This window comes from Pogoniulus pusillus, chromosome 5 (genome assembly GCF_015220805.1).
Source record: "Pogoniulus pusillus isolate bPogPus1 chromosome 5, bPogPus1.pri, whole genome shotgun sequence".
NCBI classification, from domain to species: domain Eukaryota; kingdom Metazoa; phylum Chordata; class Aves; order Piciformes; family Lybiidae; genus Pogoniulus; species Pogoniulus pusillus.
Window position 1 is genome coordinate 1,191,860 of NC_087268.1, and position 72,089 is coordinate 1,263,948.

Below are 72,089 nucleotides of genomic sequence, written 5' to 3' on the forward strand. Positions count from 1 at the left end.
TTCAGAAAGTTAAAATAATAGACATGTTTGAGTTGTCAAAGAGGCAGATGCCACAGATTTGGGGTTGCCGGAGGTAAATGTACTAACTGCAAGTGATTGAGCTCAAGTTATCAAATCCCAGGCAACATCCCACAAAGTCAGAGGCAGAAATCTTTGCAACAGCCTTAATACATGATAGTAATGGTAGTAAAAATTAAGCTGTATACTGAATGTACAGTTATTAACAAGAAGGCCTGCCTGGCTTGGGTGGAGCAAAAGGAGCACAGCCTGTCAAGCATCCTTGTCTCTGCTAAATCCAGTCTTTCCCCCACAGAGGTGTTCCACTCATGGTTCTCCAGCTGTCTCTGCCTCCTAGGTGATGTTTAGCATGCTTTGAGCAGAGAGTTGAGCAATGTAGTCATACATTTAGCAGGTACTCTGTTTAGTTTATCGTCATACTGAGCGGTGTCAACCTTAATATTAAAACTGCAGTTAAGGAGGCAAAGGTATAGCCTTCAAAATCTCTTTTGAAGCTGCACATTTTTATTCTTTAACCTTGTTTCTTTAACTTGAACTGAAACAGGGCATCTGCACAGACTCCTTCCTTCAGCCCCTTGGCAGGCTAATTCCACAGGTTTTCATTTCCAGGGATAACATAAACATCTCTTGGCTGTAAGCATCTCAACCTGAAGGGCATTAAATTAAACTACATTTCTGTCCCACAGTGAACGATGCAGTTATCCCACAACAATGAGGGAAAATGACAAAACCCAGCAGCCCTAAAAGGAAACCCCAGAATGTTCTAGTGGAGTTACAGTGACTATACTGAAGTTGACTCTTTGGATTAGTGAAACTATTCATGGTTGAAAAGGATTTCAGATCTTGCACGCTGTGGTTGCAGCAGTCAGAAAGAAGTGAGTGTGTTGAGTAGGCAAAACCAGATGAAAATCTTTATCATCCAGGTTTGTTTCTGAAGTTATGTCTTGCTTGTGTCTTTCATGAAGAGAACAACATAAGGCACATTCACTATCAAATTGGTATCTTTTACCTGAAGAAATGTCAACATGATCACCTTTGAGGCTTTCTTATGATTCCTGGCACAGCAGCAGCATTTAACCTTAAGTAAATCACTATTACAGTAAATCACAGAGTCATAGAACCAGTTAGGTTGGAAAAGATCTCTAAGATCATCATATCCAACCATTATTCTAGGAGTGCCAAGTCTACCACTAGACAATGAGCACTACATGTACACATGTTGTAAATCACCCCAAGTGTGGTGACAGCACCATTTCTCTGAGCAGCACCTTCCAATGCTTTTCAACCTCTTCCATGATTTTTTTCCCCCAAATATCATATCTAAACCTCCCTTGGTGTAGTTGGAGGCCATTTTATCTCATCTTATTGCTTGTTAGTAGGAGAAGAGAAGAACACCCATCTTTCTGTGACTTCCTTCAGGTAGTTGTAGAGAGATAAGGTCTCCCCTAAACCTCCTTTTCTCCAGACAAAGCGACTGCAATTCCCACAGCTTCTCCTCATAGCTCTTCTTCTCTAGACCCTTCACTGTCTTCTTTAGACAGAGTCCAACATCTCAGTTGTAATAAATGCAGCATTTGATGTGCAGCCTCACCAGTGCTGAGTACAGAGGGGCACAATCACTTCCCTACTCCTGCTGGGTACACTATTCCTCATGGTCTCCTTGTCCAGCTGAGCACTCTACTGGCTCATATCCATCCAGCTATTGACCAACATTCCCAGGCCCTTTTCTGCCAGGCAGCTTTCCAGCCAATTTTCCCCCAAGCCTGTGATATTGCATGGGGTTGTTGTGACCCAAGTGCAGGACTCAGCACTTTGCCTTGTTTAATCTCCTACGACTGACCTCAGCCCATCAGTCCAGCCTGTCCTGATGCCTCTGTAGAACCTCTCTCCCCTCAAGCAGGTCAATACTGCCTATCTTGATGTCATCTGCAAATTTACTGGAGGTGCATTCAATACCCAGACTCAGATCACCGATAAAGATACTAGACCACGCTGAGCCCTTGGGTACATGACTTGTGAGTGACTCTCAGCTGCATTTAATTCTATTCACCACCACTTTTTAGGCCTAGCCATCCAACCAGATTTTAATCCACTAAAGAGTATATTCTGCACTACTTTTATTTACTTAAAAGTTTTCCTGTCAGTGGCCAAGACCCATTTGAGCAGCTAATGGAAAACATAAATCACATCCTTCTTTGATGTATCTGTAATGTGTATCTAGACAATGATTTAATAACCAAAAAAGCACTCTGATTCATTTCTAACCTGTTTTTCAAAGTCCTAGGGTATTTTAATAGATACTCTTGAGTAAATGAGTGTTGATCAGCTGTGATTTACATAGGCTGTTAACCTGTTAATGTAGTTTGAATTCCATCTCAATTTCCCAGTAGTTTCTCAGCTACGAGTATGAAACTTCCTACAACTACTTCAGCTTAATCAAGTCTTATACGAGTAACATACCATAGGCACTTCACTAAAATGCTTCAGGAGCATGAAAGTGCCTGAGATGTTTACAAGGTGTTCTGCTTCTGACACTTCAATGGCAGCTTCTAAATTGGAGAGAATAATCTGGGAGAAAAGAAATTCTGAACGTCTTGAAGTCAGTTAGGAAAAGATTCGGCTTTGCAACCCAAAAGTTAATATAGTCCCCATTCTTCAGTCTGACACACCAATGTTTTGTCAGTGTAACTTCACAGACTAGCTTGGACTTAAACCAACACATAGCTAAACCAAGGGAAACAAGAGCTGGGCTCCTGTGAGTACATTGGCGCTGCGGTGCCTGAACTGCAGCGTTGAATTCAACCTGTAACAGAAAAAGCACTCAGTTTGAGCTGCTTAATCCCACACTCTCATCGTCCTTTGGCACTAAGAGCAATACTCTCATCACAAATTTGAGGAAGGAACGTTTCAGCAGAGGACAAATTACAGGAAAAGTCCTGTTTCTGTTGGGAGCAAATGTAGTTAGTTTTGAGATGCTAAGGATTAAAATAGGCTGAGAAGATGGTGCATTCTTTTTTATTATTATTATTATTATGCAAAACAATGAAACTTGAATAGGAGAACTGCCTGGCTGGGGGAGAACCAGGGCAGCTGGGGAAATAACAGGCAGTGAAATACACATGTGCTAGTTTGAGCCTAGCTAGAATGTTGTGGTGAGAAGAACTAGATTACAAGCTGTGAAAGGAAAACAGGGTTGATGTCTACCTCGCTCATAGGCTTGCTGAGATGGATAAGAACAAGAATCAAAACATAGATAACCACTTCTGCTGGGTGACTGGCTGAGCTGCACCTCTCTTCTAACCTCACCCTCTATTTCTTTGACTAATCCACTTTGCTTCCTAACCCCCTGGCTGAACCTCCATTCTTCCTTTGGACTGGGGTAAGGCTGAGAGGGGTAGGGGGAAGGTGAAGGGGTGGTTGGGAGCCCCTCCTGGGGACTCAGGTTTCTGGGAGGGCTGCTGTGTTTCTGTATTACCTTTTACCTTGTCTATTTCTGTCTATAACTGTTTATACTGTAACTATCTGTTTGCATATTGTGCCAGCTGTAAATATAAGCTTCATTCAATTTCCAGAGCTCGCTGAGTCTAGTCTGGGTGATTTCCAAAGTATGTGGGGGGTGGGTAACACCCAAATCATCACAACACATGAGCAAAAAGCGATCAGACTTGTGGGTGGGGGAAGGCACAAGCCCCCTGCAACCCTTGCACACTGGTGGGTTTTTTCCCTTCTATGAATAACAATGGAAAACTAGGAACTGGACAAGAGAAAGCTACAGATCTTTGCAACGATGCTAACCTTGCAGACTACAAAGGGGGTCTGCCTAGTTACTACAGTTTACTTTGGCAAAGCTAATTGCAAGCCTGCATGTGCCTATTCACAGAATCTGAACCAGCAGAGTGGTGAGATGCATTATAAAGTTGTTGCAGCATGACTGGGTGAGCTGTGGGCCTCGTGCTTGATGCCAGGCCAGGGTAGGGGCAGAAGGAGCACTCTCTCCCTTTTCATTATGTCATTCATATCTAAGGGTGCCTCGTTTCCCAAGACATTTGGAAAGAAGGGGTTTGTGGGCAGAAATAGTTCAGCATTAGAAGGGAGATCCCAGTGGGAAACTATTTTTGTATGGGCAGATGGATTTGAAACTGCAGTTGGCTCGGTGCTGTTCCTAATCTATAATAAGAAGCTGTTGTTCTGTGTGATATCCTGGCCATATGCTAAAGCCAGAGGATAGTCTATTATAAAAGAGTGAAGGAAAGTTCACGCTTCTGAATTTGCTCATACACTTGGCTTCTTCATCAGCCAAGGAAAGCTCAAAGGATGGAAGCAGTCATTCTCCTTGATTCCTATCTTTGTCATAAGAGTGGACCATTCTCCATCTTTCCTGAAACATGCTGTTTTCAAAACTTACCTTTCAGATTCAGAGGTTTTAAATAACTCTGTTTCTCAGACCTATACTTTGTTTTATGCCATGAGAGTGTGAGGGGGCACAAAGCACTTTTGTTAGATGTAAAATGTGCAGGTGACCATGGATAAAAGAAAAAAAACATAGAGTGTTTTCTGTTGTGCTGGTTTGAGGCTAATTGGAATATTTTAATGTGAGAAATTAGATCACTGGCTGTGAAAAGAAAATAATAATGATGTCTGTATCACCCACTGGTCTTGCTGAGAGACATAAACAGTCACAACAGTAACAAAGGTTTCTCTCTTCTTTAGTCTGTGTGCCTGTCTGTGTCTTGCCTTAACTCCTTTGCTTGGAAACCAATGGAACTTGATCTAATCATTTCCTTCTAATCCCTTAGCTACTCTGGCATCTCATGTCTGCTTATCTTCAAAATTAATCGTGTAAGCTTTCATCAAGGGCTTATTTTGCTTATTTCTGAGATAAGAAGAGGTGGGAAGAAGGAGGGACTTGGTTGGGAACCCTCCTGGGCAGTCTGGCTGTTTGGTAGGGATTTTTAATTTCTAACTTGTATGTAGTTATAAATAGTTGTAAATGTTGTGTCTATGTGCTTGTAAGATTTGCTGTGCTGTAAAAATAGATTCATTTTAACTTCCAGCCATCTGAGTTAGCCTGGTGATTGTGTGTGTGTGAACTCCCTAACCACCATATTCTGATTCTGGTGTCCAGTGTGGGGCTTGATGGGATGGGATGCCAGTCCATCAGACCTTTTTGCATGTGCCACCCTAGATATCTGTCTCTCTCTTGTCCACTCCTTCCCAAGAAACATAGTTTTGATTTCCAGACTTCTTTTTACTTAGGAGTATAGTATCAGTGAATAAGGTCAGTGAATGAGAGAGTAATGGTGCCTTAAGGAAAACAGCAGGACAAAAGCAAAAGCTGGATTTGTAAGAGTCAAGGGAAAAGACTTGGATCATGCACAATTACATCATCCTGAAGGATAAGGAGCTGCTACAACTTATCAAATGGGAAAACAAACAAACAAACCAGGAAAACACCCTAGAGTCAGGCCTTTGGAAGAAACTACACAGAATGGGTATGTAGATTACTGAAAGAAAGAGGCAACACAAAGCAGCACTCAACAGAAACTCCTTATAGTCCTTCTGGTTTGTGAAGGTGACCACTTGTAGAAGAGAAATTGTGCATCCTCAGTCCCTCATTGTAACAGTCTGTAAATAAGGAGGTCACAAACTTGACACCTATTGGCAGCCTATGTACAAGAGTGGACACTGTCGCCCTGGGCAAGGACAGCTGCAGGTCAGTGTGGTCAATGCAACGTTGCAAGGCATTTAGCAGAGTACCTCCAGTTCTGTGTATTGTCACTGCTTTCATATCTTTGTAGCAGCAGAATTTCAGATTGCTTATTGAGACTGAGTTATTTCTAGAAGCTGCAGATGCCATAGTTGATAGGCAGGATGGTTAATATGTCTTTATATAGATTTATTTTTCTTGTTCAGTTCTGTTCATGGCTGTTTTGATGGAAGGGAGGCTGGATCCTTAAGAAGAGTAAGGAAATGTTAGGTAGGATGGAGCTGCTACTCCCTTCATCAGGTATCTTCTCAGATTTCCACATGCTAATGCTAACCATCCTTCTTGGCCAAACTGTAAACTTTAAGAGAAGGTATGAATGTTGCCAAGGCATGTTGGGGGGAACATAGAATTGGTTGAAGTAATTCCTTTGAGCTATAAAATCTGTACTTTTTGCTTGTGTCTTTCTGGTTTAACATCCATTTTGGTAGCAATGTACTTGACAAGAGATATGTTAAGCACCAGGAGCACGTATATAATTTCAGATGATCTGGGACTTATTAGAGTTGTGTTACCATAGCAGAGTTCTTAGATTCAAGTAAGATGGATGAATTTATGTCTTTCAACAGGTGGGCAGCTCTAGAGGTAAACTGCCACAGGCTGAGATACCATGGTATCAGAGAAAGAGATGGGGAGAAGGCTTAACATATGCAAGTTCCAAATCCAGATCCATTTATTGCACCCCGAGCGTGGGCTTCTATACTTTCTATCAGAAGGCTACCTAACAGGGTTACAAATCATGTTAGACTCTAATTGGCTACATACACTTGTGTTAGGACTATGCTAGGGTTACACACTAACTAGCATAGACATTCTTCATAGTCTCAACAACACATATGTTGTGCCTAGGCAGTTCTGTCAGCAGAGATGGGTGAAAACCACAGACTGCAGCCTTACATTTGTTTATATTTGTTACACCACTCTCTAAGGTCATTCCAATCCTCTATCAGTACTTCCGAGCTCGTGCACTCTCGCCTGGCCATGGCTTATATTTCACTGTATAATATTCCAGTAGCAGTACCACAGTCAGACAATTGTATAAAACCACTATTTTTAATATTACTATATCCAATAGTAAATTGCAGATATCTATTCTGTCCAGAAAGGTATTTCATTAGGATTTCTAAGCCAGCTGCAAGCTAAGTAGTACATCTGCACTCTGCAGGACAACACTCTGCAGGTGTCAGCACCAGTCCAAAGGCAAAGGAGCTAGTACAGTGCTGACCATGAGCTAATTCACCCTATTTCTCAGGACAGCCTATTTGTTTAGGCAGCACATCTCACGGGCAGCATTCTCCTCCTTCCAGGCCAGTAGCCGACTTGAGAAGCTCAGTGTCCTTCTCTAATTTTCAGGACATGCAAGTGCTCTGCAATTGCCAGTTTGGTTTGACCTTACCATGTCTTGCTGCATGTCTTACAAATATCTAACAGCATTTGGGCAAACAAGTTTATTTAAAGGACAAATGTATATTGCTGTCACAGACCTAGTAATGGCCTGATTTTCTTGACAAAATCTGTTCTTGGCTTTCTAGGCATAACCATATTCAGTGAAGTGAATACTGAAATAAAGATAATAGTACCTGGTCTACCTTTCAGGCCGTTTGACTGTAAGGTGTTTTTTTATCTTGCATAACAAATACAATTTCCATTTAGAAAGGCTGAGAAATACACCACCTTCTAAATTAAATCATTTGTACACAAATAAGAAGTAGCTGCAACAGTGGATTACAAAGAATGCCTCTTTATTGCCTAAGGTTCAGAGAAAGCTCTTAGATCTAGTAACAAAAATAGAGGAAAGTGGTTGTGAATATCCATTTTGTTCATTCCACAGATCTGCAAAGTGGTTGCTTAAACAACTAAGGCTTTAAGCTGTGATGTTATAGAAGCTGATTTGTTTCCAGGCCCATTCCTGCCCTCCTCCTCGCCTGCCTGTTTCTCTAATACTTGGCTGGAAAAATAGGCTGAGAGAGTCAAATGGCAAATTCAGTTCTTGTGTTTTCATTTGCCTGAGAAAGTGTGCCATACAAATTTTTACATTAATGTAACTATAATGCAATGTAAATACAGTTCAACTACCTTCAGAAACAATAAAGAGCTAGCTGGTAAAAGCTATCCTGACTTAGCTTTGCAGTGAGGTAGCATGCCATTGCATGAAATTACTTGTTTGAATGGGCTGTAAGAAAGAAAGGCTGAATATCTCTGCCCCTATGGGACTGCTGTGTCAGAGATCATGAATGCCATTTTGTTTTGAAAGGAGGCTCAAGATATGCTGGATATTGTAATATTAAATGCAGTGATTTTATAGATTTGTCTGAGTATTGTAGAGTGAAACACAAGCCATGGACAGGAGAGAGGTCAGTAAGTGCTGAATAAAGTGGAAGGTTGGAATGAGCTTAGAGAAAGGTGTAGCAAATGTAAACAAGTGTAAGCCTGGAGTCTGTGATTTTGGCCTTTCTCTGCTGACTTAGAACTGCTCAGACACAATGTATGTGTTGTTGAGAGAATATGAAGAACATCTACACCAGTTAGTGTGTAATCCTAATGTAGTCCTAACACAGATGCTGTAACCAGTCAGAGTCTAACATGATATTGTAATCCTATTATGTAGCCTTCTGATAGGAAAGTATAGAAACCCATGCTTGGGGTGCAATAAATGGATTTGGATTGGCTTGTGTCAGGCCTTTACCCTGTCTCTTATTATCCCCCTGATACTATGGTATCACAGCCTATGACCAAGCTATTGTGAGATCTCACCTTGAAAGGTGAGACACATGAAGCTTATTATGTTCAAACAGAGAGCAGAGCAATAACATGAAACGCTTTAAAGAGGGGGTGAGGGTGTGGGGCTGTGGTGAATACTGATGAAAACATAGAACCAAGTTAAATTCAAGTAGATATGAACTGCCAAGAGCTCTGAAACAAAAAGAAGGATTCTTTGATATGATACTGTATATAATTGATTAGGTACAATTAAGAGAGATGTAATATAATCTAGAAGTTATCCTCAATCTAGGAAAGATAAAATTGGCTGATGGCCTATTTATAGTGGAGAGAGTATGGAACACATCATAAGACTGTGCAGAAATGGAAGAAGCACTTAAGAAACAAAAGCCTGAAAGGGATGAATTAGAACAAAGTCCATACATAAAAAACTAGTAGTCTGACTTCTGTGTTACTGTGTTGGGTATGAAACCATAATCCCCTTGTATGAGATATTCCTGACCACACTATCAGGTTTTTGATGGCAGCCCGTCAGTCTTTTGCAAGAGCACAGTAGTGTTTTGAGACAGTGACTTGAATGCTTATGGAAATGGATAAAAGATAAGTTGACATCAAAGCCAGACATTATCATTCTGTCAGAGGAAAAGTCCTAAAATTAGAGGAGGTGAGAGCTATGTGTAGAAAGGCTTCGGCTCTGGAGGACAAAAGAAATATCATTTATATTCCATAGGAGAAGTGTTTCCTGTGGTAATCCTACCAGAACAGGAACTCAGCTATATAAAAGACACCTCTAATGACAACAATAAGTGGAGAAATATTTTCCATTTAGGAGAATTTATTTCAAGGCATTGTTCTCAAACTGACATCCAGATACTTGCAAATATGGAAGATTTCTGCCAAGACCTGTTCTTCTCTTTCACAGATGAAAAAGAAGTCATATAACAATAACTATACCTTGACAATAACTTTAATCATGTGGTCATGTCATCATGAGAAGAGAAACCTATGTGTTGATTGCCAGAAAAGCCATCTTTTTTATGACACTAAGTCAAGGATGCTCATGAAACCAGGATGATCTTATGAGATGACAGTAGTGAGGATATAATAAAAGCAACCATAAACTCACTAGTCTGACTACAGGGTAGAAGCAGTTATGCATTTATTAGTCTTAGCCAGAGGGGAATAAAGTGCTCTAGAAAATGATGATATTAGATTTGCTGATCAAAAATACAGGAGAGTATGTCCAAAGATAACAGTTAAGTCAATACAGTGTTCTCCTCACGTTTTAAAGTGACTTTCCTGCACTCAAAGAGGTATTTGCTTATTTACATAGCTGAAAATGCCAGTGTAGATGAGACAAGACACCACTTTAAACCCACTCTCTTTGCTGTACATCCTTAGGGCTAGAAGCATATATGCTTAATTAAATAGGGTAATGATCTCTCTTTCCCAGCTTTACCATTTAAAACTGTATGATGGGAGCTGCTTCCAGAACTGAGTATACCTTTGCAGTGCATGAAAATATCTATCAAACATAGAGGGGAGAGAAGCATGAGAAATGGTAAATTGCATAGAGGGTTTGGGTTGGGTTTGGTTTTGGGGTTTGGTTTTTTTTCTGTTTTGTTTTTCATAGAATGTATAGAATCATAGAATCAACCAGGTTGGAAGAGAACTCCAAGATCATCCAGTCCAACCTAGCACCCAGCCCTGCCCAATCAACCAGACCATGGCACTAAGTGCCTCATCCAGGCTTTGCTTCAACACCTCCAGGCACAGCGACTCCACCACCTCCCTGGGCAGCCCATTCCAATGCCAATCACTCTCTCTGCCAGCAACTTCTTCCTAACATCCAGCCTAGACTTCCCCTGGCACAACTTGAGACTGTGTCCCCTTGTTCTGTTGCTGGTTGTCCTGGAGGGGGTGTATGGGTGGGCTTCTCTGTTTTGTTTTGTTTTCTATGGAAGCTTCCATTCCCTATTAAAACATTCCTTCCTCACCTCTCTCCTCTTTATAAAGTACAATTTTTAAAAATAGTATTACCTTCTGGTTTTGCATTGATATCCTCAAAGGTACCTAAGAGAGCCTGAACTAATTTCTGAAGGGAGGCTGGTAAAACCTCAGGCATAATCCCCAGAATGGGAGTGAACGAGAAATTGAAATAGCTCATTAAAAATTAGGCTGGTAATGAACTGTGTGAGAGATGGAATTTTTTCCTTAATGGTGTGAAAGGAAGAGAAAGATCTCTTCAGAAGGAATGTAGTTGAAAGAATATATTTGTGTGTGTGTTTGTATATATGTATATTTTATTATTAGCTTAAAGTAAGAGTACTAAGGATGGAAGCATTGGTTGAACTACTTAATCAGCCGTGCTATATACGGCAACAGGGAGAAATAAGTGCAGGCAGATGTGCCCCTACTCTTCCTTCTTGTCATTAGAGCTTAATCTCAAGTCTTCCATTGTCTCATGTGCCTACTTGCTGGGAAGGCAGTGTCTCAGCAGGGGTACTTCTAGAGCAATTCATTACATATCTCATTTGGCTTGTCCATAGCTTCGCAGCGAACACCTCTGAAAACCTCCACACTGGAATGCTCTTTAGCATGTCTGGGGGGCAAGCACAGATTTACAGGCTCAATAAGCTGTAGCTGCAGACCACATGGGCACATAGGCACAGGCACTCTGCCTCTTCTGCCCACACAATCACGTTCCTAGTGCAGCTGGGCTCTACCTGCTGCTTTAAAATGATATTGTCTCAGCCTTCTGGAGGACACCTACTCAGCCAATGGGGGCCAGTGTCTTGCTGAGGTTTTCCCTGAGGGTCATTATGTCCTTCCCCTGCCAAGTAAAAGTAAGTAGAGAGGAATCAGCTCTAAAAGCAGATGGTGGAAGTATGGACAGTGCAGATATTGGTTTGGTGAAGGTGATGAGTGTCTTGTATGTCCTTGATCTTTCTCAGACATTCAGGAATTGAGCTTCTGTCAGGATCAGTGGTTCAGACTTTATTTATCTTAAACATTGCCCTTCCCTATTAGTAATCATACAGGGACACTTCATCTGTCACGGCTTAACAAGCTGGAATGTTGGAAGCTGCCACACATTTCTCAAGAACAGTGGCAAAATGATTTGTAAGACTGTTTTCAGATTCATCACAGCAGTGTTTTCACTGATGGACGTAGGGACTGACTGCTGCGTATTTTGTAGGCTCACACATGTATCACCATCACCTCCTTGTCTGTCTCCATGGAGTGTTTATTATCTCAGACACATCAATAGTTTACAAAATCATTAAATATGCTTTCAGACAAACAAATTATACAGAAATTATTACAATTGGTTTAGCACCTTGGTTGCTGTTTATCAACTCTCTTCTAGTTACTATGAATGCATTTAGCCTTCAGGCAAGACACCTCCTGTGACATATCAAAGCCAATGCCTGCAACTACCTCAATAAAATCAGCTGTTTATCTCAGTCATTTTTTTTCTGTCTTTCCCTATGGAAAATCCATACAGTAAACTCCATTCCCTATGGAAAAATCCATACAGTAACCTCTTGGAAGAAAAGGGCAGTGCAGTTGTATTAGAATCTTTCCAACACTTGTCAGTTGTCAGATCCCGTGCTCAGGACACATTGCTTTGATGAATCCTTTTCCAGATGAGTACAGCTGAGAAGGAAAATCTTGGAGGAGCCAGGCAACACTCCCTTAGTCATAAGCCCAACCTAGGCAGGGAGCAGGATTGCACATACCAGCAGGGCCATATAGAATCAAATACTGCTGCTTCTGATGGCCAGAGGAACACATGACACTATGCCAGAGCACCACCTGCTTTCCTCTCTTCCTCTTTGAGGAACCTGTGATAATAAAAAGCAAGAAAAAGTTCTTTCTCTCTATAGGTGATCTTGCTTATTTCTGAGGAGCCCTCACCAGAGACTTCAAACAAGTCTGCTCTTTGCACTGACCTAAAGAAGATGAAGTCAGCAGTAGCTCTGTGTTATAACAGCTAGGAATTATCTTTTTTTCCTCTTACTTCCTCTCTGTTTTCTTTGTTATATGACAATGAATCAACACAACCAAGCTGCAAATTCCTTCCCTTTGTTTTGCTTTCTGTTTCTCTCCCCAGTGGAAACGCCAGCTCATTGGTGCAAGGCTAACAATTACGGTAATGTGTCCCTCAAGCATTTTCAGATCATATTCTTTAGAGATGAAGCTTCTTTCTTTATGGCTTTAAAGCTGAGTTTTCTTGGTGGTTGATTTTCTTTTTAATTAAAGGTTTCAACCCTTCAATTTTCATCTTAAATTTGAGCCATTGTAGCATGTGTTAGAAGCTTGCAAACTAAACTTCAAACAGGGAGCCTGTTTCTACTCCCTTTGAAGTCATGACAAGCCTCCTGTTGATTGCAGAAGGAAACTGTACCAAAAGTACATTTCTTTCTTTCTGATTCCTTTCCTTACCCTGCTATTGTGTCAGAGGATCTGAAGACTTTCTGGGCAAAACAGCTATATCATTAAAACAACTTCCCTAGCAGCAGATTATTAAATGGCTACACAAATACAGTTGAGGGTCATTCAGCAACAACTTTTCTGCTCTCTGATGAACAGTCTAAGCAGTCCAGCTGTCAGATCTTCTTATGGCCTAATGCAGAGCATAAGGAGAGAGCCCAGAGGTGCTCCTGACATCAGGATTTTGTGAGTCTCAAATCACACTCTCTCAGAATCACTCTTTTGCTACAAAAAATTAATAAAACAACTTGGCTTTCCTGCCAGCTCTAATCAGAAAGACAGCTGAGGCTGGGTGAATGGGAAACAATACTTGTCCTAAGCTTAGAAAAATTAGATGCTGTACCCTGCAAGCTGTCTTTGATATGAGTGATGACACTGTCTTGGAAATGAAAGCTATGACAACTTCTTTAGCAAGGTCATCAGCAGAGATGAGTCTCCTTTCAATATGACAGAGGAGGAAGGCACACCTAGGGACTGACATTGCCTGAATGTTGTGTGCTACACACTGACATAACTGCTGGTTAAATGCATCCTGCTAAAGCTGTGCCAGTCTTACTGAAGTGCTGGAAAGACAATTTTCATCTGTCTGTCACTGCTTTTTCCCCTCTCTGCTCATGTCTTCATATTTCTGACTCATTCCATATCTCTTTCTGTCAGATGGAAGTGCAAAGAAATTTTCCTTATGGGAGAGGATAAAGAAAATGTGCAGTCAGGAATGTGTTCTTGGGAGAGCGACTGCCATTAGTGGTTAGCATATGAGGGAGCTATGGAGTTCCAAGAGACATTCTCTCCACATGAGAGAGAGAAAGGCAGAGCATCTTATCAAGACTTTATGATATTTATCAGGAATATAAAACTCTATTTGAAATTGAATTCTGGTAAAGAAGGACAGCTATAACCCATCAGAGTGCCACAGATGGGGTCCTCCTCACCTGACAAAACCGAGCCATGCACACTAAGCTTCCTTAATTGCAAAAGGAGAGGAGCAGAAACATTCTGTTGTTTGATTCCTCTGACCTAGGCAATTTTAATTGATCTAGGATGATTTTCTTCACTTGTCTTTAGGTAAGATTGGTTGCAACCTAGTTTCTGCTCTCCTCTACTGGTAATGTGTTTGCAGAAAGTGCTCTACATAGCAGAATGTGGCATAACCACCTGTCAGGGCAGCCAGGTTGATCCACCCCAATAGCCATGCTCAGGAAGTGAAAAATACAAGCCTGGAAATTGCTTAAGATGTCAGAGCTAACAAAGAGATCTGTCTTCAGCAGACTAGACTGGAGCATGATTCAAAGCAAATCTCTAATATGAATATTTGATCAAAGCCAATTGAATATGATGAGACATTTGAAGCCAGTCAGCCCATAGCCAGTTTTGCAGAGTAGTCATTACTAGCCATGGGGTGTAAAAGGTTCAAAAAGGGAAGCAGCAGCGGACAAACGGCAACATCACGCTCGATGGTTTTTGTCTGCAGCGACCTCCACTCCTTCTATCTGACTTCTATTTATTGAAAAGAAAATTCTTTCCTTAAAACTTGAACATTCTGTGGGTAGCAATATGTGTATTATAAATTCTGCTCTGACTTTGGAAGTGTTTCAAGGTATATATATGCTACAGAAGTTGTGCCGGGGGAAGTATAGGCTGGATGTTAGGAGGAAGTTCTTCACAGAGAGAGTGATTGGCATTGGAATGGGCTGCCCAGGGAGGTGGTGGAGTCACCGTCCCTGGAGGTGTCCAAGCAAAGCCTGGATGAGGCACTTAGTGCCATGGTCTGGTTGATTGGTACCAAGTCATAAAAAGTGAGAAATGTCTAGAAGTAGTTCATATCCAAACTAGGAAGAGTTTGACAATCAGCATCTTGCCAAGAAGGTAGGAAGAACCTTCAAGCAGTAAAGGAGGGCCATTAGAAAAACGGATGAGAATTTCTTTTGAAGGAACTGCAAGAAGGAAAAGCACAAAAATTAAGGCTTTCTTCCAGAAGATTACTGGGATTTTTAAAACTAGTGTCTGTCTTTCTAACAGCTCAAATACCAAGTAAGCTCACCAGCACAGCCTGCCTTCCTGCTCTTAGTGAATCCTTCTGTTGCAGAATCATAGAATCAAGCAGGTTGGAAGAGACCTCCAAGCTCATCCAGTCCAACCTAGCACCCAGCCCTGGCCAGTCAACCAGACCATGGCACTAAGTGTCTTTTCCAGGCTTCTCTTGAACACCTCCAGGGATGATGACTCCACCACCTCCCTGGGCAGCCCATTTCAATGCCAATCACTCTCTCTGGGAAGAACTCCCTCATAATACCCAGCCTATACTTCCCCCAGCACAACTTGAGACTGTGTCCCCTTGTTCTATTGGTGGTTGCCTGGGAGAAGAGGCCGACCCCCACCTGGCTACAGCCTTCCTTCAGGTAGTTGTAGACAGCAATGAGGCAGTATCTACTGCTTCCCAAAGCTTGGCAGCATCTTATCCCACCTATAGGTGGCATCTCCCAGCACCCAGGGAACCAAATCTTCATGGAGCAGTGAAATAGACTTCCTAACACAGGTTAGAAGTGAGAAGGAAAAGATTCTGAAGTTTGATTTGAAAAAGATTTTTTTAACTTCCTGAGCAATTTCTGAAATCCCACCAAAATGTAATGAAGACTCCCTATTGGCCAAGAAACAAAAAAATAAACAAATGAAACATTCTATAAAGCTTACACAACAACTTCCAGCCTACAGTCATAGAATCAACCAGGTTGGAAGAGACCTCCAAGATCAGCTAGTCCAACCTAGCACCCAGCCCTGCCCAATCAACCAGACCATGGCACTAAGCTCAGCAAGTGCTTAATTGACATAAAATGGAAGGTTGGATTGACCTTAGAGTATGGTGCAAGAAATGTAAGGAAATGTAAGGCTGGAGCCTGTGGCTTTCACCTATCTCTGCTGACTTGGGTTGCTTAGACACACTGTAGGTGTTGCTGAGCGAATATGATGTATGACTATGCTAATTAGTATGCAATTTCTAACACAAGTGCATGTAACCAATTGCAGTTTAGTACAATTTGTAGGGTATATAAACACATGTTTGGAATGCAATAAATGGATTGGAACTTGCTTATGTTAAGCATTGCCCTGTCTCTTCTGGTGCCCATGGTACCCTGCCCATGGCAAGCTACCATGTTCCAGCTGAAATGTGGCAATTTTCTTCTGTGTTGGACAGATTGGCTTCATGATTAGCTACAAGAACTCACTTGTCAAGCAGCATCTGTGCTCTCCCATAAAGGTGGAGATTCAAAATTGGAAATAGGAAATTCCAGGTTTTTGAGAGGGTGGTGCATAATCAAGAGCTGAGAGCAGAACAATTGGTATCCTCATCTGGGAAGACACAGGAAAAAAGAACAGAAGATGACTACCTAGCTGTCTGCTAGATGAGTATTTGAGTGCATGGCACAGGTTCAAAAGGTCTGGCTGGCCTGGGAATGAGTTGTAAAATCAGGCTGTCACTTGCCCAGTGAATACTGAATCAGCCTCAATTAAAACAAATAAAGAGAACTCTGACATATCCAATGTAAGAGCATCAGTGCTACAAGAACACCTATAGGATGGGAGATCAAGGTCCTGTGTCATCTAGATTTACATGCCCTAATAAAAGAGTTATACTGCTATGAGGAGAAAGGAAAACTGTTTCCATTATTAGGTATGATTTATACATGGCAGCAGTTACAAGAACACTTGACATGCAATTTGTGGCATAGCTTTATTGTGGGATCTGTAAGTAGTGCTAGACATCACTGGGGGGATCCAGGTGATAAAGAATAAAGCAGTTATTGTTGATATCAAAAAGAAAATGCAGCAACCACAAGTGTCAGTAAACAGAGCAAAGAACAAGAAAGTTCCCAAACAATTTGTCTTTGATGATGTTCTTGGTGGGTTAATGTTCTGTTTCTGAAGTTTAACCCTGTAGTCAGGAAGGATCTTAGGCACAGGAGATGATTGCCATAGAAACAGATGATTAAAGCCACCAGAATGAGCCAGTGTTGGAAAGCCTGTGCTCTACTGACTGTGCACCTGTTCTTCTGCACTTGCCACCATCCCTCCCTCTGCAGGCTTGCATTTTGCAGCTTGCATGCCTTTTGTTCTCTTGTCCTGAAGCTGGACTCTTCTCCTCTCCAGCTGAGTGGACACAGTGTCAAAGTCCCCTGCTCCTCTGAGGGGATAGAGGACAGATGATAGTTCCCACCTGCCACAGTAAGTTGCCCATACCAGAACCCATAACAAGAGCTCTTAAGATGAGAAATAAAGAATAATTAACATATTGTACTGACACAAGAGGGTTCAGGGGCTAAAGTATATGTTAAAAAGCTGCAGCATTCAAAGCCAGAAGGTGATTCAAGTGACCTGAATCTAATGTATTATCTATGATTCCTAATAACACTGGTTTTAACCAAAAGACTGAGAAAATGCCAATGTGTCTTGACAGCAAGGATGGTTGATGGTAAAGAAATGTACCTCCTAGCAAGGAAATGCTGTAATTTGCCTGGTCTCCATTAGAAGTGAGAGGTGATTTGATTTGGAACTGTGCTTGCTTCTTCTGCAATTGTATTGTGCAAGTGTTGAGTTTAATTTCTGATGCTGCCCTATGATGATGAACTAATTTGAATATGCATTTTCCATTTCAAAGGAAAACCAAACATCTCCTCATTCTTTTCACTGCGTTTTGCTGTGAACTCTTCCTCTTAATAACAGTTTATTTTAGCAATATTTGGGCAATGTAAAAATAAACCAATTTATGGATGTAGTTGCATATTTCATACTATTTTGGGTCTTATTTTTCATATCTTCATAACAAAAAGATGTGGAATGCTGCATATATTCCCAAGAATGCATTTTTTTCTCTTTTAAGCATCATGCTTCTTTGTGCATTTGCCAAATAAGATATTTTTACTTTTCTGTCATAGAATATCCAATGTCCTTCTACACTCCAGTTAGCAGCAGGTCTCTATGGAGTTATGAAGAGTATATCCTTAGGAAAAACAGAATGTTGTGAGTAATGTCTAGATATGTCTCTTCTTTCATGGACTGATTTAACACAGGTGGTTTGGTCAGGGTTACTTTTTAAGCAAATATATATTTTACATATAAGCTTTTTTAATATGTCCACTCCAATATATCTTTTGGGATATGTTAAAATTATTGGCCCAAATAGACCAGAGACATTTTTGTGATGCAATTCAACATTTTCCAGAAAATTTAAACCCAAACTACTATGTGAAAGTGTCCATAAACACTCAATAAGCTCTCCGGAGCATTTAGCATTCTGCACAGTACTGTTTTTTGTTGCAGACTTGCAAATAATATGGTATCTACATTGTCACCTCAGCCAACTTCTTCAACAGCCTTCATAGTTGTATAGAATCATAGAATGGTTTAGTTTGGAAGGGACCTCAAAGCTCACCCAGTTCCAAGCCTCCCTGCATGCAGTTGAGTCTAGAATAGGTGGGAAAAGCAGAGCTAAGTGGCCAAGGCATTTTCTCTTGACGAGTGCTTTCGGTCTTCCTCCTGTGCATGGAAATACTTCTCTGCAGTTCTGTGCCAATGCTTTTTTCCAGTCTTCTTGCACTACACATCAAGGCTCACCAGTACATCTGCTCCATTCTGCTATGCCCTAGCAACTTGGGTAATAAGCCGTAGATGACTCAGGATGACACCAGCAGCTGTGGCTTGCTCCCCCAGACTGTTTTTAAAGGATTTATTTGGTTTACAGGATTTATTGTCTTTTGTCTCACTTACTGCACTGTTTACCTGGGAAATAGTTGTGAAGTTTATCCATCATTATGCTGCTCATTGCAGCATTTCCTTTTATTTTTATTTAATTCAGAAATCTAAGAAACATAAAATTCTGCATGAGTAGTTCTGACTTCCTGGAGAGGTTTTTAACAAGCACACAAATTTGTGTTTATTTATTTCTGTGTTCTGTGTCCAGTTCTGGGCTCCTCAATTCGAGATGTTGAGGTGCTGAAACGTGTCCAGAGAAGGGCAACAAGGCTGGTGAAGGGCCTGGAACACAAACCCTATGAGAAGAGGCTGAGGGAGCTGGGGGTGTGCAGCCTGCAGCAGAGGAGGCTCAGGGCAGACCTCATTGTTGGCTACTACCTGAAGGGAGGCTGTAGCCACGTGGGGGGTGGCCTCTTCTCCCAGGCACCCAGCAACAGAAGAAGGGGACACAGTCTCAAGCTGTGCCAGGGCAGGTCTAGGCTGGATGTTAGGAGGAAGTTGTTGTCAGAGAGAGTGATTGGCATTGGAATGGGCTGCCCAGGGAGGTGGTGGAGTCACCGTCCCTGGAGGTGTCCAAGCAAAGCCTGGATGAGGCACTTAGTGCCATGGTCTGGTTGATTGGCCAGGGCTGGGTGCTAGGTTGGGCTGGCTGAGCTTGGAGATCTCTTCCAACCTGCTTGATTCTGTGATATTCTATTCTATTATATTCTACTATGAACCTTAGTCACAACTAGCTCTAAGTGTAGATCTCCTAATTTTTTGTCATCACTCTCTTCTTGTTCCCATTCTTCTTCAGTAACATTAATCCTTTGACACAGGCATCATTAGTCTGCAGGATCTGTAAGAACATTTCCTTTGTGTCTTTCTACTAAGCAAGACTAATTCATCCATTGGTCTGATTGTCAGCATTAATATGTTAGTATGAAAAATGCTTGCTGAGAAACATCTGCATTATTAAAGATTATGAATAAACTGAAATGAGGGCAATTTATCTGATGAAGAATAGCAGCACAGTCTGTGAAACAGCTTTCCTTTTAAATTAAGACCCAAAAAGGGGGCACTGCTGGTCAGTTATAGTAAGGGCTCCCATGGAAACTTGACGACAGCTGTTGGAAAACTGGGGCTTTATGGGTCCCTGGAAGTGCTCAAGCAAAGCCTGGCTGGGGCACTTAGTGCCATGGTCTGGTTGACTGGCTAGGGCTGGGTGCTAGGTTGGGCTGGATGAGCTTGGAGGTCTCTTCCAGCCTGGCTGATTCTGTGCTTCTGTGATTCTAAGGCATCACTGAAATCCATCTCTGCTTTTTACTATTAAAAATAATGAAACACTTAGGACCTCTGTGGCTTAATGATGTTAATGATGGCATGACACGTGCATGGCACTAGCCAGCAGAGTAACAAGGTGCAGGCATGTTAAAGATGCAGATGAGGTGTTTTTACAGAGAATGGTTAGAAAAGAATGCTGACATCATTTCTCTAATTCTTCCCCAAACAAGAGGTGCAGCCTGTATAAAAGTTACCAGAGCTCCACTTCATTACAATTCTTGCATAGTTTTAGCACTAACTTTAATTACTTATTTTGCTGTACTTCACATGCATGCTCTTTATTTCCTAAGCTTTTGAAAACTTTCCTACCAATGTGTTAGCCTCAGGTGAGCCTCCTTAAAGAACAGCCATAAGTGATCTGTCTCTTTCTAATCCTCAAGAGCCCTACAACCTGGTAAGATTTGGTCTTTAAAGCTGCGATATTTGATAGGCATAAATCTTGTATTATTAGGGATGAATCTTAAGGAGCAGGGCACACATTTCACATTCAGAGGAGAAAGGAGTAATTTCTCTGAAAGGCTGATGCTTTTAAAAAGCAATAAATTCTTTTAATAACTACCTAATGGTAGGCATTACAGAGTGTTCTCTAATTACTAATCCACTGTAGACACATTCACTGCTCTGAGAAAGTCTTTCTGCTACATAACTTCCTGCAGTTTTAGAAGGTCACAACTTATCACTGCTTCTGATTGAAATCTGGCGTTGGAGAGGTTCCCTCTTGTCTTTGCTGTCTTCATCTGCTGATTGGGGGAAAAAAAAGGTGTCAGAAAGGTGTATCCCTTGCTGGGAAATCTGAGATGATTCTTATCACACTGCACCTTCTCCTATGAAAATTCGCCTTTGCTTCCTCACCTCTGTTGTCTCCCCAGAGCCTGTTAAGCCTGACCTTGAATATCTCCAGGGGCCTCAGCTGTACCCCTGGGCAACCTGTTCCAGTGTTCTACTACTGTCATGATAAAGAACTCCCTCTAAACATCCCACCTAAATCTCATTTAAAACCATTGGTCCTATCACTACAGCCCTTTGTAATCAGCACCTTTCCAGCTTTCTTGTAGGCCCCTCTTCAGATACTGGAATCATAGAACCAGACCATGGCACTAAGTGCCCCATCCAGGCTTGGCTTCAGCACCTCCAGGGATGGCAACTCCACCACCTCCCTGGGCAGCCCATTCCAATGCCAATCACTCTCTCTGCCAACAACTTCCTCCTGACATCCAGCCCAGACCTCCCCTGCCACAACTTCAGACTGTGTCCCCTTCTTCTGTTGCTTTTGTCTTATTGTTTGTTACTATGGTGAAGAGCCCAACTCCACCTGGCTACAATCTCCCTTTAGGTAGTTGTAGACAGCAATGAGGTCCCCCCTGAGCTTTCTCTTCTGCAGGCTGCACGCCCCCAGCTCTGTCAGCCTCTCCTCGTAGGGTTTGTGTTCCAGGCCCTTCACAGCCTTGTTGCCCTTCTCTGGACACCTTCCAGCACCTCAACATCTTTCTTGAATTGAGGAGCCCAGAACTGGACACAATACTCAAGGTGTAATGTGTCTATTAGGTCTCCCTGGAGTCTTCTCTTCTCTGGGCTGAACAACCCCAGCTCCCTTAGTTTGTCTTCATAGCAGAGGTGTTCCAGCCCCGATAATTTCTGTGGCTCTCCTGTGGTGCTTTCTTTCTCCCTGCCTGTCAAATCTTCTTGGCTTTTGGACATTTTTGGTCTTAAGAGCTTGGTTAGAGAGGCAAGTGTGTAGTGGCTTGGCAACTCCCCACCACCATCACCAGTTGAAATTTACCTGTCCTGCTCAGATGGCTTGGAAGTAAGAAGAAGCTATATTTCATAACAAAGCTGAATGTACAAGCATATATACAGATACATTTGCATGTATTTGCAATCATATATAATTTAGAAAGAATACAGACATCCAAACTTCCCTCCCAGACAAAGAAAGCCCAGAGGGGACCCACACTACCCTTTCTCTCTCTGCCCAGACAAAAGACAACCAGCAAGGCTTACATGTTATCTGGTTAGCCAAGGTCAGTGGAAGAGATTAGAGAGAGGAGCAAAGAGATTCAGAGCTCAGAAAGAAAGAAGCCAGTCCTGTTTATCCCTTGCCTTTTTATGCCTTTTAGTAAACCAATGAATGATAGAGACTTCATCATTATTTTCTGTTTACAACCAATGATCTAATTTGTCTCATTGGAATATTCCAATGAGCCTTAACCCAACACACAGTGATAGAGTTCAGTGCAGTGCTGTGAAGAAGCTGAAAGTCCCTGCAGTGCTGTGCATGAACTGTGTAATTCTGTTAGCTTGCAAGATAAAGTTGAGTGCAGCAGTTCCAGCAGAAAACTATGCTGATATGTCTATGTTTTTTCCAAGTCCTGAACTAGCTTGGAAATGTTCACATTGTGTGTATCTTCACCTTACTTCACAGTGCAGTAAGTTAGATGCTGATACCAGACATTAATTTTTCAGGTCTGTCACTCCTCAAAGCTCTGATACATCAATAATTCCCTTTTGCTTTCTTATCTGTAATTCCCTTTCTTTCTGGGCTACTCCAGGATTTGATCTTTTGTCTTCAGCACATGTATTTCTGTAGCAGATATTCAAACTTTGGAAAGAGAAAGCATTCCTTACAAAAAAATCACCCACCTTTTTTCTTCTTTTCAAGACTTTTGTTAAGAGGCAAGCAACCTATAATATCTGTGCTAATTCCTGATGTAAAACATAATCAGAGTCATAGAATCAACCAGCTTGGAAGAGACCTCCAAGATCAGCCAGTCCGACCTAGCACCCAGCCCTAGCCAGTCAATCAGACCATGGCACTAAGTGCCCCAGCCAGGCTTTGCTTCAACACCTCCAGGGATGGTGACTGCACCACCTCCCTGGGCAGCCCATTCCAATGCCAATCACTCTCTCTGCCAACAGCTTTCTCCTAACATCCAGCCTATCCTTCCCTTGGCACAACTTGAGACTGTGTCCCCTTCTTCTGTTGCTGGTTGCCTGGCAGAAGAGCCCAACCCCACCTGGCTACAGCCTCCCTTCAGGTAGTTGTAGCCAGCAATGAACTCTGCCCTGAGCCTCCTCTTCTGCAGGCTGCACACCCCCAGCTCCCTCAGCCTCTCCCCATAGGGTTTGTGTTCCAGGCCTCTCACAGCTTTGTTGCCCTTCTCTGGACACGTTTCAGCACCTCAACATCTCTCTTGAATTGAGGAACTGGACACAGTACTCAAGGTGTGGCCTGACCAGTGTTGAGTACAGGGGCAGAATAACCTCCCTCGGATTTGGATGGACTACAAAAGGCTTCAGTGAAGATGTCTAAATGCTGTGTGATTCTCAGCTGGAGACCTGCATTTTATATCACCTTAAATCTTTTAGATTTGTTTTGCTTGTTTCCATCTCTCCCCATCTTTGTTGTTATGACAATATTGTCTTTTATGCTCCCAGAGGAAGCCAGGACACATAAAAAGAAAAGAAGGAAATAGAATGTAGCAAATGTTTCATTTAGCATTTTAAAAGCATGCCAATTTTTTTTGTTGTTTATCACTTTCTTATTCATTCTGTAAAGAATGTTTTTTTTCTGCTTCTCATTGCTCATTTTCTTAGTAAGTTGTTCCAGACCATATGTTTCCCTGTACCAGCAATCAGAATGGATTTTACTGCTCGTGCATTATTGTGCATTTATCTATTATTATGTAACAAATGATCTTGACTTAAGGCATTCCCGAGGAAAGCCATGAAGCTTTCTCTTCTGCTTAGAGACACAGAAAACTTTACTCTTTGGAATAAACAAATTCTCAGTGTTGCAGTTTTGGTTGAAGGATTCTGCTTTCTATTTAGAATCATAGAATCATAGAATCAACCAGGTTGGAAGAGACCTCCAAGATCATCCAGTCCAACCTAGCACCCAGCCCTAGCCAGTCAACCAGACCATGGCACTAAGTGCCTCAGCCAGGCTTTTCTTGAACACCTCCAGGGATGGCCACTGAGCTTCTTTGTCTTATTTAGCAAACATCATCTGGCCTAGAAAGAAAAATTTGTTGATTGTTCTGCTGAGTTTTGGAAAAGCTGCAAAATTCTCTCCTGTAGGTTGCTCATAAACCAAGGAATATGCAAGATCTAATGCAGAGAGTTCAGGTTTGCAAAACAAACTTGAAGCTTAGAAAATTTGCTGCTGAGAATCTCAGGAAAATTAGAGGAGAAATGAGCTGGGAAAGTTGTCAAAGTCAGTGCAAATATTTCCTTGCTGCCGTAACCGGATTGCCTGATTACCAGGGGACAAAACAAAGCAGTCATCTACTCAACTAGTGAGTCATCTGTAAGATTTGTCTGGGGCAAAGTTCTGTGAGTAAATCTCAGATTTTTGACTTAACACCACTGCCACAGGCCGGCTACCACTGGTAATAGGGTAGTAAGAGATGGGGAGAAAGGCTTGATACAAGCAAGTTCCAAATCCTAATCCAAATCCATTTATTGCACTCCAAACATGGGTTTATACACTTTCTACCAGAAGGCTACATTACAGGGTTACAAATCATGTTAGACTCTAATTGGCTACATACACTTGCGTTAGGACTACGTAAGGATTGCACACTAACTGGTGTAGACATTCTTCATAGTCTCTCAGCAGCACATATGTTGTGCCTAGGCAGTTCTGTCAGCAGAGATGGGTGAAAACCACAGACTGCAGCCTTACATTTGTTTATATTTGTTACACCACTCTCTAAGGTCATTCCAATCCTCTGTCAGTACTTCTGAGCTCGTGCACTCTCGCCTGGCCATGGCTTATATTCCACTGTACAATATTCCAGTAGCAGTACCACAGTCAGACAATTCTATAGAATCACTGCATTTAATATCACTCTATCCAACACACCACAGATGCTAATCAGGCTTCAGCTTCCTTCTCTGAGTAGCATAAGATGAACTATGAACTTCCATTTTTAGTCCTTACTGCTTAAATCTGATACATAAATCTGGAACACATAGTTATGCTTGAAAGAAGGAGGCTCAAAACACATTTTTCCTGCAGTCCTTGAGAAGTTAATGTAGTAGAAACAGAGCTTCCTCCTCTCCCCTCATTATTTCTATACAGTGAACATAATTGAAGCTTAACTTGAGTATAAATTTCCTTGGTTTATGAGGTATGATGGGTGAAGTGTTTGAGTAAATACAAGAATTAGTAGAGTTATTCCTTATGTGCACTAACTGCCAGGATATGTAAAAGGCTCTTGGTCTTCTTTTCAGTGAAGGTATTGACCTTAGCAGGTAGAGGAAGGAGAACAAACCAAAGTAGAGGCATAAATGGAAATTCCAGTGGAAAAGGGATATTACAGGGAGAATGGAGGCAAGAATTGTCTTTTCTGTATCCCATATAACTGTTTAACAATCTGTTACAAAAGGTAGATGAAAAAAGGCAAAAATCCATCAATTTTAGCTAAATTAGTTCACCCATCCCATTAATGCTGCTATATGCATTATTGCAGCTATTAATCTATTAATGACACCATTCTTATTGTAAGGACACACTTGTTACATAGCCCTCAGGGGAAATGTCAAGTGCTCTTATTTAAGAGATTAATTAGGGAAATTGCTGAGTTCAATATGTGAGGGGAGAATTAAAATTGGGCTTTATGAATTTGAAGACTCTATTGATATTCCTTCATTCTTCCTAAATTCCTTTCTACCACTTTCAAGAATAGTAACAGACAGAAACTGTAAGATATGTATCAAGATACAGTATTGGTGCTATATTGAATTTCAGAAGTTATCATAGAATCATAGAATCAATCAGGTTGGAAGAGACCTCCAAGCTCAGCCAGTCCAACCTAGCACCCAGTCCTATCCAGTCATCTAGACCATGGCACTAAGTGCCTCATCCAGGCTTTGCTTGAACACCTCCAGGCACAGCGACTCCACCACCTCCCTGGGCCGCCCATTCCAATGCCAATCACTCTCTCTGCCAACAACTTCCTCCTTTATCTATAGAGAAAATTTTCCTGGGCACTGCCATAAACCCAGACTTATCTGCTCATTTGGTAGCAGAATTGCACCTTACTTCTAGTTAACAAGGACTCTTCAACTCATCTGTCTTTTAGCCCTCAACTGTGTGCTTCACCTATTGAATCCTCTGCTGTGAAAGTAAATAGAAGTCCCACTTTTATAGTACCTCCTGGTGCGCTGAAGAATACTTCTCACCAAGAAAATGCACCCTGGCACCATCATCTCAGCATCTGTGCAGCAGGCCAGCAGTAGTGCTTCTGTGCTGCTGGTAGATTGCCAGTGGAACATTAGCTAGAAGTGATGGCATTGAGAAGGCAGCATTTGTACAGAGTGCTGTTAACTTGGACAAGAGCATTGAGACCCCAGTGTTTTTGTAACTTGTTTTTTGTTTACTTGAGAGTAAGAGCTCATTCTCCTACAGAATTATCTAAAACGTCTTTGCTCCTGTGAAGTGAATCAAGGAAATTGTCTTCCTGAAATACAGAACATTCATGCCTTTCCCCAGACAATTTTCAGCTGTATCAGTCCTTACTTTAGGTTCATAAGCAGTGCCTAAGACACCTGTGTGCAAAACTGAAGGCAGACCCCTCGCTTCAGGGCTGAAGAAGGGAGAGGGACATGGTCAGAATGGTGAACATTGCCAAGAGTTTGGGCCTTTACCATATATATTGTACTGGTATGAACAAGAGTTTTGATCTAGCATTTTCCTGTATCCTCAGAGGTTGAGGTATTGGCCTGTCCAGCTACACAAGCTCAGTTCCCGGTCTAACAGAGCTTGGCAGTCAGTGCACTGAGACTGCAAGACGCAGAGCTGGATCAGCCCTGAGCTGCAGCAGCAAGCAGCTTGCAACTTCTACCCTGCAGCGCAGCTGGAGCAGAGTGTTGCAGTGCGGCACAAGCAGGCACAGCTCCATGGCTGCTGCTTGAAAGTGAAGCAGAGGGAGCACATGCCAGTCTGCAGAGTGGCATGTAGACAGCTTCGGTGGGGTGTCAAACACAGCCTGCAATAGTAACTGCTGCATATCAACAGCCAGGATTTCAGGCTGGGTGATAAAGAGAAGATTAGAGATTTTATTTCTTTGCCAATATTTCTCTGCATGTTTCTTAAACATGTGTACATCTTCCTGACATTACCTATCAAAGGCAAACACTGGAGATTAGCATGTAATTTATACTGTAGCCATCCTTTAGTATGAATGTATCTGATGAGTCAGCAGAAAATCCCTATCACGTCAAGAATACTTTTTACCAAGAGATCCCATTGTTTTATAACTAATCTCCACTCCATCTGTTGACACACTTGAACTGAGGAATGTCTCAGAAGTTATGACATATTCTTTCTCCTGCTGCTCTGTATAAAAACTGTTTCTGCCAACTTGACCTATCAGGAAATTGGGAACTTTCAATTCTGCAAGAAGCCCTCTGAGTCTATGGGGAGGGGTTTACAGCAGTCAGCATGTGCAACTGTGGCAGAATTAGGTAGTAAACCACTTGTACAAGTACCTTTTTTTGAGTCATACAGTCATTCAGTAGCATATTAACAGTGGTCCTTTGGAGCTGGCAGTAAGCCATGCTTTTTCAGGACTGAATTTAGGAAAGCTAAGCAGCTACATAGATGCTCCTACAAAGAAGAAGTTTACTTCTTGCTAAGTGTCTTTCATCAGTTTTTGCTCTTCAGAAATTAAAAAAGGAGGAATTTCTAGGGATGGTAGGCATAGGCACAAAACACTCTGAAAACTTGGGTCTGCTCCAGGGCTGCCTTACCTCTGTGCTGTCTCTGGCTGTAACTGCACAGTACTGAACATCTTCTCCTGTTTCTGGCCTTCTGTCTTTGCTGGAGTGCTATGGATACCAAAAGAGCACTTTATGAACATGATATGTCCCTAGATAGTCTTTCACAGAAGAGCTCAGAACAACACTGAGGAATAGATGACATTAAACCACACTCTTGGAAGAATTCTCCAGCTGCATGGGTCTCTGTTTGCCAGTTTCCATATAAGCTGTGCCCACTAAGTACAACCCAGATAGCAATCATGCAATGCCATCTCCACCAGAAGCACCCCCAGAGAAGGAGTTTATCCCAGCATGTTTTATTCACAGTGAGCAGGAGCCAGAGCCAGCACAAGGGCATGCTATGGCTTTGTTTTATGCTTAAAGCAGTAGTTTTCATACTATAGTTAAATAAAATCTCAATGGCCTGGATCTGCACTCAAGGCACTGCACAACAGTCAATGAAGGGTAGAGTTCAGCACAAGATTTAGATCCTCATAAGGCAGTATTTTGGCAAAATCTCCAACCCAGCTACTCATTTCTAGCCCCAGATTACCTTTTGCAATGTTCTGGCACAAATGTTTATGTGGTTACTTGCTAAGCCAGAATGGGAAGCTGCCCTGAGCAATTTGCTTTTGGCAGGTTGCTTTTCGGCCAGCTTGGTGCTCTGGTCCAATTCACTAAGCACTCAGAAAAATGGACATGCTGACTTAAATTATTTATCAAAGAGCAGACAAGATAAAGCCAGCTTAGCACCAGTAGGTTTAAATTCACCAAAAGTAAATCCAGATACTTCAGCTTGCTGTGTCTAGGGTCTGCAAATGGAAAAGTATGGAGGATCATATACATCTAAATCCTCATGAGCACTCATCTGAATTTGCAGCCAGTGTTGTGATAGAGGATGTGCTCCCTGTAAGGAATGTGGGAGCCTGTGGCAGTCACAGAGGAGCAGATTACTGCCTGGCACACGAGTTACATCTCACAGGCTGTTTGCTAAGGGAAGAAAAATTAATCACTGAGCCAAGGCTTTCTGTAGTTAGACATCCCCAACCAATGTCTCTTTAAGACTCCCAAGTGACTCTCTATAAGAGGCAGGATGTCATCTGGTGCCCTGGCTAGGGACTTGTCATATGCACCACTCAACTATATAGGCCGTCAGGGTATTCAGAAGGTTAGCCTTGTAATGGAGCCTTTCACTTGCACAAGTACATTTAAGCAGTCATCAGAAAAACCCTGGGTTGTGGCAAAAGTGAGATGTGCAGGGAGAGCCTTCTGAGCACCTGGGCTATGGGCTCAGCTGTCACCTCCTTAGCACATAGACATCAAGATTTGGAACCATCCACTCTGGAGCCAGTCACAGTTGTGTCTCTACTAATGACTTTCGTAGTAGTTTTTTTCTTTTGCTTTCTTGGAGTAGTCTTTTAATGGAGAGAAGACAGTTGAGGTGTGATTTCCTGCTGCCTGGATTGTGAGTGGAAATACTAACATTACCTTTCCATAGTTACTTCATTTTTCTCACTCTTCCCTGCTGAATAAATGTCAGTTTCTTTCTTTGTTCTCTTCCAAAGGAAGCTAATTCTCTCCTCTAGTTGCAGCAGATCCCTTCATAGAATCATAGAATCAAGCAGGTTGAAAGAGACCTCCAAGATCAGCCAGTCCAACCTAGCACCCAGCCCTAGCCAGTCATCTAGACCATGGCACTAAATGCCTTATCCAGGCTTGGCTTCAACACCTCCAGGGACGGTGACTCCACCACCTCCCTGGGCAGCCCATTCCAATGCCAATCACTCTTTCTGGCAACAACTTCCTCCTAACATCCAGCCTAGACCTCCCCTGGAAGAAAGAAGTGCTGCCCAGTTGTTTTAAAAACCTTCAGAGCACATTGCTTCTTCCTCTGCTGCTTCTGCAGCTCTGCATGTGGCAGCATGGAAAAAGAGAGCCAGGCACTTCTCTTTTATGGTATACCACATATATGCTGCCACAGGACCCAGCTGGCTAAGCAGATGAGAGCAGAGCAGCAACGACTGCCCAGAAAAATTTGGTGTAATACTGCTTGAACAGCAGGGGCCAAACTAAGCATTAAACATGATAGTGCATATTAAAATGATAGTGCATATAAAAGCCTGCAGCTTCTTAAAAGTGGAATTTATAAACCTGTCATTGTGTCCAAAATCTCCCTTTTTACAGTGCACTTCTCCTACTGTGTTTTAAGTTTAGTGAGATTTTCTACAGCTACTGTTAGTAAATAATTCACAGTTAGCAATTTCACTTAATTTCACTTACCTGCTATGTGAACCAGCTGAGGCAAGGTCCAAACAACACTTCCAGAAGCGTAAGAGTGAAATTCAGGCACCTGAATGATCCCAAATATTCCACTCACCTCACCTAGATGTTTTAGATATCCTCCTGAGATACTACAACATGACTTAAGTGATTAAAGCATTGCATTTGCACACAGAAGAAATGTTTTCTTGCGTGAGCTAAGCAAGTACAGGGCAACACTCTCGAGTGCCTATCTGGTTCTGTGGCTAAGTCTTCACTTTTTGTCAGGAACAATCACTCAGAGTACACCTTGCTGCCTCAAATCACCTATAGAGAAGAGGATACTCAGTTCTCCCATCATAGTTTACTGTGTAAAGCTGTGCTCCAGGATCTGTAGGAGCTTGGCTTGATTATAACTGCAAGAGCAGCCAGTAGGAACACTTTCTACCCTAAGGTTTAAAGAAGGAAAACATGTTCTAGCTCTTCCACTGGAGTCTGATCACGTTGCAAAGAGACTTCTAAGTCTGGAAAGAGAAAACGTGAGCTATAGAGAAGATTCTAAGCAGACTAGACACTCATCTAAGAGTATAAACAGCTTACCTAGGTTTTACTTCAAATCTCTTAGAAAGTAGCAACCATCATCATCTGCTTAACAGATCAACTAATTCCCTTTGCTCTCTGCGACCCAGCCTGCCTGGGAACACAAACACACACACACAAATCCAGAACAAAACAACACCCCACCCCCAAACAAACAAAAACCCCAAAAGGCAAACAAACAAGCCCCCAAACACAGATGTTGTTGGAAAGTTGGACTTAGGAGACGTTTTAATCCATAGAAGTAACATTGTGTAATTGGAGCATTTTAGAGCTACAAATGGTGAGTTTCAGTAGGCAGAGTACCCACAGAAGAAGGATCACATCTCATGATGGTTAAATCTCTGTGGAGCTTCTCAGGAGGGTAATGCAGCTGGCATTCTAATCCAATCACTTTGTGCAAGATGGCTTCAGAAGGGAAATGAGAATAGCTTATTTAATCAAGACAAAGAGGTGGAGGTGGATTTTTACTGATTAGGTAAGCTGTTATTTGGTAGGGGTTTAGCATTTATGTACCTCATGGAAATATGGATACAGTAGAGAATTTAAGTGTCCTGCTTGGACTTGTCTTGTACACCATTTATACATTTATATCCTTGAAATTCATAGTAACATCAGAGTAGAAAGAGTTTTCATTCAACTGCTTCAGTGTCTCATGCAGCATATGCAGTGGCTCACAGTGGAATATGCCTTACAAACCAAAACCAGGGAAGGCAATACAGTGTGGTAATGATGATACATGAAATGATTACAAGGTCCTACTTACTTCTTCAGTTGTAAGTTGTGTCCAAAACTTGACTCTTTGCAGTTATAAGCTTACCCTCAGGAAAAGCATTGTATGTTGTTATTTTGGTCAGCTCTGCTGTGAATCCTCCTTAAGTGCTCCTTTGCAGAACGAGAAAAATAGCTACTTCTGGAAGAGCAAAGTTGATTGGAGATGAAATAGGGAAAGATCTTAGATGCAGTGATAGGAGGTCAAAGCAATATACTTGTGCTAAGAAAATGTGTGGTGGTAGGGATCCACTTATCATAAAGATAGTTCCTCATAGGAATTATGATGGAGAAACCCAAATGATTCCATGTCTAGGTACTCATTGCTTGCACTGCTTTTTGAAAGTGGTTCATCCAGGAACCTGCCACCTACCAACTGCTGCAGCCATTTATTCCCACTGCTACTTTGTTTGCTGGTACATGTTTGAAAAATACCTGATAGTAGCTCATCAAATTTGCATTGTCCTCTTTCTTTGCTTCAAAATCCTGAGCCTGACAACTTCAATGGGATGATGATTTTCCATTGCCTGAAACAAAGCTAAGATCTTATAGCTGTGCTTTTGAAAGTCAAAAAGACTTTGGTGTTACATAAATGAAAGAATCATATCCCATAGACCTTGAAGTGGAAATTTTCACTCCTGACAAAGCAATTAATCACTTCTGGGTTCAAGAGCTATGGTTCAGATAGAACATCTTTTCTATAGCAGGACACAGAGTTGCCATTAGGAAGACTTAGAATAACCTTGACTGTATCTACATCATTGTAAGACCTTGGAGGTTGTAGCCAGGTGGGGTTGGTCTCTTCTCCCAGACAACCAGCAACAGAGCAAGGGGACACAGTCTCAAGTTGTGCCAGAGGAAGTATAGGGTGGATATTAGGAGGAAGTTGTTGGCAGAGAGAGTGATTGGCATTGGAATGGGCTGCCCAGGGAGGTGGTGGAGTTGCTGTCCCTGGAGGTGTTGAAACAAAGCCTGGCTGAGGCACTTAGTGCCATGGTCTGGTTGACTGGCTAGGGCTGGGTGCTAGGTTGGACTGGCTGATCTTGGAGGTCTCTTCCAACTTGGTTGATTCTATGATTCTATGATTCTATGAAATCCACAAATATGGAACTTATTTCCCATGTCTTTTGGACTTGGAAAAAAAAAAGAATATTTTAAAGATTTAAAAATTAAAATATCAGCTAAGTATAATCAATTCAACTGAATTTAGTCTTGGGCTACAAACTTGAAAAGTTTGCATATATATGTATATATAGTGCTCTTTGGTTGTACAATCTTCCTAGGCATTAATGGTCAGACTCCTGCAGTCCTATTTAGATGCTGAATTACACTAATAAAACCCATGCAAACAACTCACCTACCAATTTTCCAAGGTACAACAATGATACTGTTTTAAGGAAGGTAATCCTGAGAACAAGATTAGGTCTGCTTCTGTTGTATGGGATGGTGGTTTGTTTGGAATAGTAATATTCCATCATAGTGTCCATCAAAAAGTATCCCTCCATAGTATCCATCAAAAGCTAGTGAGCTTAATCTCTCCTTTTTAAGAACCACAACTGAGCAGCAGACCAGTGCAATGAACTGAATAACCTCAACCCTAGTCAAATGTTGCTTGCTTCAAATTGATAGATATAATTTTATCTTTCTGAAAAGCATTCATCAGTCTAAAGCCAGCATTTCCCATATATATATAACAAAGTATTCTTTGGTTTATATTGTCTATTTATTTTTGCTGTTTTTCTAATGGTTGTGATGGTTTGCAGAGGGTAATGTTTGCTGTGTGTATAACACTCAGGGTACTAAAGCAGAGTGCATTAAAACTAAACTGTGTATTCATATATAAGCAGACAGTCTCTGTCTGTTCCGAATAAGCTTCAAAAGGTATATTCACTGCGTAATTGATAGTAATCTTCTGATTTCCCATTCGATTTCAGTCCTAGCTCAGTTAATAATTCATGTTCCCTTGGGTTTCTAGGATGAGTTAGTTCATAATTGAAAAAATGCAGATGAGCTTAACAACAAACAGCAAGGGCAGGTGCTGTCATTTTCCTGTTTCTCTGGGAAGGAGACTCTCACATGAAATACAGAACAAGGTCTTCAGTTCTAGCCAAGTAGCTGATCTCCATAATCCATCCATTCCATTTACCTTCCTCTCTTTAAATTAGAGCAGCCAATAACATGGCATGAGCTTCAGAGCACTACAGGAGAGATTTAAGATGTATCGACATGTACAGGTGTCTTTCACAGATCTTATTGTCCTAAGTTTATAATTTAACCTCGTGCAGAAAAAAACCCAAAACCAAACCCAAACCAAACCAACCAAACAAACAAAAAACCCAAATGAACAAAAAAACCCAAACATAAATTGGAAACATTTTCAAGTACATAAGCGAGATAACCTGAGTTGATGACTTGTGCATTATAAGCTAGGCTCTGCCACTCCCTGTGCTGGTTTTGTCTGGGATAGAGTTAATTTTCTTCTTAGTAGCTGGTATGGAGCTGTGTTTTGGATTTGTGCTGAAAATAGTGTTGGTACACAGAGGTGTTCTAGCTGCTGAGCAATGCTTATACAGAACCTTTCCCTGTTTCTAACCTTAGCTCACCAGTGAATATGCTGGAGGTGCACAAGAAGCTGGGGCCACAGCTGGGACAGCTGACCTCAACTGACCAAAGAGTTATTCTACACCTATGAAATCATGCTTAGCACATAAATCTGGGGGAAGAATAAAGAAAGATGTTTGGAGTGATAGCATTTGTCTTCTCAAGTAACTGTTGCACATGTGATGGACCATTGCTTTCTTGGAGATGCCTGAACATCTGCTGGCTGATGGGGAGTGATGAATGAATTCCTCATGTCACTTTGCTTGCACACACAGTGTTGTTTTACTTATTAAAATGGCTTTATCTCAAGCCATAAGTTTTCTCCCTTTTAGTATTCTGATTCTCTTTCCCACTCCAAGAGGGAGTGAGCGAGCATCTGAGTGGAGCTTATCTGCTTCCTGGGGCTTAACTGTGATGCTTCCAAAGCACACAGAGAAAGATAGCTACCAACACTTAACCAGACAATAATTCTAGATAGTAGAATACCATTAAATGGTTATATATTCAAGAAAGTATATGTGAAAAAAACAAAACCTCATACAAGTTGTTGGATTGATTTATTTATCATTTCAGCAGTAGTCTATGCCATAGAAAAGGTTATAAAAATAATAGTAATAATCTCTTGATGCTAAAAGGAAGGAAGGAAGGATGGAAGGAAGGAAGGAAGGAAGGAAGGAAGGAAGGAAGGAAGGAAGGAAGGAAGGAAGGAAGGAAGGAAAGAAGGAAAGGAAGGAAAGAAAGAAAGATTAAGAAAGAAAGAAAGAAAGAAAGAAAGAGAAAGAAAGAAAGAGAAAGAGAGAAAGAAAGTAAGTTACCAAGTTCTTCCCTGGTTTATGATTTAACCCAAAAGTTTCCACTGACACTTCCTTCCCATTTCTAGTGATTTTTCTCAAGAGCTGCTGGGCCTCACTGAGTCATATTTCAGATCAGGTTGTGGACCTGATGTTCTAAGTAGATCTGTAATTATCAATACCTTTCTACCTTTCTATATACAGAAAGACTGACAGGTCTTGCAAAGTGAAGTAAATCTTACGAGATATAGCATTTACAGTCCCACATAATTGAATAGATTCTGGCTTATTATCATAGCTGAGCTACTTTTCCATTGTACAGTCTTTCTCTAAATGATAAAGGAGAGAAGCAGGTCTGTCAGGAAAAAAAAAGTCATTCAGAAGCAGGGAGAAGTCAGTACACAGTTTAAGGCCATGCCTGTACTAGAAAGCTTTCATTATAGTATTGCTGTTGGCATCTATTTAACATTTACATTCTTTGAAAATATCTATCTTGAGAATATTTGCTTCCACCTGTGTGCTGCACCATCATAGCAGTCACTCATTTCACAAAGTGAAACAAGGCAAAAGAGGCTGTAGGAAGGAGGAAAATGATCACTTCTTAATGATTTCTGTAACTGTTGTGTGCTCTCAGTTCAGGTAATACTACTCTCTGAGATAGATGTGCACCTAAAATACTAAAGATAAATAGTTGTAAGATTTCCTGACCCTAAAATAGTTAAGAACAAATTTGCAGAAGAGTTGAGACGATTTTATTAATGAGTTTTGAAATGTGCTTTGAAATTGGCTGACTCTGACTAGGCTGCTGTGGGGTCACTTCTCAGATGTCATGACATGGTGCATGTTTCTGCCTTGTACACCCACTGAGTGATTTTGACAAAGTTGATATTGAACTGTGTTTGGCACAGGAACTACTACTCAATTCCTCAGTGCTAAGGGAACACTAACAGATTGGAAGACTGGGAAGGGATACCTCTGGATCTCTAATGCAATGCAATGCTGTGGGGAAAGCCTCAAGCTGAGCCAGTTGCCCTGTTACTAATTCCTACACTGACATAGCCCTCCCCTTACATTGTGAGGTACTACAGAGTGAGAAAACTCTGTAAGATTACAGAGCAGCAAAAAAAGGAAGATTAAACAGCTGGGAAAAGACAGAGTAGCTGAGTGAGGTGACTACACAGCTAGACAATTTCCATCAAAACTTCCTATGAAGTGTTTGACTGGAAAAGATAAATACATAGCACCTTTAGAACCTACTCTATCAGTTGGAGTGCAGCAGCACATCATTAATTCATAAATTAGGCTGTTCTCTTTTCCTTGAAATCACAAAATAGTGAGAACTGCATTGTGACCTTGTTTCACTTTTCTCCACGACAGAACCATTGGGAAAGGTGGTTAATATCACATGCATACCAAAAGAGTTTTTTATGGTCATCAGTATTATGCTGAAACCAAGCCAAGCCATAGTTCTGGGGCTGTTAAGCATGGCTTGACTCTGTGATACCAGAAAATAATGCTTTTGTGTCTGCTGCATACTATTAAGCAAAGGTGTAGTCACATTGCCAGTCATCCCTGTGTGCAGATCTGTGTTGCAGATTTGCATTCAAAATATCTGCAGAGTTCATCATTTGAATGATCCTGATCCAGTGGCGGGGGGGAGGGGGCTTGACCAGATGATCTTTCAAGGTCCCTTCCAGCCCCTGACATTCTATGATTCTATGAATCCTCTCTGGTCTGCCTGTTCTTCCCTGTTCTCTTGTTTTACATTGTGTAACAACCTTTTCTATGGTTGTAATATTTATAACTGCACTGTGTTTGCTGTGTTCTGCAAGACAATCTTCATCTTTACATCTTCACCACTGTAGGAGAGAAAAGGCAGTGGGATGGAAAGACATTATGGAAGTTTGTTTTTCATAGAACATCACTACTCATCTCTTTAGTGATAGCTTTTTCTTTCTCTCCTTGATTATCCACTCATATGAATCAGCAAACACCACACTGATTCCAACAGGAATCACCAGAACTCTGTATTCACATGAGTCATATGAGCAGATAACCAAAGAAGAGCTGTCTTTAAAGCTGTCAGTTGCCACCATGCAGATGCAAATGGGATCATATCCGCAGTGCTCTTGCCAATCCCTTCTCCCCCTGCAGCTAATGATACACATATTCATAAACACTCTGGAGGATTTATCAGCTCATACTGTGCATTCTCTTGAAATTTGTAAAGGAGCTATAAAGTTTTCACTTAAGAGAAAAAGCCTGTTTTTCATTTTCTGTTTCTCAGACTGCAGACTGCACCAGATAAAAAGATTTCAACAATCCAGGCTTAACAATAAAGCTGTCTAATGTGGTCCTCTTAATCTGAAATTCCTTCCCAGAGAAGCACTGCAGAGCACTGAGGCTGTGTTTGTTAAGTGTTGAGTTGGCCTCTCTTCTGGGCCATGTGGGAGAGGGAGAAACACAGGCTCACACCAATATGATGCATAAAACTCAGTCTCTTTGTTGGAGTGAAGAGTGATACCTGCATAGTGGAGTTTGGTACAGGGGCATGTACTTTTGGTAGGCTTACACAGGCAGAGGTGGGCTGACCACACGCATAGAGGCAGGCCTGAACCAACTACCCCCCTTAAGCCCCCTTTGCAGCAACTTAGCCACAACATTGCTTGTTCCCAGGGCTGACCAGCCTGCCTTCCTCACACAGCTACAGATAGCAGCTTCTCTGCTAGCCTCCCAGGGCCACCCCTCTGCAGCTGTGCCTCCTTATCAGTTCAGTTACTCAGTCCTGCTTACTCTCCTTATTTTCTCAGACTATTCAGTTCTGCTCAGTTTTGCTCAATCCTGTTCAAACCCTGGCAGTTAAAGTAGATCATAGAGTCATAGAATCAAGCAGGTTGGAAGAGACCTCCAAGCTCATCCAGTCCAATCTATCACCCAGCCTTGGCCAGTCAACTAGACCATGGCACTAAGTGCCTCATCCTGGCTTTGCTTGAACACTTCCAGGGATGGCAACTCCACCACCTCCCTGGGCAGCCCATTCCAATGGCAAATAACTCTCTCTGGCAACAACTTCCTCCTAAAAATGTATCATGTGAAATGACTGCCTCCAATGCAAGTATTGGTTCTAAACCAGTACAATGCAATCGTGCAAAACCAGGAGAGCTCAAAAATGTGGAGTGACAAAGGGAGATGAAGGGTTTGGTGAATGACCTTGCAAGCTTTGTTTGCCAGTAACTTCATCTGCAAAGAATTTGTATTTGTCTTAAATTATATCTGCTATCTGGTTTGATTTTTCAAACATGCTGCTAGGTGACTTATTGTTGCAGTCTTTTCAACACACTCCTTAAATGCATTGAGTGAAATAGCAATCCTCAAAAAAAAGACTATGTATGAAATTAATTTGATTTTATGTGATTCAAATTCAACCCACATAAGCCTGAACACTCACAACAGTTCAAATTAAAGTCATTGCAGTTTTAATTCCTTCGTCTTCACTTTCTGTCACAACAAATTAAGTTAGATTTGTTGTTTTGAGGCTTTTATGGCTTCCTGTGTTCCTGCTACTTATATTAAAGATGCTTCTAATCCATGACATGATGTCTAACAACCTCAGGAATGTTATGACATCAATAGGATTATGCTTTTATGAAAATGATGGCAAGTCACAATCAATAAGGCATTCCACAATGTTATCAGCAAAAAGGAAAAAAACCTGTATGCAAAATTTGAGAGATGAATAATACAAATATATATATATATATATATATATATATATATATATACATTTTTTCACTTGGTATTTTGTAAGTTGCAAGTATAATGAAAATCTAGTAAATGGTTAATGAATCATAGAATCATAGAATCAACCAGGTTGGAAGAGACCTCCAAGATCATCTGGTTCAACCTAGCACCCAGCCCTATCCAACCAACCAGACCATGGCACTAAGTGCCTCAGCCAGGCTTTGCTTCAACACCTCCAGGGATGGTGACTCCACCACCTCCCTGGGCAGCCCATTCCAATGCCAATCACTCTCTCTGGGAAGAACTTGTGAACTAGAAGCTGCCTGTTCTGCTCAAATCCGTGGTTTGTGGTTCAGGAATTCTTGTCAAGGGGAAGTCATCACTTTCTTGTTGCCCAACTGGCAACAATTAGCTAGAACTGAGCGAGGCATTTCTGTAACCGCAGGCAATGGGAGTCAGAAAACCTGTCAGGGAGATGTTTGCTCTGATAGAAGAGGAAGGAGTAACACTTTCCACTTCAAGGAGCATAACAACATCAGAGTTACAACTTACTGGTAAGGACAGGCAGCATTTACTGTGTGCAGTTTGTCTTTAAAACAGAGCGTTAGCAAAAGTGAATTGCACATTGCTGTTCTCCATGAAAGTACTGTCAGGTAACCCTGCCTGCCTGACCAGAAAGCAGAGCTACAAAGGCACTTGTGGCTACATTAATGTAATGTGTATTAATACACAGTGAAACTCTGGAAAGAATGCTTGTCTCAGGGCCTGTTGACTTTGAGCTGCACGAATTAGCCCTTTCAGCAAAGACAGAGCTGACTGAAATCACAGGGCTGATTTTACTGGCAGTTCTTAAAGAAATAGGAGCATCTTATTCACCTGGGTTACTTGATCCTGCACATGGGCACTAAAGATGCTATTTGGAAGAGAAGCTGTTGGCAAAGCTGTGTTTTGTACTCAATAGCTGTATCATGCCTGTGCACTTGCTGGGCACAGAGACTGCTCCTGGCAAGAAGAGCTTGCCAGTACTTTGCACACAGTATCGAGTAGAAGTAAAATCTTGTCCTTTCTTTGCTTTAGTGATCTAATCTGTCCAAGTTGATTAAGCAGGTGTGAGTAGGAACTTCTGCCTTGATCTGAAAAAAAAAAATGAGGGTGGCTGTGATGTTTGCATGCTCCATGCATTCCCAGGAGGATCCACTTTACTGGAGAATTCACATTCATGTGTTGTGCAGATGGCTGGTTAAAGATACAGTCTGTGTCTAATATGTCAAAAAGACTTAGCTAACAGAGTTTATCAGAAAAAAACATTGTTACATCCCCTGATGTATAGCATAAATGGAGAGAGTGAATATCATAATATCCCAAAAATCCACCCCTACTGATTGTGAAGACCTTTGACCGAAAAGCTCCGCAGATGCCGAGCAGTACTCCAGCAATAAAGCCAGTGGCTGTCTCCCTGCAGATGAGTGTCACCATTTACCAGATGGACATGAAGCAGAAGAAGGTTTGTGATGATGGTGGCTTCCCCTGTGACTTCTGCAGTTCTCTCTATGTGAATTCCTCGACTTTTTATATCCCTGATCTGTCACCATCACTTCATGATCTTAGAGGAAACATCTGCCTTTAAGCTCTGTGGAGAGGGAGAATGGAAAACAAAACACCCTGGAGGTATCAAAGCTGTGAAACCAAAGGAGTTCCTCTCTTGACTAGGTCCCTTCTTGCCTTCCTCCTGAGAGTCTGATGTGGGACATAGCCAGAGCATCTGCAGCTCATGGGCTGCCTTGGGGCTGAGAGACCCTCAGGCTAGGGTTGCCCACTGCATCTGCCCAACATCTGCCTGCAATATACCTCCACAGAGTTGGGTGATTGCAGGCTGTGATTGCTGCTGCTTAGCGCAGAGTTGGATACATCTTGGAAGTTAGTGAATGGGAAGGAGAAAAGAAGCTTTGAAATTGCCATTCAGCAGAACTTAAAATCTAACAACAGCTTTCAACACAGGAGTACTAAAAATGGACCATCCTTTGCATTTATGGCATAAATACATAACACAACATTTGTGAGATAAATATCCCCGCCACATGCCAAGGGATAGAGGCAGCAAGCACTAAAGAGAAGGAAAGCATAATGGAAAATACGAAATGCTATTAAATTTTAGGATATCTATTAATTAGTGTTACTCCAGTAGCAAAGTATTTCAGGTAGGCTCTTCTAGAAACTCTCAAAAGTAACTGGGAAGTGTTTCAGCTCTTTGACTCTCCATAACATGGATTAAAAGGGATATTCTTTGTGTTATTCCTCTTGTATGTGTGGTGAGTAGTTTTGTTTCTCTTAATTTTACCAGCTTACATGAATGTCTTCTTGCCTTGTATTGATTTCATTCTCAGCATTTAATTTGCCTGAGAGGATTTATAGTGTCAGTCTGGTGCATGCACTGTTTCTTATCCATCATTGTTAGCATTGGTTTCTGCTAGTGTGAACTCTTATTATTGCTTATTATATAAAGGTGTAAGGCAGAAGCTTCTTTGCCTGTTCTGAGATGCCTTTTAAACCATTATTTATGCACAACTGCATACATTCTTGGAGATGGGATTTTCTTTACAGTGTTAAATTTCCTCTTGCTCATTGCTTATCTTTGCTAAACTAAATCCACAGAATTCAAAACCAGACAACTGTTTAGTTGTTTTGCTTTCATGAATTGATTCATGACCCTTAGGATACTTGTTTCACTCTCACCTACGCAAAGTGAATTCCAACTAAGTTGTGTTTTCCTAAAGCCCATAATAATTTAATTAGTTTAGAAGATAAATCTGAAACTTACAACCTCTGTGCATAAGTGAGTTGCTGATTGCTGGGGAAAAAACATGTTAAAGAGCAGGAACTTTAAGGAGAATAAAGTGGATGCAGCATGTTAATGTTGTGATCTGAAGTAAAGGCTGACTGCAGCTAGCAATAAAGCACAAACATGAACATAAGTAAGGGGGTCAGAAGCTGAGCTTTTGGACCGACAGTTCTGAAGACAAAAGCACCTTACATGCTGGACTAGGGTCCAGGTCCAAAATCTTCTGAAACAGGAGGACTTTCTGCCAGGCTTAAAGTATTCTCTTCTGAAAATACTCCTCTCATTTTATGTTAACATAGCATGACAAAGTCATTTTCTTTCATTTGATATTCTATTTTGTCTTATTTTGATTACTTCTCATCCCATTTTCTCTTGATTACAGTGTCCTCTGCTGCTCTCCTTTGTCTCCTGTAGCTCACACAGAATCTCACACACAGTGAGAACTTTAGAGGCTGGAAGGGACCTCAGAAGATGATCTAGTCCAACCCACCTGCCAGAGCAGGGGGTTTTTAAGTCCAGTTTTCATTTTTATTGTTTTTTATCCCACTTCTCCCCCGTCTTCCACTTTTCCTCTCCATCTTCTTCCTTTTCCCCATCTTCCCCTTTTCTTTTCCATCTTTTTCCTCTCCTTCTCTCACCTTTCAGCACCACCTCTCCTTTTCCACCATATCTGCCCTTTCTTACCCCACTTATTTTTTTCTTCTCCTCTTTTCCCCCAAGCTATGCCCAGCTGGGTAGAGGGATCCTCCTCCTGTCATCACTGCTGAGTGCCCATGATGCACACCAGGTGAATGGGAAGGGGACAAAGGCCAAGGGTTTGATGGCCATCCTACCTTGAGCTTTCCTTTGGCTGAGCTCCTCTCTGTTAGGTGCTTCTTTCTGCTCACTTATGATGATCTTAAGTACTTGGCTGAACTGGAAGCTCCTGAGGGGGACTAGTATTGTGTTACAGAAATGTTTTGGTTGAAAAAGCCATCCACGATCATCAAGCCCAACCCTCAACCTAACAACACCAAGTCCACCACCAACCCATGACCCAAAGTGTCATGGCCACACACTGCCTGAACACCCTCACTGATGGTGACTCCACCACCTCCCAGAGCAGCTTCCCTAGTGCTTGACCACTACTGCAGCAAAGAAATTGTTCCTCGTGTGGTTCTCCAAAGGTGAAAGAAATCAAATTGAATTTCCTATCCCACTGAATAATTGTCACTTGTAGTTAGAAGAAACATGTACTCCTTTGAATGTGTATACAAATCAAACTAGCAGAGTGTTGAGTTGCAGAATGCCCATCATCCTGTAGTGCTATTTGACAGGATCTATTTTCAGAATAGGACATTTTACCTCTAAAAATGTCATGAGTTACTTAAAAACTGGTCCTGATAGCCTTACTAGCCTTCATGTAAACTCTCAAGTAGACATTAATTTTCATCTGTCCCTGTATGAGTTTGACAGCCTCTTAACTCCTGCATTTGAGACAGAGTTTCAGCCATGAACACTGCTTGTTTGTTCTGAAGTGCTCCAAACACTTAGTAGATCATTAATATAAAAGAAGAATAAAGAACTCATGTCTGAGTTTGATCTAATGTCCTCAGGACTGCCACAAGCATAACAACTTCTAAACATCTCTCTTTATCGTTTAGGAGAAAATTTCTCCCACTTTTCATCTATGGCATCAGAAGGGGGAGTCAGATCGGGGCCGGGGGGGGGGGGGGGGTGGTGTTGTGCCCAGGCCTATCACCTGCCCCAGGTGATGAGCAGAAATGTCTGCTGGCACTGTCAATCCTACTGCCCTACCTCACCATGTAGAAATGCACTTGTGCATTTCTCACTGTCTACTCCATATCTATTCAGCTGCATCAAGCATGCAGCCATACGTTCTAGTGTAGTATCAACAGAAGTATTTTAGACAAAATGTAATAGACATGGAATTTTTTTTCCTTGTTCTATATATTCCCTTCAAAAAAGTCATATTAGTATTTACTGACCATGATGACTGGTTGGAATCATAGCATCACAGAATCAACCAGGTTGGAAGAGACCTCCAAGCTCATCCAGCCCAACCTAGCACCCAGCCCCATCCAGTCAACCAGACCATGGCACTAAGTGCTCCAGCCAGGCTTGGCTTCAACACCTCCAGGCACAGTGACTCCACCACCTCCCTGGGCAGCCCATTCCAATGCCAATCACTCTCTCTGCCAACAACTTCCTCCTAACATCCAGCCTATACTTCCCCCAGCACAGCTTGAGGCTGTGTCCCCTTGTTCTGTTGCTGGGTGCCTGGCAGCAGAGCCCAACCCCACCTGGCTACAGCCTCCCTTCAGGTAGTTGTAGCCAGCAATGAGCTTTGCCCTGAGCCTCCTCTTCTGCAGGCTGCACACCCCCAGCTCCCTCAGCCTCTCCTCACAGGGTTTGTGTTCCAGGCCTTTCCCCACCTTTGTCACCCTTCTCTGGGATATAAGTGTTTCCTGATTTCTTCACACACAGAAACATAAATTTGATCTTTTCTAAGCAAAGATTTTGGTGTAGGGCTTCTGCTGCAAGGGAACAAAAAAAGATGTTTTAAGACTGTCCCTCAGTTTCTTGAGGCCAATTTGACTTAGAGATTATCCATAAGGTAAGTGGCTTAGGTGTTTTCTTGATCCTTTTTTATTTGGTGTGGTTTACTCTTATTCATATTCTTATTTATTTCTCTGATTTATTATCACCCAAAACATTAGGAGCCTATGTGTATTGGGTTTTGGTTTACATGTGGAAAACTACAAGAGAGAAAAGAGAGTAGAAGTCATTGTAATCAGTGGGATGTGGGACAACATTTAACACCTTCTGCCTTTTTTGAAATGACATAATTTCCATTTTTTCTGACTTTCCCTTTTTTTTTAAGGCAGACTTGAATTAAATAACATGTGAGTGGACAGCAGCACTGCCTGCAGCAGCAGTTGCACTTGTTTAAGGATTAATTTATTCTGCTCACTACCACCCAGAGGCCAGCACCATGCATGCAAGAAGAAAAAGCCTAAATCCCTTTATCCCAGTGTATCACCTCTGAGATCTGAGAAAAGCTGGGTTTGGGAGTGGACATTCATTTTATGCTGTTATTGGGGAAAGGCTTTTCAGTCTTCCTATCCTTCACAAATCCTTTGCCTAGTCTCTGTAACAAATGTTCTCACATTATCAGGACTGAAATGCTGCCACATTTTCAGTGTTACCTCTTTTGCAAGCTGTTTTCTTTATTGTGTGCATTTGCCCACATAATTCAGACTCTAAGCTGCAATTTATTTAGATCAGGGCCTGACCTGACAGTCAGGAATTGTGATTCAGACCATGAGTTATTTTTTTGTCCAATATTCATTTCAGCATTTGCCAAAATCCTTTTCTTGTAAGTAGATATTTAAACCCCTCTCATTTACTGATTTACTTCTGGCTTTTTCTATGGATTCATACTGATCTAGCTCACTTAATCAATAGTTCATTGTGCTCTGAGTGGAACTCTTTCTGGTTTTTTCCTTCAATACATTGTGATTACAAAAACAAACAAGAGAAAGGCACATTTATAGGCCCAGATACATTAATTGAAATTGAATTGTATTTTATTGACAATGTTCCTATGAGAAGTTCAGTGATTCCCATGGCAGGTGAAATGGCCACACCTTTTAAACATGTATTACTATGACCCTATTTGAGGCACTTAGTGCCATGGTCTAGTTGACTGGATAGGGCTGGGTGCTAGGTTGGACTGGATGATCTTGGAGGTCTCTTCCAACCTGCTTGATTCTATGATGATTCTATGATGATGACCCCTTTTCAAGTCGGGTTTGCGATCAACTTAAAGCGCAGTCACAGTTTGGCTCCTGTAGTTTGAGGAGACCATGTGCAGTTTAGGGACTCTAATATCACAGACTCTCATTGATCATAGAATCATGGAATCAACCAGGTCGGAAGAGACCTCCAAGCTCATCCAGTCCAACCTAGCACCCAGCCCTGCCCAGTCATCTAGTCTTCTCTTGAGCACCTCCAGGGACGGTGACTCCACCACCTCCCTCCTTTCTGCTTATGGCAGAAGGCAATTGGTGAATTACAAGAGGCTTGAAGTATTTACTCACAAATATTAATGTCCTGACTTGCAGGGCTAGCTATGGCTTCAGACAGCACCCAAACGCTTTCGGGGAATTCTGTCAGTGTCTTGTCAGCCACTGAGGCTTCTGATTCTTCCTAGACTTCAGAGGCTGCTGGGGAAAGAAGGCAGGCAATCTCTGACCTTATCCTGGCTCCTCTGGGTGATCTGTGTACCTCCAGGACTTCCCATCTTGGCAGGCAGGAGACCGTCAGGTGTAGGCAGGGTATCTCGTGATGTGCAGTCTTAGCATAACACCACACTGGCTATGCAGGCAGACCACATGGAGGCATTTAAAGCCTGTTCCTGCTAAACTCAAGGCAGTGTAATTTCCAGGCAAACAAACCCTGAGTGTCAGGGTTTATTCATTTGTGGCAGAGCTAGCTCAGCTTAGCATAGCATAATGCTGCAGAAGGCAGTGGCAGAATCACTGCCAGAGACAGAGAGCAATGGCAGCAGGCAGCAGAGCAGCAAGCACAACTACAGTGGCAGAGCACATTGTGTAACCTGTTCATCTCTTTATCAATACAGCCCAAGACTAACAGGCCTTTGGACACAGGTTAGCCAGTCAGAATGGCAGTTAGCCAAGGCTGACCACACCAGGCGAAGCCAGAGGCTTGCTTTACAGAGATGTGGGCAAACATAGGTGTTGCACGAGGCAGGCCCAAGCCAAGTGTATGGACCTTGTTTGCCACGGGATGTAAACAGGAGCAAAGCAAGTCTGGGCAAGCCAGAGTCCTTAGACTCAGGGGTTCCAGGGTTTTTGTCCTCTTTCCCATGGTTGCTTCTCCCTGTAGCAAAAGGAGGGAGAGCAGAAAAACATATCTGGGCAAGCCAGGACATGTATGAGCCTATTTTGGCCTATTTAGGCCTTCCATGACAGTGTGTCTCATGACAGAGGACATATATGTCAGGGCATCTGAGAACAGTTAGAAGAAACAGAGCAGAAGGAAACCTGTTGCATGGAAGACAGAGAGAGTCTGTGATTTGCAGGAGAAAAGCAGTGAACAATGAGGATGGCAACCTTTGGAATCACAAGTTCCAGAGAGAGCAAACTGTACTTAAGAATGATGATGAAGTTGGTTTCCCTTTGTGTATCCTTCAGCTTAGCAGTGATTGGATTTCAGCACTTGTATCTCTCTTTGATATTTGCTTGCTTCAATTATGGCATGTCTGAAGAGGGGAATTTTGAACCCAAACCTCCCAGGATACTTTCAGGATCTCTGAAAAAACATTCTTGGGCTTCAGGGCAGCCCACACAGATCCTGGATACCCTAAGCTGGTGATGCACAGCCTCTAATGGTTGCTATCCCACTCACCTTCTCTGCCTCCCTACCCCATGGTGCTTGCCCTGCAGCAGGGGAGCCCAAGGAAAGTGACCTCTACCTGCCTTGCACTGTAGTCTGCAGGCTGATATAAGTATGGCAACTGCAGAGTGAGAGAGCCTTGAGCCACAGAGACCTAGGAAATGTTGTGAGTAGAGAGGAGATGGATGGAAGGGTAACAGCTTGCTATTGGAGTTAGTGCACCACATGTCAATGCAGTTTTTGTTGTGCAATGGGGCACAGGTTGCCTCCCCACTCAGCCCACACTACTGCTACTGCAGGGTGGTGACTGGCCTGGATATCTTCTGTAGATTTTGTAAGAAAGAGTCATGCTTTTAAATGCCTCTTGGCAGGCACAACATCGATCATCCAGCAGGTTGTTTGTCTTCTTCTTGCTGCTGAGGCGTTGAGAGGGATTCATCAAGTATTAATAAGTCCTCTAGGTTGCCTGCCGTGAGCTATGAAACTGCAGCCTGTAATTCCATGCTTTGAGAAGAACATATCTCTCTGTCTCATTATGTGTTAGAGGTGAGATCATTAAAAATTCTAATAGCCTCTGATAAATAGGCTTATTAATAAAGAAAAGGAGGCATCAATTCAGAACTGTACTTGAGCGTGATATGTGCATGCTCCTGTGTGCCTTCACATGGCACAGCACAGGTGAAGAGAGGATATCTGAACAAAAAGCACTAGATATCTTAATGTCTCAGAAGCTGGAGAATCAAATGGAGGACAGCAGAGGTAGTTTCTGTCTGCATCTGAGCACAATGTGGAGGTTAGAAATGGGATCAAAGCTGCAGGGCTCTCTGGGGAGAGGGAATGTATTAATGCTCTCCTGTAACATTATTCAAGGTCTTCCTATCTCATTTCATTTGCACAAAACACAAATGCAGGCATATTAAGCAACATATTATTTGGTTTACTGTCTTTATTCCCTTATTCCCTAAAACCTTCTTATCACAGTGAAATTGCTGTACAGACATCCTGCCCATTAAGAGCAAATTGGCCTTCAGAGGGATGCAGCTCTGGCCTATGTTGGCTAAAGTGATGCAATAGCTGCTACTGCTACTGAATCATATTGGCAAAAGAATAGGGTAGCCTAACTATTCAGGCTGTACCCCAGGGGCAGAGAGAAGGCTAGAGTTAACAGAAATGTTTGACATGCATTATATTTCTTAACAGTGATTAGATTAATGCTCATATAATTTGATTGTGTCTCAGACTGCTTTTGTTTCCTTTAACCACCCTGGTAGCACTCTCATTTTGAAACTTTCCTCTGAAGTGGAGTCTTCACAGAACGTGAGCAAAATAATCCTCTCCCTAGGATGCAGTCACTGCTATGAACAACCCATCATTACAATAGCAGCATGAGGGGAGTCTTAATAAAATAAAAACGCTTTGAGGATGCTCAGTAAAATAAACCCAGCCTATGTCTTGGCAAGAATATAGTAAATCAGCCCAAATTACATGGCTGGAACCTTATTTTATGTTACTGAATTGTGCTTGGGAGCAAAAATCGTGGTTTTTTCCTTGATGTTTGTACATTTCACAGCTTATTAGCAGTAGCTTAAAAAAAGATCACAAAGGTAACAAAATCTTTAAGCTAAGATATTGACCATTTAATGTCATTCATATGTAGTTTCAGAAATCTACAACACAGGCATGACTTTGGATTAGTTATCAGTTATCCATCATGTTTTATGGCTCTTTTTGTGAGTAAATGACAGCAGCATTCTAAAGGCTGAATGTCAAACATAAGAGGCAAAAAAACTCCCAAATATTTTCTTGGTTCTGAGCATTTTGTTTGTGCTGTGCATAAGTTGCCCTGAGGATTTGTTGCTGTCCTCAGGAAGTCAACAAGCAAACAATTTGAAAATGATGAATATTGATTTTACACAACACACTGCAGCAGCTCTGCAGGAATCCTTGTGTCTGCAGCAGAAAGTTGTAGTTGTTGAACAGAGGACAATTAATATAGTAGAAGTGAACCCAGAAATATTGGTCTAGACTATTTCCCCTTTTTAAACCACTCCAGCTATTTCAATTGGTATTATGAGTGCAGCTGAGAGTAACTGTTACACCAGGCAATGTCATTAGGGATTCAGAGTTTAGTCAGAGGAGCACACAAAGGAACAATGTGCAGAGAGTACTGTGTGTTCCTGAGGTGCTTGCTGATGCCTCTCGCTGCACCTTGCGCCCGCAGTGCTTAGCTGCAGCGATCCACGCTCTGGACTTGGTGCCATACAATTGCAGAACGGCTCTAAATACATTCCCAGGGGGTGTCATTTGCAAGGAGAGGGGTGGTAGGTGAGGATTAAGTTATTTCACTGTTCAGGGCAGGAAGTGCAAAACTGATTAGGTGGATGTGCACATTCTGCAACTGGGAAAAACTGAGATCATCTTTGGAGTGACACAGCTGCCATTGGCAACAAGGGCTGGTGCCCCTGGTGCCAGGGAGGGAGAACTGAGGAACACCAACCAGAGTGAACCAGGGCTGCAAATACTTTGCTGCTCTTGCATTAACACAAGGGATGCTAACACCAAAGACTTTGTGGGTATGAAGACTGTGTGGCCATGGACACCAGCATGTTTTGGAACAGACTTCACCTGCCCTAATCCTGATAGCTGAGAAGCTTTGAAAGATATCACAAAATCCTGATGTAGCTTTCTACAAACTTGTTTTGTTGTTTGTTTGTGAGTTGGGGGTGGTTTTGTTTGTTTGTTTGTTTAAGGGTTTGTTTGTTTTCTCCATCTCTGGCCCTGGACCATGTATCTCTAATATGAAAGCTATGAATAGAATCTCTCCACACTCTCGTTTCTCCTCCACTGCACATTGCTTTTTGCTTGACTAGGTTGACAGTCAGCTGCAGACGTTCACCATGCTGAGAAAACAAGGCAAATGGCATCAGTGTATCTATGATCTTCTTTAAGCAGAATTTGTTTACAATTTAGTACCACAAAAAGTTGTTTTTCCCAAAGTGTTCAGCTGAGCAGTGCTAATAGTGTGCAGTCAGGATGGCTGTGAGTCTGCTGTGACCTGCATCCATGGAAGCTTCAGGGAAAGTGCCATCTAACTATCATTTATCCAATCAGAGCTTTCCATGCCTTCATTCCTTTACAGTGTTACTTCATCAGTATCACCTTCTTGGGGTTTTGAGCCATTATGTCAGGTCTCCCAAGGCTTGCTTCCTCAGAAAACATCTGTAACATGGGAATAGCAAAAGCAGAACATGTTTTCTATCCACAAAAGGTACTCTAAGCTTGCCTCTAGGTGCACTGTTGACTGAGGCATGAGCACAGAAGCAAAAGTACTCACTGCAGCTAACCAAAGAATAAAGCTTCTGCGAATCCCCTGTAAACTCTGCACTTCCTTGCTGAGCAGAAGCTTTGCTGAGTGGTGGGGAAGACAGTACCCACAGAACTTAAAAGCCTTTGCAGACAAATGAAAGTCACCTGTCACTAGTAGTGCTCTTACAGATACCACATTCCTGGGAGGAGTTTGTGGTCTCCTGTTCTTTCTGGATGGGGGAAGTTTCCTGCTCGTGTGGGAAGGATGATTACCTGATTACACTGCTTCAAAGTGATTTTTCCACTGACCCAACAGGTCTTGCAGCCTGACACTTTGGCTGTCACAGATGTCACCCAGTTTAATAAAATCTACAGAAATTATGTCTGCCTTTCAGAGAGACTTCTAAGTTGAACACAGTCTTCTCTGAGCAATGAACTGACAGTGCTCTAAACCTGAAACCAGATGGCCTTTCCTTCTCTCTTTCTTACTAAATGTTGTTGACCACACTTACTGTCTGGCAGACACTTGCAATAGAGGCACAAAAATCAGCTCACAAGTGATGTTTGATAGATCTACTGGGAACTTGACAGCACAGGTGATCTGAAGTAATACTGTAACAATATCAAGAGAAACTGAAAATTCAGACTTTGAGGATATCAGAAAGCATCTTGACCCTATAAAAAATCAAAAGAAATGAAAATTCAGACTTTTAGGATATCAGAAAGCATCTTGACCCTATAAAAATATCAAAAGAAGCTGAAAATGCAGACCTTGAGGATATCACTTAAAAGTGATTTATTTTAGTTTTCTTTGATTCTTTGATACTATTATTTTGTTCACATACCAGCATTGCCAGTCAGAGATGTATGAGATTAAGAGGAGGCTCAGGGCAGACCTCATTGCTGTCTACAAGTACTTGAAGTGGTGGAGTCACCATCCCTTGGAGGTGTTCAAGCAAAGCCTGGATGAGGCACTCAATGCCATGGTCTAGTTGATTGACAGGGCTGGATGCTAGGTTGGACTGGATGATCTTAGAAGTCTCTTCCAACCCTGTTGACTCTATGATTCTATGGTTCTGAAGGGAGGCTGTAGCCAGGTGGGGGTTGGTCTCTTCTCCTAGGCAACCAGCAACAGAACAAGAGGACACAGTCTCAAGTTGTTCTGGGGAAGGTCTAGGCTGGATGTTAGGAGGAAGTTGTTGTCAGAGAGAGTGATTGGCATTGGAATGGGCTGCCCAGGGAGGTGGTGGAGTCACCGTCCCTGTCCCTGGAGGTGTTCAAGACAAGACCGGCTGAGGCACTTAGTGCCATGGTCTGGTTGATTGGATAGGGCTGGGTGATCTTGAAGGTCTCCTCCCACCTGATTGATTCTATGATTAAATCTAGTATCTGGTCAATTAGTTTTGGTTTAATCTGAATAGAACAAAAAAAAGTTAACCTTGGATTCTAGGATTCCAGATCATGTTTTCCTTCCCCAGATCTATCTACATTCACATGCAGAATTACTTTAAAAAGTCTTCTGGATCCTAGGATGTGAATCAAAATAAGTCCATCTTTAGTGACTAGAGATATAGGTCTGGGTGGAGAATGCCAAAAAGCCTTTTTCTCCACTAGATGATTTTAGTCCATCTCTCTGCATTCCTCCTGCTTGAAGCCTAAGGTGTGTCCCAAGATCTAAGCTGTAGCTACTGGTATAATACATTTGAATGGAGCTGTGAAAGGACTATGGTGACTCCATAAGAGAGACTTGAGTGGTCTCCCTGCAAGTAGAGGGAAGCTGGCCTGCTGAAAGATGTATGAGTTTCTTGCAGGAAGAACAGAGATTCTCCCTACTTTTGCTGCAGCCTGTCTTTGTGTGCCGGGTCTGCACCATGGCTTTGCTTCATCAGCCATCTGTCTTCCCCATCGTTGGCTTTCCCACACTATTTATGTCTGTATCTTGCCATGGGCTCCTACTCTCTGGCTTACCTCTTTTCTGAACTGTGCCTCAGATCTCTGACTTCGCTTTGTGCTGTAAGCATCACACAGGACTGTGACTTTGCCCGAGTCTTCCCTGTGCAAAACCAGCAGCGTTTGATAGAATGGTCATATGAACCTGTGAGTTTCTTTTGGCTGCACATTCACCTTGTTTCCAGGATAAAAAATTTAAAACCCCATCTAACCTGTCTTTGTTAGGCTCCTTTTGCACATGGTAGCTTCAAGAGAACAAAAATATATACATTATATTTATAAGCAGTCTGCAAACACAATTTAAACATAGTTACACAGGATGGCTCCACTGAGCCACTACAGGTCTCATTGGCAGTCCTGTCACCCTTCACAGATATGGATCTGTTATATCTTTTCATCATAATTTTGCCTCAAGAATTTTTTTTGCAGAGCAGTAGTTCTTGCCAAATTTAATATGAAGCCAGCAAATAGAAATGCTGCATATGTCTGTGAAATCTAATCTGCAGCAAAATGACTCAGACAAAGAAGCATCCTGATGCAACGGCAGTTCATTTTTTTGAACCCAGTCCTAATACCCCAACAAGTACAGTCTTAAATAAGACAAAATACACTTTCCCCCACCACTTTTGACTACAGTCTTTGTAGTGCTGAATCACTGCGTCATGTCTAATGAGTCAAGCAAAGAAGGAAGATCAACTGCTTTATCTACATGCACATTCAGTGTAACATTTTTTTGGTATCAAACTTAATGCTAGGAAGTAAATCACTGCATCAGTCTTCACAAATGCTCCTTGCACTGTACATTACTCACATTCCCCAATCAAAAATTGGAAGGTTTTGCCCTCAAAGGGAATGAAGGTATAGGCAAGTGTGATTCACTAGGTCCTGAGAAAGCAAATGATTGCCTCAGGCTAATTGATCTTTCACTACCAAAGTAAACTAAGAAATAGCTCAAATACAGTACAGTGCTGAACTATTAAGGAAAGAAATAATTTTATGCAGGTACACAATCATTTTTTAGGTAAATAAACAAGAGTGGTCTCTTCTCCCAGGCAACCAGCAACAGAATGAGGGGACACAGTCTCAAGTTGCTCTGGGGGAGGTCTAGGCTGGATGCTAGGAGGAAGTTCTTCCCAGAGAGAGTGATTGGCATTGGAATGGGCTGCCCAGGGAGGTGGTGGAGTCACCGTCCCTGGAGGTGTTCAAGAGAAGACTGGATGAGGCACTCAATGCCATGGTCTAGCTGACTGGCTAGGGCTGGGTGCTGGGTTGGACTGGCTGAGCTTGGAGGTCTCTTCCAACTTGCTTGATTCTATGATTCTATATTCAGCCACAGAGAATAATGACTCCAGAACCAGTTCAACCTTCCCTGGCACTAGTCAACTTCCCTTGCAGCTGGGTAATCACATCAAGAGATATAGGGACATCATGACATTTAGGTTTCTTTGGTGAACCATCTCTGTCTGGTGTTGTAGTCTTTCAGTAATGTATCACCCTGTTCACAAGGGTTGGGACAGAGCCCACTAATGACTTCTGTACAAGCTACTGAGTACCTAACAGCAAATACTGCTCAGTCCAAGCCTTACTGTGTAGATACTTGGATGTATGTGCACACAAGGAGAGGACAAGCAGTGCGAGTTTAAGGGAACCACTGCTTGACTATTACACATTTGCAGTGTTGTTCAGCAGAGTTCACTGAAGACCTTTGAGCAGAGTTCACTGAAGATCTTTGAATGGAGTTCACTGAAGACCTGTCTCTTCACTGCAGTCTGACAGCTTAACAATTTAAAGTGTTAGCTGAACAAAATCCATTTTCCTTGCAGTTCACGTAGAGAGCATCCACCCAAGAAGCATTCTTTTGATGTCAACATTTTTGCTAATGATTGCACTGTAGCTGGTATTCATTTTTGGGGGAAAGGTGGTTAAGGCTACCTTACTATCCAGAAAATACTTTGTTTCCTTCTCACAGCCTGTGATCTAATTCCTCTCACTAAAATATCCTAGCGAGGCTCAAACTGGCACATTTAAGCACGTGGATAATTTTTGTCCTGAGAAATGGCATAAATTACATTAGTGAGCTCTTATGGTGGAAACTGATAGTTCTTAGTTTGACTGTATGTATTATTTCACTCTGTGTGCCCCTCTACCCTTCCCAGTGCTGCACTGTTCCTATCACAGGGACATCAGCCTCAGCTGGCCACTGCTACATTTGGCCACCACCCTCTCCACCCCTTTCACAGTAGGTCTGTGCAAGCTGCTCCCAGCAAGTGTTCCTCTAGGAACTGAATTGCCAGACCTCATGTACCACATACATAAAAGACTGCTGTAGGAGTCAATACAGCATTACCAGCTGCATTGCAGGTCACAGTGTCTTGCACAGTGGAGCAGAAGATCAAAGTTGGAAAGCTTTCAGAAGAACTATTCATGCTCAATCTACACCAGGGCAGGATGGGGAAGGAAGCTACAATTTTCATTTTGGATGAACCTAGACGAGTCATTTTGGTCACATTTCTGTCATAATGTGACATTTCTGCCATATTTTCACTCCTATTTTTGTTCCTCATTTAAACATCATTTCAATACAGCTGGAGGTAAATGCCTTCACAGAAAAACATTACATAGATTTTGAACAGGGATAAAGACTGCTCCTGTTCTTGCTGAGGTCTCTGAGGACAGCGTCAGGCAGATATTTCACGGTCTAAAAAGGCAGTCAGACTTGACAATGATCTGTGGCAGAGCAGAGCACTGATCTGAGACACAAGGGACTGTGAAGTGTATCTTCAGCAAATGAAAAATGGAAAAAGTAAAGCGAGGACAAATGCATCCATAAAGATTTAACAGAATTAGTATTAGCATTAGGAGCTGTTAGCTTAATGAAATTGCTGTTAGCTATAGCAACCAAATACAGTATCCCTGCAGGAGTTACTGTAAGCAATGTCACTGGAATCTGAGCAACAATGGATTAATTAACAAAGTAATTATTTCCACCCCCACCCCCCCCCCCCCCCCAATAACCCTGACTTTTCCTTGTCAGTCTCATTAGAGAGGATATTAGTCTTGTAACATTTTCATCTCTAATAGACAGAAAAGGTTAGACAGAGTAAGATAGTGCTTTGACATCGTTTATTCCCTCCCAGTCCACAAGGACATGTTGTACGTCCTTGCTCATAATTTGAAAGAACAAGTGTTTGAGGTTTTCAACTAGCCAGAGTGTGAAGGATGCGAGGGTTCTGGCCACTGGCATGGACAGAAACAAGTTTATTCGTCTTGGTAAGCTGCCTCAGAATCATTTTGACACCACCTTGCTGGGCATCTATCACACCTAAGAAGTATGACAGTTGCCCTTGCCGAGTGCCACTCAGCTCTGGTTATTGTTCCTGCTTTTCAGTTGACTCCAATGAAAGCTGCAGGCTGTGAAGTACCTCTCCCTGGACTGGATGAGGCACTTAGTGCCATGGTCTGGTTGACTAGCTAGGGCTGGGTGCTAGGTTGGACTGGCTGAGCTTGGAGCTCTCTTCCCACCTGGCTGAGTCTATGATTCTATGATTCTATTCTGCCCAAGACAGGAAGAATGCAATTTCCTTTAATCAAACAGTCTGAAGCATTATTTTCTGAAATAGCAGTGATAAAGACAATTTAGCTCCCTAAGTGTCAGATTAACAATGCTTGTGTACAGATTAGATTTAACTCAGCTTGTCAGGTATCCTCAAGGAGATTTCTCTTTGGTATTTAGATCAAGCCTTCACTTCTGAGTAAGAGGAAATCTTTAGAGCATTTGACAGAAGTCTCATCTCATTCTGATCAAAGAAAATGCAGGAAAGTGAGATCAGACTTTAAACTGCATATTATTCATAATGAATCATATTCCTTTGATTACTCATTCTTTATTAATTTTGGTTTGATTAGTTAATGACCTAGAAGTCTTGTTTAGTTATGTCTGCAATCCATGCCTGTCACAAAATGTGTTAGTGCCTAACATAGATGACACATAAAGATGCTTGAAGGAGCAGTGCATGATTCAGTTCAGTCCAATCTCCATGTCAGTGCTTGGCTATCGCTCTGTGCAAATTGTGCCACAGAACTGAAGTTAGCCTGTCGTGGATGGGCCCAAAATAGGCTCATTCATGCTTTGCCTTTCCTGGACATGTTTTTCTGCCCACACCAGGGGTAAACACATAAATGAACTCAAAAGGGGCACAACAGACCTGGTGCCATGAAGTCTGGCCCAGAGCCCAGGTTGTGTAGCGCGGCTGTGCAAGCCCATGCGCCTAGCCTATGGCCCGCTGGGTGCAAGGCACATGCTCTCCCCATATTTGCCTATTATGGTATGCCTTGGATAGCCTTTAGATTGAGAATGGTTTATTAGGAGATACAGAATGTTAATGCTTAACATTTTGAAATGCAGCCTGTTGCTAGACCTGGAGGCTTAACAAGAGACTCAATTTCACCACTGACTTTCCAGAAATGTTATGATCCGTCTCTAGATGTGAAACCAGAAGGAACTTCCTATCTGGGTGACCTGAAATACATAAACAGCCAGAGTGCAGAAATGCTCCTCTCAGTGGATGTGATAGGGAAGGAAAGCAGCACTCTTGAGAAACATTTTTTCACCAGCTTGACAGCACCAGGTACATATCTATGAGGTATTTAGTGGAAACTATCAGGCCTGTAGCCTCCTTTTATGACCCTTTTTACTGATAAGTGTCTTAGATGACATTGGATGCAGGAGATCCTGGTCAGCCTTGTCCTCCTCCAGCAATGACATCCCACATTGGTGCTCTTTTCCGTTCACTGACATGGCAGTCTACAGAAATATCTTGATGATGTAGCTTGCCTACCTTGCTATGAAGCAGTAAACTGCATTTTGGGGTGCTGCAAGGTAAAGAGTGTGTTTTCAACACCAGCATGAATAGAGCAACAGATAGGTTGCACTAAAGCACCAGTTTGCCTTTGGGAAACGTGGACGTTTCTCAATTGATCCTAGGGTATAATGCAACTTAAATGTTTCACAAGTAGCCTCAGATCATTTGGAAAATGCATATAATTAGTTTTTAAGTATGTGAAAGAAGTATATGATTAATAACTGGTAATTATTTTCTTCAGCTATAAGATAGCCTTTCAAATACCCTTAATCCTAATTAATCATTAGTTGGAATACAGATGCTTAAAGTGATGCCAAGTGCTGGATCTCTTCTACTTTTTCCACTATGGAAGATAATATGTTGCAAGTAGCACAGACAGAATGCAAATCTGTGTCAAACGAGCTTCTTCAAAACCCTGAGCTTTGGAAAGGAGCTTGGGTCACTCCAAAGTTCATGGAAAGACAACTTCTGTAGAGAGATTGGTGTTGTGGGAAAACATGAACTAGGATACGGTGGCTAGTCACTGGTGATGCGATGTGATGTGACTTCTTCATTGTAGATGAATAATGCTGGTAACCTGTTGAATGGAGGAAGATCAATCTCTTGTGATCCCCAGTGGTAAAACAGCTCTGGAGGGAAGAGATGGATAACCAAAGCACTGACAAAGAAACTATGTGAGATAGGAAGGGACCATCCTTATCTTACAATTCTTGAGCATCTAGAAGTGGTGTGGGAGCAAAATACCAGGGAATATAGGGACCTAACATGCTGCTGGCACAAAAAGTGCATGATACATGACAAGCAAGGAACCAGGATGTGTCCTCTCTCTCTTTCCTATGAGGCAAGTAGGGTTGTACTATATGTGCCATACAAATCAAATGTCTCAAATCTCTGGAGGCTTCACAGAATATTGAATGCAGTTTTAAAACTAAAGGCAACTAGCATGAAGGAGGAGATGAAGCTGAAGGTTTTAATTGTTCTCTGCCTGCCATGTTTCCTTCCTCCAGGGCAAACATGTCAGCTCTGACTGCTGTGTGAACCAAATGCAATCCAGTCACTGTGCTTGAGCTCAAGAGGAGCTTGAAACAATCACTCTGAGCACTGACCAACCATTCAATAGGCGCTGGATCAGAAGCCAGGGACTATCACTGCTGACAGTACTATCAGTATCTGTCATAGCTTCTAAGACCAAAAGACACAAATCTCAAAGCTGCTAGACAAAAAGTCCTGCATTCATAGAATCACAGAATCAACCAGGCTGGAAGAGACCTCCAAGATCCTCCAGGCCAACCTAGCACCCAGCCCTAGCCAATCAACCAGACCATGGCACTAAGTGCCTCATCCAGTCTGCTCTTGTACACCTCCAGAGACGGTGACTCCACCACCTCCCTGGGCAGCCCATTCCAATTGGAAAAGAGAACATAAAAAAAAAAAACATTTTAGGTGGTGTGGTAGTTGTGAAAGGTTCAAAGGTGTTGAAACAATAGTTTTCAAAACACTCTAGAGCTAAAAAGTGAAGTCAAAAGTTGCAATTTTGGCAGAGGATTAGGAAGGGGATCAGGTGAGAATCGAGGGAAATTGCAGGGGACCTCCCTGGCCATATTGTAGGCTGTTTCATCATCACTTGCAGTGGTTCTGAGAAGTGAGAAAAGCCTTTATATCCTTGTGGAGGACTTTGTGGGGAATATGAGTAGTTTCATTTTCCTGCATAATTCAGTATTCAAAGTTTGAAACCTGAAGCTTTCATTTTCTTCCTGCAAGTAATAAGGCAACAAGTAATGATACTCCAGCTCATCTAAATTTCCCTCTTCACCTGGTTTTGACATATTTTTTCATCTTTACTGCTCTTCCCAAATGTTTTTCCTCTGAAATCTGTCCAAATAATCCTGTTTTCCTTGGATTTCATTGCTCAATGCTCAGCCTTACTGCACTTCAGCAGAGGTCAGTGTCGAAAGGAGGATTACTGGAAATGTTTTGTTAGCTAGGAGAGTTTATTAATCATTGTGGGTGATTAATCATATGGGGTTTGCCTTTACACAATCTTTTTGATCCTCATTGGAGCTATGATTCACAGCATTTCTAAATATACTCCTGCAGAGTATAGTTCTAACTTAGCCCTTTGTTCCCTCTTCTACACTTGTGAAGTTAATTGTTCTTAGTCTGACATTTGTCCTCCTTAAAGAGTTTCTTTCCTTTTTCATGAAACAATTGAACTCTAATCCTGTTTCCCAATGTACACTATCAGCCTGTTGGTGTCCTCAAATGAAATCAGTACGTGTTCGATTCAATCCTCTAGATCATTAAAGTATCTGGTAGTACCACTCTCTTAGAACTGCTTTCTTCAGAGCATTTCTCAGCCATTTTCAGGGTGTATTTGAACCAGTGTTAATAAATTCCCAAGGAAATATTTGCATGATTTTGGCATCTGTTTGTTTTGTTTGTTTTTTTCATCTAAACATTCCTTGGTTTGGTTAATAAAACTTTATGCAGTAGACTGTCAGAAGTCTTACATAAGCCAAGGTATATGCACTGCCCAGGGAGGTGGTGGAGTCACCATCCCTGGAGGTGTTCAAGGAAAGACTGGGTGAGGAGGCACTTAGTGCCATTGTCTAGTTGATTGGCTAGGGTTGGGTGCTAGGTTGGACTGGATGATCTTGGAGGTCTCTTCCAACCTGGTTGATTCTATGATTTGGATGATCTTTAACTCCTCTACAGATAGTTGAGTAAGTTGGAAATTAAAAGTGGTCTTGAGCTTTATTTCTGACTGTACTGGTAGTAGTGTCTCCTCTACAAGGAGGAGTAGGCACTTATTGCAGAGTAATCTCAGAAGAGTACCATTGAGGCATACAGGAGTTAAAAATAAAACATCATTTATCTGTTTGCCTGGAGTGACCTTAGTTGTATTATCAGTCTCTAAGAAAGGCTTTATTCAAAGCCATGTGCTGCATGGACATCCCTGTCTCTCTTGGCTTTGCCAGAGGTACGTCCCATGGAAGTTCAGCCAGTAAGGAGTCAGAGAGCCCAGACACAGGCAAAGGAGTGGAAGCTAGCTTACTGCTTTTCCTTATGCTCCCAGTCAGGCAGTAAGGAATGAGAGAGCCCAGACACAGGCAGAGGAGTGGAAGCTAGCTTACTGCTTTTCCTTATGCTCCCAGTCAGGCAGTAAGGAATGAGGGAGCCCAGACACAGGCAGAGGAGTGGAAGCTAGCTTACTGCTTTTCCTTATGCTCCCAGTCAGGCAGTAAGGAATGAGAGAGCCCAGACACAGGCAGAGGAGTGGAAGCTAGCTTACTGCTTTTCCTTATGCTCCCAGTCAGGCAGTAAGGAATGAGAGAGCCCAGACACAGGCAGAGGAGTGGAAGCTAGCTTACTGCTTTTCCTTATGCTCCCAGTCAGGCAGTAAGGAATGAGAGAGCCCAGACACAGGCAGAGGAGTGGAAGCTAGCTTACTGCTTTTCCTTATGCTCCCAGTCAGGCAGTAAGGAATGAGAGAGCCCAGACACAGGCAGAGGAGTGGAAGCTAGCTTACTGCTTTTCCTTATGCTCCCAGTCAGGCAGTAAGGAATGAGAGAGCCCAGACACAGGCAGAGGAGTGGAAGCTAGCTTACTGCTTTTCCTTATGCTCCCAGTCAGGCAGTAAGGAATGAGAGAGCCCAGACACAGGCAGAGGAGTGGAAGCTAGCTTACTGCTTTTCCTTATGCTCCCAGAAGAAGATCCCCAGAGACTGATCTAAGACCTGGGACTGCTGACACTACTGATGAAACATGTCCATTGAAACAAATCCCTCAGGAACAGTGTTTTATTTCATCATGATAAAAGTGAGAATAAGGATTGTGTTAGTTAAGCTTCGTTAATTTAATTTGGATTGCTGCATTGTAGAAGTACATGAAGACATGAACACATGCTTGCATGTTCTATGTTCTGATGTTTATCTCAGTGAGGCAGAGAAACATGGCTTTTCCAAACTGAGATACTCTGGGTCCAGGAAAAAAATCAGAACTGCAAATTTTGTTTTAATTTAGAAAGAAAACATCATTTGAAATAGGTTCCCTGTGAGAACCTATTCTCAGTCTGTCTCTAGCCCATAGTTCTCTGTTCCTCAGTTTCTTACCAAAAATACTTTATTGTGGCTGTCCCTGTTGAGAGCCCACAGTGTGCTGAACTCTGCCTCTTTGTGTTTTATCTACCTCTTACTTCCATTCCTTTATCTGTACTCTGTATGACTTTAGGTTCACTCCACAGCCTTTCAAGGTAACAGTAAGAGACCAGCAGGAGCAAAGCTAAGGTCCAGGTCCCATAGTACTTGAGATGACAGCTCATGAACCGATTCATGCTCAAACTACCCTTTGTCTTCAAGGACGTTCCATTTAGAGACAACATTCCTCACGCATGCTATCAGTGGCGGGATCGTGGCCATAGGCTTTCTGTGAGTGCTTTGGGCAAGGAAATGTCTCCTTGTATTTGTCTGAAAAGTAACTGTTAAAACCCAAGGATGTGGGAGCAATGAAGTAGCAACAACGTTGAATTTTAGCTAGAGTGCACATTCTGCATCCTTTCTCCTCCAAGTTCAGTACACATTCTCAAATGCAGTGTGTGCCCTTCAGAAGCGGTGTAGGTTATCTCAGTAAAACTTACTTACAGAAATACCTATCATAAAGCTGTTGCAGTCATTGATATGTTCAAATTCCCCTGTGCAATGGATTTTAATGCACCTATTTTTATGCCATTGACTTAACTTCATTTTAATATTTTGCAACATTGATCAAATTGATTTGAGAGCGCTGGAAAGATGCTGCATTACAACACGGTTGCTTATACTCCCAGCTCACGTAAATTCACAGCTTGTTTTAAAACTGGCAATAAAAAACAGTGATTTGCATCTAAATCTTTTTTAATGGAGTAGTGGTTGGATGTGGAGTACATTTTTTTATCAGGATCATATGCACATAGCAATGCTGTATTGTTCCCCTCTGCAAAGATTGTAAAGGTGTTCAGCAAGTGCTGCTGTGAAGCATTAGCTGCAGTGTGCTTTGGTAGGGTTGCATGTGCTTGTTGAGTAGGTGTCAGGAGAGGGTTTGGTTTTCATCTGTTTAGGGCTTTTGTTTAAAGCAATTGGAATATTTAGGGATTTCTTTTTTCTCCTTACAGAACAAGCCCTGTGAGGAGAGGCTGAGGGAGCTGGGGTTATTTAGCCTGAAGAAGTGACCTCATTGCTGACTACAGCTACCTGAAGGGAGGATGTAGCCAGCTGGGGATCGGTCTCTTCTCTCAGGCAGCCAGCAACATAAGCAGGGGGCACAGTCTTATGTTGTGGCTGAGGGGGTCTAGGCTGGATGTTAGGAGGAAGTTGTTGTCAGAGAGAGTGATTGGCATTGGAATGGGCTGCCCAGGGAGGTGGTGGAGTCACCATCCCTGGAGGTGTTGAAGCCAAGCCTGGCTGGGGCACTCAGTGCCATGATCTGGTTGATTGGATGGGGCTGGGTGCTAGATTGGACTGGATGATCTTGGAGATCTCTTCCAACCTGGCTGATTGTATGATTACTTAGAAGCAATCAATTTAGTAGGGATTGAATTATTAGAGACATTAAAGAAAAGGAAATTTCATGCCTGAATTGAGCCCACAGATTTTCAGATCATGAGTAAGAGAAGAAACAGCATTGAGTACATTCAGTGAGGCATGCAGATGCAGAGATGTGTCATGGTCCTTTCACTTGGCTTACCCTGCAAAACAAATGTTCCTTAATCTCCCCATAGTAAAACTGTTATCTAACAATCCCTCAGTAAATTAGATCGTATAGTCTTTGAAGGTAATCATTTCCCTAATAAAGGAGGCTAAGAAGCCTGCCAGAAGGGACCCATAAATGTGACTGTAATTATCCCCTATTAAAAAAAAGAAGCTACTGCTCTCTATGAAGGTGTTATTGTACAAACAGATGAAAATGCCTAGTGTATTTGCAGACTAAGTTGTAGGTGACACTGCTCTCATGGTACAGAGCTATAAAAGGTATTACCTGCATCAGCAGTCTAATGTTCCAAAATTTAACCATAAACCAACATTAAAAATTACTTTTAAAATGCAAATATCTACTTCCAATTGGTTTATGAATGCCAGAATTCAAACCACATTAGCTGGTCAGCCAGAGACTGGAAAACTGCCCAAGGAGCAGTTGGAAAGGTGCACTGCCCTACTCATCAGATCTGAAACAGCAACTGGTTAGGAGCCATGAGAGACCTGAATGTCGGTGTTCAACTCGGCAGCCTTTAAACACTCTGACACTGGACACTCCTGGGACTTTTCTCTTTGGAGTAAGTCCTACTAACTTTAGAATAGACTGCAGAACCAAAAGCCAAACCAATATTTTTTCTCTCATGAGGGTTACTGCTCCACATCAGGGTTCTTTTAGAATGAAACCTGCTTCCTGTGTTTTATCCTGAGAAACCTCTGCTAGTGAGAATCTAGATTTACATGCTCTGAATGCCCTCAGGAGGAAACTCTTTCTCTCCATCAGCTACACTGGCCAGGGTGATGAGCTTTGGAAAATTGAAGCAGTCTTTTAATTGAGCTCATAAGAAGCTTCACTTTCTAATTATTTTTGCTGGTTTCATTTCACTGAGGCAGTCTTTTGGGACACATTCTTAGTTTCTACTGCAGCCCTATGGCATAAATAGTTGGTTTCAATAGAATCTACACTATCAGAAGTATCTCAAATTTCTCATGATACCTATGCACTCAGCTGTCTCCAGGCAGCATTGTTTAAGTGACTGTGTGATTAGAAATGAGGGAACAATGTTTTTAGTGTGATCCAGAAACATCTGCTTTCACTTTCAAATTAATTTGCTTTGGCAGTCTCACTTTTCTTTGGTGTATAAATATTCCAAACCTCAAGATAGCAGAAATTATGGCAATGCCCCCCCCAAAAAAACCCACAACCAATCAAACAAACAAAACCCAACACAGTAGATTGGGGGAAAAATCAGCAAACTATGGAAGAAAATTGTGATAGTATTTTAATGAAGAGTTCTTGCACTGGAAATCCTAGAAGGTGCACTTAGTATAAATATTTGACATGATCAGTGAAGCCAAACAGCACATATGACACTGACTAGTTAATACACCAAGTGATTCCTCAATTCAGGAGTCTCTTCCAGAAATTATTCCCCTGTAGTCACTGAATATGCAGATACATATGTCAGATCAAATAGACTCTCTTTATTTGCCCTATTCAGGGGGTAGGAATAGCTGCTTTAGAGATCAGCTCCCCACTGTAGACATTTGTATGAGTAGATGATAAACATTCTGGACAGTCTGTGGTGAGTAGTTCACATTTAGAATCTTTAGAAGCCTAAGTGAAGGTGTCACCAGGGATTGCCTCCTAGCAGAACGCTCATAGAAGTCTTAAAACCTGCAATTGACTAATGATGGAAGCCAGCAAGCTACGACTTAAATGGAGGATTGTGGTGGGTTTTAAAGAGAGCCAACAGGAATGAAACTCTCAAATCAAGTTGGGGAGAAAATACAGGATTATATTTAAGAGAGGGAAAATACAGTCATAGACATTACAAAGCAATTACTGCATCTATGGCAAACCCCCTTGAATCTTTCCCCATCCCCAAAAAAATAGATCTACGCTCCCCAGTGCTCCAATCCTCACCCCCTAATGCCTCCACCATCCAAAAAGGCCTGCTGCTTACGTGTTCTTCCCCATAGATTGGCTCCCCACACACACACACAGGGCAGGAGGAGGAGGAGAGGAGAGCGAGCTGGCCTTGTTGTGAGTCTATAAAGAGAGAGCAGAATTAGGGGATTGAATAACAATCTTCTAGTCCCCTATAGCCTCAACCAGGGACAAGGATGCAACTCATCCACAGATAATGGGAGAGAGAGAACAAGAGGCAAGGAAGGTGATGAGAAAATGATAGAATAAGACACTTGAAGACAGGAAAAAGGGAATGGGACTCCTACAGATCCTTTAAATAACTTCTTTTGTTGACATGAGCTTGCCCTTCAGGAGAGTGAAGCTATTCTTTCTGCAAAGAAAGCCCACTCCTATCATGCAGTGTAGAAACCCATACAGCATGCAGCTTGTGGAGATGAAACTGACAGACTAATAGCTACCATATAAAATCTCATCCTTCATTTCTTGTTTAAGATAGCATTGATGGTGGGAAGTATCAGCCAATCTTGGATGATAATTACAATGGACTGGGGCAATGTGAAGGCAAAGTTTTTTACATCTCATTTGGGAACATTTACTATTTAAACCAGCAGAAACTGAACCATTTACTTCTGTGAGTCCAGGATTAGGGCCTAACAGCAATGATCTGTAAATAATATAGTACCTGGCAACATTGTTAGAACTGTTCACATTGATATCCTTGCGTCTCTTCAACATAATTTCATCTACTCAATCAACTTAATTTTTCCTAACTTGTGGCATAACTACCTATTCTTATCTATGAAATTTTCTAAGAGATCATTGGTTCTGTCAGAAAACAGCAGGCCATCAGAGCTAGAAGTTTCTAATTTTAGTTACAAATCCTGTGTCATCTATTCTGGTCTGTCCAGGCACAGACCAGAAAGCTTTTCAGAGACACAGGTCTAGTCTCAAGCTGTGCTGGGAGGAAGTCTAGGCTGGATGTTAGGAGGAAGTTGTTGGCAGAGAGAGTGATTGGCATTGGAATGGGCTGCCCGGGGAGGTGGTGGAGTCACCATCCCTGGAGGTGTTCAAGACAAGACTGGATGAGGCACTTAGTGCCATGGTCTAGTTGATTCTTTAGGGCTGGGTGCTAGATTGGACTGGCTGATCTTGGAGGTCTCTTCCAGTCTGGTTGATTCTATGATGATTATTCTATGATTCTATGATAACTAATCACAGTATAGCAAATGGTCCTGAGTTATGGCATGCATGTGAAACCCTGGGAATGGAATGGAACAGGTGTAAATCATAGAATCAAGCAGGTTGGAAGAGACCTCCAAGATCAGCCAGTCCAACCTAGCACCCAGCCCTAGCCAGTCAACCAGACCATGGCACTAAGTGCCTCATTCAGGACCTCTCATATAAAAAAAGGTTGTTCTAAGCTACTGGCCAATGTGTGGTGCCTTTGCCTATATTTCCTGTGCTCTTTGAGCTCACCCTTCACTTTCATCCTGCTCTGGGGCTGCTTCAAACAGGACACAGATTTGTCATCTTTATTTTTGGTAAGTGCTTAGCTTTTGAATATTTCATTTGCCCTCTTCAAGCCATTCTGATCCTTTCCTGTATTTCAAAGGATTATTCTAGACTGGATTCAGAACATGAATAAAATGTACAAGCACAGCTGACAGGGTATTGCCAGTCAGGAATCATGTTGCCCTTGATACAGGCAGACAATGGGATCAGCCTGAGAAAATGTCCTCACAGCTTTGAGCTCTGCTATTACTTTAATGAATTAAAAATGGCAATCAATTGTCCAAAGTCAAGTCAAGGGATCATTTTGCTCATTTTGCTTCCTGCAACACCTTAGGTTTTATTTTATAATGAAGTGTTAAGCATAAGAATTCAGTATCTAACCTTATGGCTTCTATGTCTAATACCATCAGATCTGGCAGTGTGGTGGTTTGGATGTTACCCACCCTGCACACACTTTGGAAGTCACCCAGACTAGGCTCAGCTGGCTCTGGAAATTAAGTGAAGCTTATTATTTACAGCTCAGCACAATATACAAGCAGGTATTTACAGAATATACAGTTAAAGACAGAAACAGACAAGGTAAAAGGTAATACAGAAACACAGCAGCCCTCCCAGAAACCTGAGCCCCCAGGAGGGGCTTCCAACCTCACTTCCACCTTTTCCCACCCCTCAACCTTACCCTAGATGTTGCCTTGTGCCCCAAGGAAGAATGGAGGGTCGGCCAGGGGGGTTAGGAAGCAAAGTGGATTAATCAGAGAGATGGAAGGTGAGGTCAAAGAGAAATGCAGCTCAAAAGCCCAGGCTGTGCCCAAACACCGAATGCCCTATCTATGTTTGTGCTCTTGTTCCTTGTTCTTATACATCTCAGCAAGCCTATGAGTGAAGTAGACATCACCATTGTTTCCCTTTCACAGCCTGTAATCTAGTTCTTCTCACCTAAACATTCTAGCTAGCTTCAAACTAGCACAGTAACAGATGTTATCTATGAATATCCAATACTAAAGTCCACCAAATGGATATTTGTTCACGGGGGAAGTTCTTTCCTGATTCCTGCTGACTGGAATTTGATTAATGTCTCAATAATTCCATTTCAGTCAGCCCATCCATCATAGTATTTCTCCAAGTTCGACTGCTACACACACCCCATACAAAACTCTGTGTTAATTTCTTCCCACTCACATCCTGCCACAACAGTTCTGGGGTGCTGCCTGACAGCCTTACTGATACGGACAACAGCCTCACTACTCAAGGAGTCTTCTTGCCTGACACAAAGGCAATGAGCAAGCCATCACTGTGGCAATTGTGCACTCACAAGTGTGCAAAGCAATAACATGCATTACAGTGTTTGCTGATCTGCTGTGAAATTTCAGGTCATCTCTTTTCTTTTCATTAAAGACTTGCTAACTCCACTGGAAGCAAGGAGAACTACAAGCTAATTGCACAAGCATTCCCTGTCATCACCACACGACAATTGTTGCGCACTTCTGATTGACGCAACAGAGCGGAAACAGAATTTTAAGCCATTCATCTCCATTAGTTGTCATATGCTGTGCCATTGACACATCTCCAATCAACCAAAAAGCATCCTGAAGAGCAGGAAAAGGATCAACACCCTTCAAAATAACTGTTCAATCAGGCATGAAGCTTCTCTTTCAGACAGAGCCTTTGCATTAGTGACTGGGTTTAGTTAGACTGGTTATAAGTCAGCAAACAGAGTCTTTGCATTAGTGACTGGGTTTAGTTGGACTGGTTATAAGTCAGCAAACAGTCTTTGCATTAGTGACTGGGTTTAGTTAGACTGGTTATAAGTCAGCAAACAGTCTTTGCATTAGTGACTGGGTTTAGTTAGACTGGTTATAAGTCAGCAAACAGAGTCTTTGCATTAGTGACTGGGTTTAGTTAGACTGGTTATAAGTCAGCAAACAGAGTCTTTGCATTAGTGACTGGGTTTAGTTAGACTGGTTATAAGTCAGCAAACAGAGTCTTTGCATTAGTGACTGGGTTTAGTTAGACTGGTTATAAGTCAGCAAACAGAGTCTTTGCATTAGTGACTGGGTTTAGTTAGACTGGTTATAAGTCAGCAAACAGAGTCTTTGCATTAGTGACTGGGTTTAGTTAGACTGGTTATAAGTCAGCAAACAGAGCCTTTGCATTAGTAACTGGGTTTAGTTAGACTGGTTATAAGTCAGCAAACAGAGTCTTTGCATTAGTGACTGGGTTTAGTTAGACTGGTTATAAGTCAGCAAACAGAGTCTTTGCATTAGTGACTGGGTTTAGTTAGACTGGTTATAAGTCAGAAAGAAGTAATTAATTTTCAGCATAAGAAACTGCTAATGACTGATTACACAGAAGAAGATTATGGGTGAAGAGGGCCTTTGCTTTTAAGGCAAGTGCAGAACAACTTCCATTCCCCTCACATTTTCTTCATCTAGTACAAACGATTGCAAGGCTCTTTTCAAGGCTTGTTGGTCTCTCTCTCCCACTGCACTACTCTGAGATAAAGAAATAGCTTTAATGCCAACAGTAGCATTTGCATTTGCATAGAGAGTGTAGAGGTATTTTAAGCCACATTCTCAAGGTCAGAGATCACAGAATTAATTAATGAGGAGGCTTACATGGCCAATGAAAATATGTCTTTCTGAATTCCCAGTAACTAAAGAGAAATGCACTTTGCAACTCAAGGAGGAACTAGAAGTTCTAACATTTTTTCCCCAACCTATTTTTCTTTAACCTAAGCACAGATTAGTTAGCTCTTTCTTCCTCTCCAGAGTTTTACTCCTAAGAACAGCAAAACCAAAATAGAACAGAAAGTCACCAAGGAAAATACAGAGCTAGCCTCTGGAAACAAACAAACATAAACCAACCCAAACCAACCCAAACCAAATCAAAACAAACACAAACAAAACGACAAACATCCTTTTGCCTTCTGTAGAAATTCAGATGAATTCTTCCAATAAAAAAGTAATCCTAGGAAGTTGACCAGTGATGGAAATTGCTGTAGCTCCCTTTGCTACAGCAGGCTTCAGTCAGTCCACCTGACATGCAGGGCACAGCGTGGTGAGTGGTTGTGCTTATCAGCCCTTGGTGAAGGAGAGGAGGCAAATGGATATTTTGCTTTTTGGGTTTTTTAACTCCTTTTCCTGCAACTTTTTCACATCAAGCAGGCTAACAGTATTCTGAGGTGCATTACAAAGAGTGTGGCCAGTTGGTTGAGGAAGGGTCTCTTCAGTCTTTACTCTGCCATGATGAGGCCACACCTATAGTTTTGTGTTCATGAGGGACAGGGAACTACTGGAGAGAGACCAGTGGAGAGCCATGATGATCACTAAAGGACTAGAGCATCTTTCTCATGAGACAAGGCTGAGAAAAGTGGGGCTTTTTTAGCCAGGAATAGAGAAGACCAAGACAGGATCTTATCAATGCATACAAATACCTGAAGGGTGAAGGTAATGAAGATGGGGCTGGGGTCTTTCCAGTGCTGCCTAGTGATGGCACACAAGGCAATGGGTACAAAACAGAACCAAAAAGATTCACTTAAATATGAGGAAAAAAGTCTTTACTTTGAGGGTTCTGGAGCACTAGAACAGGCCCTCCAGAGAGTGGTGGAGTCTTCCTCTCTGGAGCCTTTCAAAACCCACCTGCATGCCATTCCTGTGTATCCTGTCCTAGGTGACCCTGCTTTAGCAGGGGGGTTGGACTAGATGATCTCTAGAGGTTTTCTTCCAGCACCTACCATTCCATGATTCTGTGTGGTTCTGTGAAAGTGGAGACTTGGGCACTGCTTAATAGCAGTGGAATAATAGGAAACAGAAATTTCATCCCAGTCTATTTAATCTACTGCTCAATGCTAATTTCAGCCAACTATACTCTGCTTCTCTTCTTTCAGATTAAATAGACAGATGTTGGAACAACAGTTACTCAATGCACAAAGATTATGTTGTGGCTAGGTATAGATTATTTCAGTTCAGAAAGGCAGTAACTTGAACTGTTTCAGATGCTATTAACCTGCCTGTTCTTATTGTACAAAGCAAGAAAACGTATAAAAATCAATCCTGTAGCTGCAGGCAATGTAGCTACACAGTTTGAAGTGCAATGTAAAAAAGTACATTCAAGTGTTTCAAAAGGCCCAGAGGCTTGAATCTGCACCATAAATCAGAATAAATTCTGCTACAGAAAATAGGCCTCTGCTTAGGTTCAAATAAAACTCAAGCCTCTAAAATTTATACCTCCTTCCTCAAAATGCTAACAGAAGATAGTTGGAGATTGCTTATTATCACAGGTCTGGTGAGCAAGCTGCAAAGCCTATCATCACTGAATCAGACTAATGTAACCTGATGACAGTGGACATATTTGCATTTTCCACATGACACTGTTTTTCTGTGACCTGAGAGACCAAATTCATCTGATGGAACACTGTTATTCACCATGACTTTCTAGAGCAAGTGTATCTTGGTATGTATCACAGTGCATGCCATGGACTATGGATGAATTTGCCTTTAATCAGCAGTTTTTCAGTTTGCCAGGGAAGCCAAAATTCACACACGATAGAAGAACCACAGGAGCCCTTTTATCAGGTGAAGCTTAGTACATCAGGAGCTGTTTCTTTTCCCAGAGAGACTAGTGAGTTGGCAAAGACAGAGGCAGCTGTTCCAGAGAGAGCCATCTAGGGGAAATTATTTACAGCACTCATCAATTACAAAAGAGTTGTAAATCATAAGAAGAGTCAGGGCAGGAAAAGTCCAGCCAACCCCCTATCCTCCAGCAGTGCCCAGGAGGGCTGACAACATAAAAGCAGTATAAAAGTTAAACAGTGACAATTATTTAACAACATTAACATACTTAGAAATGCTTTCTCAAAACACTCTTTCATTCCCTTGCAGCCTGTGGCTCAGAGACTTCCTGAACAGGGACATGGCATTTGCCTTCTGTAGGCACTAATGCATTCTTTGCCTTCTTGATTTGTCCTGCTGCTTCCTGACCTCATCCAAACATTTCACTCCACCACTTCCACTTGTAAGATTTGTGGTTTACACACACAGTGCCTGAAAAGCAATCTCCTTTGCCTTGTTTTAAGCATGCTGCTGGCTATTTTCACTTCATGGAGATACCATCCATTTCCTCTTGATATTCAGGTCAATCAGCATGTTACCTGTGCTGTGTCCCCCTTATTTTCCCATCTGGTGAACTCTCACTCTATTTAATCATTCCTCATTTAGAGCCATTTTGCTCCTTCCGCCCTTTTCCTTGCCTTCACCAGATCTTTCCTACTTCTGTTTTATTACTTCTAAGACGGAGCTCTAAGATTTCTATGAAGTGTTTAAGTTGTAAACACTTCATAGATCTATGCTGTGTCACAACAACGGTGCTGTTTTGCCTCTTCTGTTTTCCTGACACTTGAAGCACTTCCCGAAAATTGCCGCCTGCTGTCCTGACGTCCCTGCAGCACCAGCCCTCTGGTCTGGACTGTGGCAACCACTCTGAAGAAACCAGAGGTTATGGCCACTTTGGTATTTAGGCAAGGATCTAATGAGTCAGATCAATTAAAACTCAAGATTTAGGTCTTGGTAAAAGGTTCATGAAAATCAATGGCAGTTTTTTCCTGTGGAGGATCAATCTTTCCATTGTACAGTTATGCCTAGAGTAAGGCATGGGCTGTATTTTTGGCCAGATCTTGGCTATGTCAGTAAACTTCTCCCATCTTTAGCATCACACTTAGACTGACTGCAGTCTAGCCCACATGGTAATGCTCTGGCAGACATGTTGTTGCAGTTTTAACTTAAAACATTTTGCATTGGAAACACGTTTTGTGTTTTAAACCCTAATTACACTAGTGGAAGTGCTGTCGAGCATAGTCTGATGCTTATTATTTTAATCATGTTAGGCCCACTTGGGAGCTAAATTGTGTGCAGTTAATGCCATTTTTTTACCTTTTAGATTCAGTTTTT